The sequence below is a fragment of the Arachis hypogaea genome, chromosome 5, assembly GCF_003086295.3.
Source record: "Arachis hypogaea cultivar Tifrunner chromosome 5, arahy.Tifrunner.gnm2.J5K5, whole genome shotgun sequence".
Lineage (NCBI taxonomy): Eukaryota > Viridiplantae > Streptophyta > Magnoliopsida > Fabales > Fabaceae > Arachis > Arachis hypogaea.
In genome coordinates, this window is record NC_092040.1 from 94,451,272 (window position 1) to 94,523,360 (window position 72,089).

At 30.6% G+C, this 72,089-nt stretch overlaps 5 protein-coding genes across 10 annotated transcripts in view; all 5 read right to left on the reverse strand.

Annotated features, from left to right (window-relative positions):
* Positions 1-11,744: 11,744 nt before the first annotated feature.
* Positions 11,745-12,952, reverse strand: LOC112803781 (F-box protein AUF2-like). The gene has a single exon (XM_025847245.3). It carries the CDS (start codon positions 12,881-12,883, stop codon positions 11,822-11,824), a length of 1,062 nt encoding a protein of 353 aa, XP_025703030.1. The 5' UTR covers positions 12,884-12,952; the 3' UTR covers positions 11,745-11,821.
* A 737-nt stretch (positions 12,953-13,689) lies between these two features.
* LOC112802019 (1-aminocyclopropane-1-carboxylate oxidase 1) lies at positions 13,690-15,699 on the reverse strand. Its single transcript, XM_025845006.3, has 4 exons — positions 15,476-15,699; positions 15,169-15,392; positions 14,600-14,814; positions 13,690-14,317 (listed from the first exon to the last, which is right to left on the reverse strand). Exons 1-4 carry the CDS (start codon positions 15,575-15,577, stop codon positions 13,923-13,925), a joined length of 936 nt encoding a protein of 311 aa, XP_025700791.1. The 5' UTR covers positions 15,578-15,699; the 3' UTR covers positions 13,690-13,922.
* A 7,343-nt stretch (positions 15,700-23,042) lies between these two features.
* Positions 23,043-25,887, reverse strand: LOC112803782 (uncharacterized mitochondrial protein AtMg00810-like). Its single transcript, XM_072196038.1, has 2 exons — positions 25,107-25,887; positions 23,043-23,221 (listed from the first exon to the last, which is right to left on the reverse strand). The coding sequence occupies exons 1-2, from the start codon at positions 25,885-25,887 to the stop codon at positions 23,043-23,045; spliced, it is 960 nt and encodes a 319-aa protein (XP_072052139.1).
* A 30,671-nt stretch (positions 25,888-56,558) lies between these two features.
* On the reverse strand, positions 56,559-59,400 carry LOC112802020 (uncharacterized). The gene is made up of 3 exons (XM_025845007.3): positions 58,705-59,400; positions 57,754-57,950; positions 56,559-57,121 (listed from the first exon to the last, which is right to left on the reverse strand). The coding sequence occupies exons 1-3, from the start codon at positions 59,057-59,059 to the stop codon at positions 56,705-56,707; spliced, it is 969 nt and encodes a 322-aa protein (XP_025700792.1). The 5' UTR covers positions 59,060-59,400; the 3' UTR covers positions 56,559-56,704.
* Positions 59,401-69,166: 9,766 nt separating this feature from the next.
* The window catches only part of LOC112802021 (probable acyl-[acyl-carrier-protein]--UDP-N-acetylglucosamine O-acyltransferase, mitochondrial), a 3,450-nt gene continuing 527 nt past the window's right edge, over positions 69,167-72,089 (reverse strand). Inside the window, exons 3-11 of one of the 6 annotated variants that reach the window (XM_025845009.3) lie at positions 71,400-71,524; positions 71,182-71,290; positions 70,872-70,964; positions 70,655-70,771; positions 70,464-70,547; positions 69,999-70,103; positions 69,830-69,916; positions 69,616-69,746; positions 69,167-69,501 (exon numbers count right to left, since the gene is read on the reverse strand). In XM_025845009.3, coding sequence (XP_025700794.1) covers positions 69,627-69,746; positions 69,830-69,916; positions 69,999-70,103; positions 70,464-70,547; positions 70,655-70,771; positions 70,872-70,964; positions 71,182-71,290; positions 71,400-71,524 — 840 coding nt within the window. In that variant the 3' untranslated portion in view covers positions 69,167-69,501; positions 69,616-69,626. Of the gene's footprint in view, positions 69,510-69,615; positions 69,747-69,798; positions 69,917-69,998; positions 70,104-70,463; positions 70,548-70,654; positions 70,772-70,871; positions 70,965-71,181; positions 71,291-71,399; positions 71,525-72,089 lie in introns of all 6 variants that reach the window. The other 5 variants (XM_025845008.2, XM_025845010.3, XM_025845011.3 and 2 more) reach the window with 5 other exon arrangements.

Consider the following 72,089-nt stretch of genomic DNA (forward strand, 5'->3'; position numbering starts at 1 on the left):
TTAAAATTGTTATTATATATTTATGTATAAATATATATTTAATTTAATTTTTTTAATGTGTATTTTATATTTTAATATACATTGTTAAGGAAAAAGTTCTTACGGGTTCATGAATATATCAATGAAAATATTGTGGAAAGGACGAGTTTCTTGGGATAGTTCTTCTTTATATATTAGGCTGAAAAAAAAAAGATATAACGAAATGTATCTAAGGAAAAAATAAAGAAAAAAAGGTAGATAAAAAAGTGATGTTAAAACGGAATTGGAGAAAGATGCAAAAGATGTATGTTTTTTTGTTTCTATTTTATTTGGATGATTAAGATTATAGTTTTTAAAATTTATGATACACACTATTATTTTTTTTTCCAGTGCATCTAAGATTTTAATAAACTATTTCCTTCCTATTATGCTACCAGTACTGTTTTTTTATTTTTATTTTTATTTTACATGCTGCCCAGTGTTCAGTACTATCATATTAACATAATATTGAAAGATTACATTTTTAGTCATGTTACACGAATGACAATTTAGAATAATATTTTTGTAATCAGGTCTTACTGAAGCTTTTAAAAGGTTATTGGTTTTTTTAACAAAATGAACACATAAATTTTATAAATATAGAAATCTTTTATAATAAATATAAAAATCTTTAGAAAAAAAAACCATAAATTCCGTATAAATAATAGAACACTTAAATGTGTAACAAGATTAAAAAAAAATAACAATCCACTTCTAAAAGTTCATTTTATTGGAATGTAATTTTTTGTGCAAAGACTAAACCGAACATACACATACACGATATATACAACTATACAAGTATTTGTACATGTATAATTTTATATACTTTTACTATAGAAAAAGTGTGAGGAGTCAATACTTTTATTGTACAATGCATATAATGGGGTTTATTTAAAATTAAAATTAAATTATGAGTAATTAATTAATTTTGATTTCTTTTTAATTTGAAATTTAAAACAAATTAGGATTACCGTCAGTTATAGAATCAAAACAACCACCTCCCTCTCTCAAGACGGCAATACCTCCATGCTCTCGATTTCTCCGAGAATCTCGCCACTTCAGCCCCGCCACGATCACCGACTGTCGTTTGCGTCTATTTCCACCGCCCTCTTGTCCGCACAGTCTACCGCGCAGCACTGCGTTCCGTTCGTTTGCAGGATATTTGCGCCGACGCAGCAACCTGCACCTCCAGTAAGGACAGTGCGCAGCCGATGTGCCTTCTTCCTGATGTCGACGTCGCAAGACGAACGTGTTTCATCGAGCCGAAGTTCTTTAATCGAGTGCGATATGGTTGAACTGCTTAGTTGTGTTCCATCTGTCGTTGTAGAGAATTTATCAAATCAACATGAAAACGTATCCGGCGATGTCGTCGTCGACGGTGAGAAGTTGAACAAGGTGATCAACTTACGATCAAAAACATTGATAATGGATGGTTATTTTTAAAATAATTTAGATTTTAAATTGCAATGTAAATGGGGTGTTTATTTTTATGATTAATGCAGTATCCAGATGTGATCGATGAATTGTGATTCAATTAAATTTGTGGTTGTTTTATATTTAATGGTATGATTATATGTATGGAGAATTTGCATAAATTAATTAATCATTTCATGTTTGTAGGACTGTTTTTAAATGGTGTGGTATCCTTATATGCAGGAAGCATATTTTATGCTTATATGTGTATATAATTCTATGCTTCCTGCATATTATATGGCATGCTTATATGCTAACCATCCTATTATATTCTTATTTGTCATGGAGATAGGCTTATATGCTCATATATATGAATGATGAAATTGCATAAATTAATTAGTTAGTATACTTATATGAATGCATTATAATGTATGGTATGCGTATATTCTTCCTACATGATGGTCATTGAATGAATTAAAAAAGTAACTATAAGGTAATACAGTCACTGAAATCAAGGTCTGAATTAATGTGTATGGTAATTGTATTTACTACATGCTAATCATGGAATGCTTATATGAGTATTTTATAATGGCATAGTATCCTTATATGCTTCCTGCATATTTTGTATTTATATGCTCATATGCTTTCTGCATATTATGTGGTATGCCTACATGCTTTCTGCATATGATTTTCTTATTTTTCATGTTGACGGGTTTATATGCTTATGTGTGTTGAATTTGCATAAATTCCTAATGATATGCTTATATGAGTGGTTTATAATGAATGGTGTGCTTATGTTCTTCCTGCATGTGTAGATAAGAATTTATGTATATAATTATACATGATGGTCATTGAATGAAAAAAGAAACAACTAAAGGGTGTTGCAGGCGCTTAAATAATAGCTAAAATGGAATAAATAATTCTATTACCCATCATTGTCATTTCCATGCAGTTGTTAAGCTAAAATGGGTAGGATGATTAACATGATTTCTAGCTGTTGTTGCGTTTTTGGTGCTTGTTTTTGAGGTTTTATTTAGATGATATTTAATAAGGATTTTTTTCTTTCGGTTACTGTGTTTCTTTCGGAATTGTAGGCCATGCAACTGTCGGATGTTACTGAGGTTGGAAGTGAAGAGATGGAGCTTGGTGACGAGGTTTCGTGTAGTCATAATTCGCATATTTCATTTGATCATTAATGATAATTATTTTTTTGTAATTAATCTAAAATGTAGTTACCGGATCATGGTTATCTTCAAGAAGACGAGATACCAAGAGTTGGAATGCGCTTTGCGCAGTTACAAATGGCTCATGACTTTTATGTTACCTACGCAAAGAAAGTAGGATTTGCAACTAAGATAAGGACGACAATATATGACAACATCACAAAGATACCCGTTAACCAAGCTATCCACTATAATCGCGACGGGTTCCGTGAGTCTCGTGTCAAAGCACCAACGCGAAAGAACACGATTTCAACTGCTGGGTGCAAGGCAAGGATATATGTGAAGTTTGATAAGGACATGCAAGAGTGGGTTTTGTTCAAGGTTAAGTTGAGGCACTCGCACCCATGTTCAGCGAGAAAGGCAACTTCTTTTACGCGGTAAAATTGGACGAGGAGTGTAAATTTAGGAGTGCAGTATGGGTGGATGCAAGGTGTAGGGCGTCGTATGAATACTATGGAGACGTCGTGTCAGTTGATAGAACCTATAGTACAAACAGGTATGAAGTAGTTAAGTTGGTGTTTTGTCCTTTATTTTTTTTAAGCCTATTCGATTTTGATTGGGATTTCTTATGTCTGGTTGTTTTTTCTGGTAAGCATGGATTACCACTTCTAGATTGGCTTCTGCGGATAGGCAACTTTCTCCTCGTACCAGGCCTGCATTCCTCTGATGTATATTCATAGATATCGTCATTTGCATGATAAATACTCAATCTAGTTGTCATAGATATCGTCATTTGCATGAGAAAATTAACATCCATGATAATAACACAAGTAATTTTAATTAACCGAGTTCACCTTCTGTATATCGATATCTATGCTGAGATTTGGCCCTGCTCCTGGTAGATGGCGCCTGTTCAGAGTCCTTGCGCGGCCGTTTTATTCCACCGTCGACCTTGCCACACTGTTGGAATTACTTAAGAATTTACAATTACATGCACATCACAGCACGTTGCACACCAAACAAGGTGGAATGTACCAACATAACAAGAACCAGTCACGCACATACTAAGAGGATGCATCAAAATACTAACACAATTAAATAATAAATTAGCTATACAGTTTAGATCATAACCCGATTTGAGCATCTTAAATGCATTTGTTTACTTAACAAACACAAACCAAATAAAAACTGAAAGAGAAATAAAACACATGAAATGTATTTAAAGAAGTCTTCAACATAATAACTCCAACCTAGCATTCACGGTCATTGAAATCAATTCCTCCAATTTTCCTGTTTAAACATCATCTATCAAAACCAACTATCCGATTACATATTGAAGTAACCATCCAATTAAATAAGCCCAAGATCTATGATAAAGACCAACCATCCAATCACAAACTGAAGTAACGATCTAATTAAATAAGCGCACGATCTATCATAAAGACTAACCATCCAATACCATACTAAAGCGACCATCCAAATGGCTTACGAAAATTTTTAATGTACTAAGGGGAGCAGCACAGCCGTCAATTACAACCACACCAATCATCAATGTAAACTATTTTCACAAAATGCATCAACTTGGCAGGCCCAGAAAGCAATTTTTTCATCCAAAAAAAGCCATCCGAATAAATAAACCATAAATTAGTTATCTAGTTCAGATCATAACCCGATTTGAGCATCTTAAATGCATTTGTTTACTTAACAAACACAAACCAAATAAAAACTGAAAGAAAAATAAAACACATCAAATGTATTCAAAGAAGCCTTCAACAGAATAACATGAACCTAGCATTCACAGTCATTGAAATCAATTCTCCTAATTTTTCTGTATAAACATCATCTATCAAAACCAACCATCCGATTACATACTGAAGTAACCATCCAATTAAATAAGCGCAAGATCTATGATAAGGACCAACCATCCAATCACATAAGTAACGATCCAATTAAATAAGCACATGATCTATCATAATGAAAGCAAATCACCTTATCCGCATCCTTATATCTTTGCTGAGATGTAATCTTGCCCTGGGTAGATGGTGCTTTGTCAGAGTCCTTGCGGGACCTTTTACACCTTGCTTTTTCGTTTACTGCTTTACCACTAGATACTTTCTTCTGTTTTTTCCCCTTCCTTGCATTGTCGATGATACAACACTATATGTTCTATATAGGGCAACAAACTTAGCAAAAAATCAACGTGAACCTCCGATGGCATTTGTATTCAGTTTGATTATAAAAATGAAATTATTAGAGATTGGACCTGTGAGATAACATGCTCGAACTTCTTATCAAGTTCATTAGTGGTCCATTCATCAATCCAAGACTCGAGAGCATTGACATGCATGTAACTGACCATGCTTTAAGCTTTGAAAGTACAGAACCTATACACAAGTGTTTTAAATATTAGGATTTACACCTTAAGACGTACATGTTTTTGAAAATTAGGAAATTTATTTGCGATACCAGCAACACGAACATGCACCCGTCGCATGTTTCCCGGTTCTCATCTTGGAATTTTCTTATTGCATCTCGCAACCACTTTAATATTTGATACGACCAGTGGAATCTTCTTGGGTTCGAGACATCCAAAATCGAAGGGAGGTGCCACGGAAAAATAGTCTGCTGGCTTGTGGGGGTAAGAAACGTTTTCAAAATCACCAGGATAGAGTATTGTCTAAAGGTCATCCTCTGTTGCTCGATCTCCATTGGATAGGCAAAGACAAAGTCCCGCAGTTGTGTTGTAGTTCTCTTCTGGAACTCTCTCTTAATTGCCAAATGCGATGCTTTTTTTTTTCTACAGTTCCGGGATTGGGTCCTCTACGTTAACGAAACATTGTACAACAATCAGTCAGTGTCAACAAAGAAAAAACAAAAACCACGCACATGAATGATTACATCTTACATAACTTTGACTAACATCGAGAAGGTATGCCGAATACACTGTCGATCAGTTCGGCGGTAATGCGAATGTCCCCTGCGTCGACCCTGAGAATGTTTGAGTCCACGCCCTAGCTAGTTGGAGCATGATGCTCTACTTCACATGCCATAGTGGTACCCACCACAGAAAATCAACAAATGGCCTCAATCTCAGCCAACTTAGCGTGCTCATTATGCAGTTCTGTTGAGTTAAGAAATTAACTAACATATATGATGATGACAAACATTAGATTATTGGGCTAATTACCCAATTAGTTTTAATTGCTTTTTGTAAAGTGTTGCAGGCCAAAAATTCATATTGCAGCAGCCCAGAAAAATAGACAAAGAAATTCAAAAATTGCGCTGAAAGGTAAATGAATTCAATCCAAGCCCAAGTCATCCCTCACAAGATGAATTCTCCAATGAGTAAAGCAAAAAAAGATTTAGACGGGCCAAGCAAATCAAACCCGATCCAAGCCCGTATCCATCACTCCAAGCTTATCCATCTCATTTGCTTTTACCAAAAGCAACGTTCACTTTTCCTGTTTTGGTCAGAACTAAAAGAAAGTGAGAGAAAGATTCCTCCATAAGCTGTTCACAGAAGAAGAAAGAAAGAGAAGGTGAGACAAGAAAGGTTGAGGTCAAATCAGTATAATCAAACCAAATCAAGCTTAGGCAAAGGTTAAAGATAACCCATTTCCTATTGCATGTATATTGCTTTCTTTTCTTCTTCACAAATCTCTGCCTGTCCAAAAATGGGATACAAGAAAAAGTTAATTTCTACTCTAATCTGCTGTGTATCTACGATCACAAGTGAGTCTTAGGGACCAAGTAACTTCTCAATCGCCAAGATTTGGGTTTACTATTAAGGAAATTTGTTTTCTGCTTTCCTATGGTTTCGGTCAACTAGAGAAGGTTAGAACCAAAGTTTCTATTCTGACGATAAATGAAAAAAAGTGAGTTGGTGGGTTGGTGAAGCACACTGCTCAAGGATTGACCTAGGGAGAGCAACACAGCAACATGCAAGAAGATAAAAGAAGTTTTGGTGTTCATTCAGAAGCCAAGGAGAGATAACCCAGTGTATTAGGGTTATGTTCTGTGAAGAAGTTCTCTGAAGAAGTTCTTCTACTTGGACAGTGCTCTCTTTCAAAGAAGCGTTCCGCCAAAATGAAGAACTGAATAAGAGATATGCAAATCTGGTTTATCACATAGCAAAAAGGTTGTTGAAGAGTCAATCTCCTTCATGTTTTTACAGATTGTATTTTACTTTTCAATGTTTATCTTTCTGTAATTTCTTGAGTGAAAAGGCATATTGAGAGAGCTCAAGTAAAAGCCAATGAGTGAAAAGAAGCTGAGTGATACACTTGAGAGAAAAGTCTAGAGTTATTTTAGATTTCTTTAGGTAAGTTTGCGTCTTGTATCTTGTACCTGTGAGGTACCCCTTTCTTAGATGGGTTAGCACTAAGAGGAAGAGTTAGGTATTAGCATAGCCAATGTCAAGTTAGGTTAGAACTTGAATGTGAGAGGATTGTGTTTATCTTGTGAAATTGGTGTATGTAATACTTTAACTATAGTGAAAATTTCACCACAACACGTAGGTTGCATAGCACAAGGCAACTAAACCAGGATACATGATGGTGTTAGCTTTCCTCTTCTCTGTTCTGTTCTATTTTCTGATATTCATGAGACAAAAATAAATTGTCTCATAAATTTTCACTGCTGAGTTCAAACAGAATCAGAATTGAAAGTTAGCTTCAAAGGGTTAAGTTCAGTAACTTAAAAGATAGGCATAGATTCAACCCCCTTTCTCTAAGCCTATTACAACCTTCAAGTTCTAAGTGGGTAAACAAGTTATTAATGTAGCAAGGTGAGCATCGCGTCTCAACTAATTTTGTTGAGCAAAAATTAGGATAAGAATGACGTCACAAAATATAACCAAGCATGTTCTTTTAAGGGGTAAGTATTGTTTTGGTCCCTAACGTTGAGGGTCAGAATCGAAACTGTCCCCGACGTAATTTTTTATTTAGAATCATCGTTAACATTTTTTTCATATTAAAATCGTCCTTTCAAATTTTTCTGGACAAAAATACCCTTCATCACTACTGGCACCTTTACCTCCACCATCGGCACTGGCGCCGGCACCGGCACCAACACCAACACTAACACCAGCACTAACACCGGCACCAACACCTCCACCTCCACCTCCAAAAATAACAGCATCAACAAAGAAGCAGAAAATCAACAAATCAACACAAATTTAACACAAGCAGAAATAGAAAGTAACAAATCAACAAATCAACACAAATTCAACAAATCCAATAACTAAATCAACACAAGAAGAAGCACAAATTCAACAATGGAGAAGTAGAAGCAAAAACTCAAGCACAAAGAAAAAAATTCAACAAGAAAGAGAAACAGAAGTAGAAAATTCAAGCACAAAGCCAAATCAACAGAGAAGCACAAAGCCAAATCAGAAATTCAAAGCACAAAGAAGCAGATGCAGAAGGCGAAGTAGGACCATCGGCAGCTTGTGGGCGACGGAGCGATGGCGGCTGGGTAGATCGGCGGTGGCAGGAGCATGCATGACCGGCGGTGACACACTCCACGGTTGGGTAGATCGGCAGCTCGGACTCCCCTTCCCGATGAAGCACTCCACGGTGGCGGCAGAAGCATGCATGAAGAGAAGGCAGAGACGTCTTCCTCAGGTCGTGGTTCTGGCAGTGGCTTATGGGCGGACCGGCGACGATGAAGGTGTCGGATGGTGGCGGCGGCTATGGCGATGGACTCCTCCCCTCCCTCCTGCGTTTCCTTTTCCCCCACCCCCACCCCAACATGTTTCCTTTGCCCCCTCCCCCAAAACGCGCTTTTTTTATTTTTGTTAAAATTTTATTTTTTTATTAAAATAGGGGTAGTTTAGGAATTAAATTAAAAATTTTATTAAAAAGGATATTTTAATACAAAAAAAACATTAAGGATGATTCTAAATCAAAAATTACGTCGGGGACGGTTTCGATTCTGGCCCTCAACGTTAGGGACCAAAACAATACTTATCCCTTCTTTTAATCATGTAAACAATGGGATACCTTTTTATCCATCTGATTTTGTGTTCGGCCGGTGTGAAAATGGGTTGTTGGAGCACCATGAAAATTTACTCACGCAGTAACCCCCTGAAATCTAAGTTTCTAACTCTAACAAAAGAAGCAGACAACCTGCAGCTAAATAATATCATTAATAGCATAAACTTACCTTTCAATCGATGTAACTTTAATTATTGGAGCTAGATGGCCTCAGAAGATAATACTGATGTATCGAAGCCGAAAAGAAATTATTCGCATTGAAGATTTTAGCTTATTTCTAATATCTGATATGCTTCGGAAGATTTATTGAGATCAATCCTCCAAATGTCCCTATAGTAACCATCTTTATTTAAGATAAAAAACTTATTCATACAAACATAGCATCAACTATGAAGATCAACTCTCCAACCACATACTGAAGTAACAATCCAAATAAATAAGCGCAAGATCTATCAGAAAGACCAACCATCCAATACCCTACTAAAGCGGCCATCCAAATGGCTTACGAAAATTATTAATAAACCAAGAGGAGTAGCACAGCTGTCAATTACAACCACACCAATCATCAATGAAAACTATTTTCACACAATACATCAACTTGGCAGACCAAGAAAGCAATTTTTTTATCCGGAAAAAGCCATACGAAAAAATGAATCATAAATTAACTATCCAGTTCAGATATAATCCGGTTTGAGCATTTTGAATGAAAATGTTTACTTAACAAACACAAACCAAATAAAAACTGAAAAAAAAAAATAAAACACATCAAATGTATTCAAAGAAGCCTTCAACATAATAACATCAAAATAGCATTCACGGTCATTGAAATCAATTCTCCTGATTTTTCTGTATTAACATCATCTATCAAAAACAACCATCCGATTACATACTAAAGTAACCATCCAATTAAATAAGTCCAAGATCTATGATAAAGACCAACCATCAAATCACATAATAAAGTAGAATGTTTAGAAAGGATAAAATGCAAAAAAGACACAATTAAGGTTACGTTTCTCTTCTAAGCACGAGATTCATTGATGGCCCTAAGATGTTTTCTAATAGCATGGAAAAAAATGAAAGATACAAGAGTTAACTTGAATCTAAAAAGGCTTCAAATGAAAGAATGAATACAAAAAATAGAAAGTAGACATTGTGCTGTAAATTTAGAGAAACCAAAATAAACAGAGTGAAAATGAATACATAATGAACACTAGAGAAAAGGGATTCACCTCCTTGCAATTAAGGACAACTGTTTAAAAGTTTGAATTTGGGATAGTGAGATTTCTCTAGCTTCCTAAGGCACACACAAAAAATAGTGAACATTGTATACTTATCCTACTCCTGTAGTTGGGACCATGAGTGAAAAATAATAAATGAAAACATAATCAAATTTGGTATGAACAAAATAGTAGAACATAATTTTGCACCTGAACTCCCTCAACCGTTTCTTTATATCCAGATAGCAGATATTTCCTTAGTGAAAATCTGGTGGTCCAAGCCTGAGAAAAAAGTTATTTAATTTTAATTACACAACAATAATAAAAGCTTTCAGGTAATGCTTTGGGTAAATAAACAAAAGCAATATAGAAAGAATTTGAAAATGTTGTACATGCAAAATTGAAACTAAGAAAAACTTGCAAGACTAACCATCCAATATCCTGCTAAAGCGACCATCCAAATGGCTTACAAAAGTTATCAATGTACTAAGTGGAGCAGCACAGCCGTCAATTACAACCACACCAATCATTAATGTAAACTATTTTCACACAATGCATCAACTTGGCAGCCCCAGAAAGTAATTTTTTCATCTAGAAAAAGCCAGGCGAATAAATAAATCATAAATTAGCTATCCAATTCAGATCATAATCCGATTTGAGCATCTTGAATGAATTTGTTTACTTAACAAACACAAACCAAATAAAAAATGAAAGAAAAATAAAACACATCAAATATATTCAAAGAAGAATTCAACATAATAACATCAAACTAGCATTCACGATCATTAAAATCAATTCTCTAAATTTTCCTGTATTGACATCATCTATCAAAACCAACCATCCGACTACATACTGAAGTAACTATCCAAGTAAATAAGCTCAAAATATTGATAAATAACAACCATCCAACACCCTACTAAAGTAACTATCCAATAAGTATCAACCAAATATCAACAATGGTCAGCTAGTTTACGTCACATTGCATGCAAAGGTCCGCACACGGGGGGTGGGGGGAATTTAAAATTGTTATGCTATATAAACAAGATTACCAAACTTTTTTAACTATTCTCACGCTAAAGTTAAATCAATTGCAACAATCTCAACCAACATCATATTCCACATGCTCTAGGATACTAAAATTGCACTTAATACTTTCTCACCATGTAGAATCAATCATATCAGCAGCAAAACCTGGCCTGTCTATAGTACAACATGCAACAGCGATGACAAGTCGTGAAATGAACAACTCAACCCACTTACTGTGGATGGTTAGCATAGTTCTAGTTATGATGTTCGTGGTGGCCCCGGTGAATGGTTCACGATTAGGCGGCAAAATTTCCAGGCTCACGACGGGGATGCTAGAGACCACGGCGTCCGAGCGAGGATAATTGGCGCTGCTGCTCGATTCGGCGGTGACAGCTCACTGGGCTGCAGTTCGGGTCAGAGGCGTTGCGCGCGGAGGATGGGCTGCAGTGACGGTGGAATGTGCAATGGCAATAGGACGAAGGATTTGAGGCCAGCGAGGAAGGATGCTCACGAAGAAAGGTTGCCGTCCGGGGTTGCAGGTTTCGGCGCATACGGCTGGGCAGCGTCCGGGGTCTGTGAAGCGAATGGGAGGGGTTTTGGGCCGGGAGGGGGGAGGCTAACCGTAAGAGACAAAAGGGTTTGGGTTAATAGGAAAAAATTGAAAATAGGGATAAATTAGTGGTAGGATAAATTAAAACTGAACAGTAGGCCATTAGAAATTAGGATAAATCAGGATTAATTTATTCTTTTAATTTAAATTAGACCAAATAAACACTTCATTGTAATCATTATATACATCATTATCTCTCTAACGAGACTCTTTAATATATATTATAAATTTTAATTTTGATACACTAAAAATATAAAATATTTTACACTTTTGTTCTTAGTGTTTATATATCAAAATTAAATTCTATTTTGAATAGTTGATTTGATATCAAATTTAATAACTAAACTAATTGCAACGTGAAAGACACTACACTAGTCTTCACTGCAACTGACGATCAACAGGGGTGGAGTTCCACCTCCATGCACGGCGGTCGGCCTTGGGAGACTTCATGATCTCTCTTATCCCCTCCGTGAACATCCTCTGCTCCCTTGTATCACTGTCAAATCCAAAGTCAACCAGTCTGCTATTAATATCCATAGGTCGAATCACGATGAACATAGCATCTTTCCACATGCATTTCGCCATAGGTAGTTCCAATAACGGCACGTACCACATCTGTAACAAATACACCGCTTCTTCTCCCTCTTCTTCTTCCCTCCACGAATCTCTCATATCGCCAATATCATCCTCCGTCATCGATAATATTCCCTCCCTCTTTGCATCGGTCACTTTCACCTTCTTCAGCGTTGCGAACTGTGTCGCCATCTCCCTCGCTAGGCGATATCTCGCGTACGCATCTCTGAAACTCAAGTTCATGCGTTGCTCCCTCTCCTTGAACTGTGTTAGCGCCCCCGACTTCAGACACCAGTCGCCGCCACCGACGAAGTAGCGAAGCTTTTTCGAGCAGCAGAGCAATGTCCAACTCTTTAACCTGCCGCTGAATCTGGCTTTCCACTTGAAGATTTCGTCACTGGATCTTGTAATCCCGGCGTCAGTAATATCGGAATGAATCTCTACCCGGAGGTACGAGATATGGCTGAATAGTCTAAGGCGCCGACACGGAGTATCGTCGGAGGAGAAGGGGACTTCTTGTTTGTTGCTTGTGGTGGGGGCGGCAGTCGGAACATAGCAGTTTTGGAGGAGCTTGGTGGCTAAGTAATTAACGCCGGATTTAACGTGTTTTACGAAATTACCCTTGTTGTTGTGGTTCCTGTCGAGAGAGTGGGAGTTAGAAGAGCGAGGGGCAATGAGAGAGAGCGATACGACATCGGTTTGGGGGATGAGAGAGGCAAGATGCTTGTTGACGGAGAAGCACCTAATAAGGGTCTTGGCATCTTTTACTTTGTTGAAGATAATAAGGATTACATCGTCTGGAAGAAGCTCAAATAGATTATTATTTGATTGGTGGTGTTTTTGTTTCAATTTAGAAAGAAAATCCATGCCTGATGAAATTCAAACGAATGGAATGAAAATTGACAAGGTGTAAATGATTATGAAAGTTTGGGGCGGAATATCATACGGTATATAGGTATATATGTAAGGGTAAAACCGTAGAAACTTGACACCAACAATTGTTTTTTCTTGTTATTATTGTATATACGGAATCTACAGATTATAGAATATCCCTGTTGCGGGATGTAGTTGAACATTTTGTTATGCTTGAGATTGTAACATTTTGTTGCCAACAATTTTCAGTTTCGTCAGCTGTTGTTTTCACATAACAGAACTTTTTGGAGATCATGTGAACAATTTGTGTTGGTAACAATTAACTTAATACCTAATTAGTTAATCAATATTTAACTAACTCTTGTGATATTAATGTACATATCAAATTATCAATTGCATTCTCCAATAAAAGCCATAAAAATTACTAATGCTATATACCCACCATAAAAAGTAACTTTAATTTATTTGGCGTTACCGTTATTGTAATGACACATTACCATATTTAACGTTAAAAAAATGAGAAAAAAAATAAAGAAAAGTATAGATAGACAACGAAAATACTAAATAATGTGAACAATTGATACATCAGATGTTCAATTCATTAGATGTCCAAATGGTTATCATAATATTAAGATTTAGGTAGATAATTTAAAAGTACAGTGTGTTTTTAATTTATTAAGTCAGTTTTAGAGTCTATTATTCACATTATTCACAAAAATTATTGTCTCCCTAACAAAGTCCAAAAAATAAATATACAAAAGAAAACTAAAGAAGTGTTAACCTTTTCCCCAACTAGGGAATTAACAGAGGAAACAAGTCTATTTATTAAAGTCTTCAAACCAAAACATATTAAAATAAAATAATAACGACGAAGATACTAGATACTAGTAATAAGGAAAAACGAAACGTGTGCCAGACTGCTAGGTTACATTTTTCCTTATTGACTTTTTTCCTTGGGGGAAACTACAAAACAACTAACATGAAGTTATAAAATTAAGAAAGATGAAAGTGTAATTAATACTCCTCCTTTAAGCTAGACTATATTATTATTAGTGTGAGCATGACCATTGCCCATATTCTTGATGGCTTCAAATCTTGGACCCTTCTCACCAAACTTGGTCTTGCCATAAAGGTTCAAGTAATCACCATAGCAATAGTGACTTGGATACAAAAGTTTAGGTGCAGGAGCAATAATGGCATCGCCAATTGGATTATAGAAACTTGCCATTGAAAGCCTGCTACCATCTTTATCAGGCATGACCCTGTGCACAACACTCTTGTACAATCCATTGCTTAGAACTTCAATTTGGTCGCCAGTGTTGACAAATATGGCATTGTTCTTGGATGGTGGAATCTCAACCCATTTACCATCTTTGTAGAATTCAAGGCCTCCAACTTTGTCATCTTGGAGCAACAGAATGATGCCACCTGTATCCATTGACACAGCAACAACATATCAAACCATTTTAATAATAATAATAATAATAATAATAATAATAATAATAATAATAATAATGATGATGATGATGATGATAATAATAATAGTAATTTTATAGACCAAACTTAGTAGTTGGTACTCAAATGGTTTGTTATTGAATTTCTTTATAAAATATATACCATTGACATCAATTGCTAAAATGATTAGAACATTAATGCTACTGAAACATTCCATAACTTTCCTATATTATATTCTCGACGGCTATAGTATACCTGCATCCGTGTGCTCCCTCAGGCCTCTAACAAGCTTTGGGTTTGGACATTGAGGATATTTGGCCACTTTTGTACCCATGACTGGTCCAATGCCATTAGGACTAGAGAATGATTTCTTGATGAAAGTTTTCTCCAAGCCAAGGTTCTCACTCATGAGCTCCGATAGTTTCTCTGCTAGAAGAATAAGCTGTGCAATGTACTCATCCATTGTATTGCTGCATTTTGCATATATGTATACACTTAAGATTATGTATTCATACATATGATAATGTCAAATGTAAAAGAGAGTGAAAAATAATATTTGCATGATTTTTTTATTCTTTTTCTATTTTAAATACATTTTTATGATAAAAAAATCATTTTTATATTATTTTATTTTTTATCAATTATTTTTAATATCAAAAATAAAAAATTATAAAAAAGATATATATAAAAATGATTTATATGATATTCTTTTATTCTTATGGTTCAATGTATCTAAATAAAATTTAAAAGATAAGTAAAATAATAAGAATAATAAATAAAAAATACTAGATGAAAAAATAGATGTGAAGAGTTATAAGCCTAACCAAAGTTCATCAGAAATGTTTGGGATTTCCTTAATGTTAGATTTGGGGCGATGCCAAATGAAGAAAGTGGCTTCCCAATCTTTATCAAAAGTTTTCTCTTGTTTCTCCAATGTTTTTACTAACTCAGACTTGTAGAACCCATCTTTCAAGTTTTTTTCATAGTATTCATTAACTAGTTTCTTCACCTTCTCCGTCAAGCTAGCGTCAATGTCATGGTTTTCTATCTGCACACAACAAATAATAATAATATTGAGAAAATTATTAGAAATGGCACAAATCTCTCGTTGTAATAAAATATAATGATTACCATGAAAAATCCCCACTTTTGACAAGCTTCATGCAATAGTGCCATTGTCTCACTCCTTTTGTCACCATTGAGAGTGCTGAAATCTATCACAGGAATAGTCATCTTTTTTGTATTTTAAAATAGTTTTGTTTGGTTTGGTGGTTTTGATGTTTGTTTGATGAGGATGAAGATTGGCTAGCTTGATTGGAGTATTTATATAGTGTTTAGAGAAGGTTTTTAACTTTTTGTAATTAAAGTAAGTCATTGATTAATAACTAAATCTTAATAGGTTTGGAGTCTATATGTAACAAAAGACTTCAATGAGTGAACATTTTGAAAGTGTGTCAGTGCCTTGAGAATGGAAACACAATTGATCTTATATATAAATCATTTTTTATTTTTTCTTCAAGTCCAAGTTCATTTAATTTCACTGCTCACTTAGCAAGTTGAGCTACTCAAATTTTTAACTTTTCTTATTTCTACAGACACGATGTTTTTCTTGGTTTCTAAGTTTTAAATTTGGATCTTCAACTCCTCAAAAGGAGATTTAGAACACATTAAACCCTATTTCTTTTAACTCCAGTGTTGTTATTGTTATTTTGTAAATGAAAATATTTTTTAAAAAAAATTTCACTCTAACGAAAAGTCATGTCATAAATTGCTAGGTTTTATTAGGGAGTTTCTGTCTAATTAGATAAAAGAAGAGAGTAATTGAAGTATATAGATGACAAAAACCAAAACCAGGTGCAGTGTGGCATAGAGAGAAAGTAAGAAAAGTTATATTCAAACAAAATTGTTAGAAAGAGAGTGCCAATCAATGGGCGGTTTTAGTTGGATGTTGTTGTAACCTGTTATGTCATATCAATATATTATGATAAATCATAAATATTATTAATATCTGAATCATGTCTCAACAGTTTTGTGAAAAAAAAAATCAATATGTTATTCATATTAAATTAAAATTATCTAAAGAAATAAATTCAAAATTCAATATAATTCATGTATTTTTAAAATATTAGATCTAATTTAATATAAATTATTATTTTAAACAAATTTTGTATTGAATTAAAATAATAATTAAATTTGATTTGAGACTAATTTATACTTAAACACCCATACATATCATCATAGGAGTTTAGGTTATATATTTTTAAATATATAAGAATATATAAAATAAAACACTTTAAAAAAATATTAAATTTTTAGTTATATTGAAAGTACTCAGATACTCTATAAGTTTTTAACTTTATATTAATTTCTTAAAAAATTACTCTGGTTTTAATTTATTTTTATTTATTTTGTGTTGAATAGTGATATTTATAAAGATTAAAAGAAAATTTTTAAAATATACTCATACAAATAATAAAGTATTTTAATTTAAAGACAAATTAAATATATATTCTAATATATTTATAAGCTAAAAATTAATAATATATAAAGACAGAGACCAAAAGTAAACTAATTTTTTAGACATTAAAATAAAAATACATATATTTATAAAAACATACAATTAATATTATATTATTAGTTTAATATTTAATAGAAAACAATTCTTAAAATTATTATATCAATAAAACAAAAACTTATATTTAGTATGCTTTATTGACCGTTGATTCTATTATTGGTCCAGTAACTGTGTAATTACAACTAGACAATGACACAAAATTAACTGTAGAGTTGCGAGGTTTCATGCCATTAGTTTACAGAACCCGCACATAGTATTTAAAGGTGTAGAAGGTGGGCTCTTATATTTTAATAAGTAGAAAAATGTAACTTATTGTTTATAGAGTATTAATTGGAGATTGATTGCATTTCATAATAAATATTCAATGTAATTAATATTTTGTAACATTTAATTAAGTTTTATATCGTACTAAAATTGAAATTATTCACTGTATTTAAATTGGTATCTTACAAATATATACAGTAGTTTTTTTTAAAGATTTAAGGCATTTAAATTAAAAAAATATCTAATTAAAATACAATTTTTTTTAAGTCAATGATAATAAATTTATAAAGATAAAAAAAGTTTAATGTACACACCAATTTTATGATAAATATGTTTGTTTAATTATTCAAATATTAAATATCTTGTTAAGAAAATTTTACTAACAAAGATAATCTAAAGAAATATAATTTATAAATTAATCAAATAAATGTTTAAATATAATAACATCTAATCTAATTAAACAATAATGTAGAGTACATTAAACTTTTTATTATTAATCCTACTAAATAAATAACTCGATAGATTTGCTCACTTTTGAGGTTACCATTACCAATATTTGTTTTTATCCGACTAATTATTAATGGAATTAAATCAAGTAAACATCATTAAATGTGCTTGACAAGGTATTCATTCAACTTGCATGTGCTTGACATTTGGCTCATTACATTAAATTAGCATTTATGATTTGTAGACTAATATTTTTTTATATTTTTTTAATTTTAAAACAAAATATCTGTAACCAATTTGAGTTTCGAGATGTCCATTACTAAGAATCTAAGATAATTGTACTATACAGGATAATATCCATATTTAGTTTAATCTATAATTAGAATAAGATCATCATCGTTATAAATAAATTTTTGTCTTTTTTTACTGACATACTTATCAATATTTTATAAAATAAAAATATTTAATAACTAAAAATAAATAATTAACAATAATTAAAATTTATTTTATTTAATATTTATTAATTATTATGTATAATTAAATATTAAATAAAATAATTTATTATTATTTTTTAATTTTTTCATTATTACCATTTTATAAATTACAATGCAAATAAAAAGTATATAACTCAATATAAAAAATAAAAAAATAAAAATATTTAATTAAAATTTATTCTTATTGAAGGTGATTTTCATAGATGTTGATTATTGATAGTTTAAAAGACCAAAAATGATGGTGATCGTCATGCCTAAGTAAATATGTGAAAGATAATATTGATTATTATATAAAAAATAGATAATCTCATATAAAAAATTTTTTGCAAGATATATTTGTAAGTGTTATTTTTTATATTTGTTTAAAAAATTGTTGGATTGTGAATTTTTTTTAAATAATACAATCTCTTAATTTTTAGGCCCTTTGTAAAGTTTTGGATACATCTCTTGGGTCTCTGTATGGTGAACAGTAAATGTTGCTAACCTTCACTATACATAGGTTCTATACCACCAGTGGAGCAAACAGGAATAAACATAAATATAATCAAAATGAAAATATAACTAACAACCCAATATGGTAAAATAATTCTTAATCATCTTTGACATTGTCATCAACAATCAAAAGTAATACCACCAATTTATTCGTCAGATAAAAGAAAGGACCTGTTAATGATTTCCACTATACTTGAACCTTGATTACGGAACATCCTATCATTTCTCTCAAATCAAATTATCCAAATTAAAGCAAAGAAACCAATCAACCACCACTTCCTCTCATACTTTTTTTGTGAAGCATTCGTCCAACTCTCAAAGTGTTGCTTCAGTGTACCTGGAACGGACCATTCTCTTCCTAAAGCGAACAGCCAAGCACTCCACACCTGTCAAGTGAACTCACAACTAAGAAAGAGATAAAAAACAGACTCCACAGACTTACAGCACAACACACACATATTATCAAGCTGGTCTATGACACCTAATCTGCACAATCTTTCCTTAGTATTCACTCTCTCAATCAAAACAAACCAATAAAATAATTCAACCATTGGCGGGACAAAACCCCTCCAAATAGCATTTGTGAAACTATAACTTGTTATTTTCTCCGGGAGCATTGCGTCCTGCATCACCTGTATAAAGGAGTTAGTAGAAAAAACACTTCTTTCAAATTTCCAAACCATCATATCCTCTCTCTCCGTTGTTAGCGTAACTGAACGTAGGATGACATAAAGTTGGTTCAAAAGTTCTAACTCCCATTGAAACAACTCCCGTCTCCACTGGAAGCTCCATATCCACTCTAGCCCATTCCAAAACTCACAGTCTCCTATAAGAGATCCTTTAAAGTTTGAAACCGAAAAAAATCTTGAAAACAGTTCTTTCAAGACACCACCAATTAACCAAGCATCCTCCCAAAATCAAATTGTTCTACCGTTTCCTACTTTCATTGACAAGCCACTAATCATCTTTTTTCTGATTTGTAGCTCTCATCAATTTTTTTAATTTTCTATAATAAAAAATTCATATTACTAACATTAAATTTACTAATGTATAAAATAAAATATTAATCAGACAATTAAACGTATCACATATCACTTACGTTATAATTTATTTTTAATTCGTGTGGCCTGGTTTTGGTTTCTTTTTTACTTTTAACTAGTTTAAATATAAAAATATTAAAAATATAATAAAATAATATAATATAGATAAATTTATAAAAAATTAGGGTCAACATTACTGAATTTGTAATAAAAAGTGATATAAATAAATAAAAAAATCAAAATAATCAGATAATATTATTAAATTAATTATTTTTTTATAATATTACTTAATTGAATGTTATAAAATTTTATAAATTAAATTTAATATGAAAAATATTGAAATAAATTATTAATAAAAAATTAAACTGTTTCGATCCCTCTTCACATGCTATATATGTTTATTTATAGTCACAAAAAAAAATATATGTTTATTTATCAACCATCCCACAAAATGAGACTACTTAGTTGTAAGATATAAGTAGGTAATGTCACATGCTATATGTATTTATTCATGAACATATTTTTTTAAATAAGAAAGTTCAACATAATAAGTAGAACAAAAATAACTATAAACAAATAAAAAAATAAAAAAAATTACAAAAAAAATTTATCAATTATTTTTTATGCTTCTCTTATAGTATATTTCTAATTTTATACTTTTAATTGTGTACTCTTAGAAAAATCTCCAACCACTCCAGTTTTATCAAATAAATCAATTTGTTGATCGAGTAATCAATTCACTCGTCCACTTGAATAAGTATTGAAAGTTCGAATTTCGTTTTATGTATGTAATAATATTTTATTTACCAATAACAAACCTTTAAACAAAACTTAAATTTATCACCGATTAATTCTTGACTTGTCAAATTATAAGATACTATTAACAACAACAACAAAATATATAATCAAAAAAATTATAATTATCTCTTCAATTCAACAAAGTAGCCTAGGCTTACCTCTTTATGTGAAAAATCAATTAAAACCCTATTTTCACTTAATAATAAGCACGGTAATAGAAATTTAGGAATATCGATGAATCCAAAATCGTAGTTTAGTGGTCACTTACTATGACTGATTATTAATTGGTGTATGTGTATGTGATTTTACGTAGTTTGAGTCGTGTTTAATTCTTTGATATAAAATAAATTAAGCAAAAGTTTATAAAATGTAGTTAAGAATTATGAGTGTTTGAAAATGATTGAATATAGGAATCCTAATAATAATAGAAAACTAAACCATTATTTTATATTCAAATGTTTTGCATGTTTCTTAAATAATTATGCCCTAGACTAGACTCTAGTTAAATGTTTAAATTTTATTTAAATTCTTCATAATTTGTAAGCTTTGAGTAATGTATAGTAATTTCGGTCCTTTAACCAAGAATCTAAGATAACTTCTAGAAAAATCTTGTCTTTAATTTAATCAAATAGATCATCATTATTATAGGTAAATTTTTGTTTGTTTACATAGACATACTTATCAACTTCTATAAATTACAGTACCTAGTGCAGAGAAAAGTATATAACTAAATTTGAATATGCTTATCCATACTGTGATTTATATAGATAGATGTTGATCACTTTGTATATGTCTAGAAAATAGATAGGTGTGAAAAAAAAACTATTATTATTATAAATAATGTTATTATTTTTTAATAAAAGATTTTTTTTAAAAAAATTTATATAGTGTTTCTGTACAATAAATCTTAAATGATGTATAACTCATTTTGTTCAAAATTAAATTCATTTTCGTTTAAAATGGATGAGGTATACATTGATTTTAAGAGAAATGACGATAGCAAACAGTTGCAAAAGCATTTTGACACTCAAATAAAAAAAATATGAGATGAGTGTAAAATTATTCAGAATAAATAATGTACTTTTTATGTATTTAGAATTTTGTATTTATAAAGTGTTACGTTAACAATCCGTTCTGAAATTTTCACATGCTTAAAGGTATCAATCATAGAATGGCAACTAAATCTGTGACAAACCTTCTCTAAATTGATCTTTATCGTCATGAGTCCTTTGCTATACGTTTTACTCCTCATTGTGTGCACCACTTCCTAAACTATCAAAATATTGTTTGCACTAATCCTACTTGAAACAAAACTTGATTGTATAAATAAGAAGCTACATGTATTTTTTTTAATCTTGAAGCAATAATCTTAGTTACAAATTTATAACTAATATAACAAAGATTTATCAGTCTAAAGTGTCCAAAATTGTTCGAGAAAAGGATATTGGGAACAATAGCGATAAATGTTCTATTAACTCTAGCTATATTGATGGGCTCATAAAAAATCAGCTTCACCCAGTCCACCAGAAATTTTGCTACCACATTTCAAGTTTGCTGATAAAATTTTGTCGGGAGCCCATCACTTCTCGATACTTCTATGGATACAACTCTATCGATCTCAATATAATCTCTGTCCTCCAACTTAGGAAAAATATTAGTAATAGAAAATATACTAGAAATCGAATCCGAACAACAGAGGGATTTAAAAAACTTCAACCTCCCTCCCCCCCCATTTTTTAAGGATGTCAACATCCTCAATCCACTCCCCATCCTCATTCCTCAAGGATGTGATCTTGTTTCTTTTTCTCCTCTCATTTACTTTTTAATAGAAATATTTTAAATATTTATCATCAAAATTTATGTATTAATATTTTGACATTTGTAGTCAATAATCTTTTTTCTGAATAGCTATAACTTCATACTCCTTCCATAAATCCTTTTGAAGCTTGTCTAGAAAATGATTAGAGATAAAAGATTGTTTATTACTAATGTCCTCAAACCTTAAAAAGATACGTTGTTTTTTTTTTCTGAAAATATGGTCATAAATCTCCCTGTTCCAATCTTTAGCTTTAATAATAAAATTTGTAATGTTTTATAGCAAATCATTCTGCTCCACCCAACTTTCTTTGACCATGTTATTATAATCTTCATGAAGAATCCATGGTGTTAGGAATCTGAAGGACTTATTATTCTTCTCTACCTGAATTAACTGGAAGTCCAACAAAATAGAAAGGTACTCAGACTTTAACTTTGATAAATGCTTAATACATATATAAAAAAAAATAATTAGAAAAATTAATATTACAAATACATCAGTCAAGCCTTCTTCGAATATTCCCTCTACTCTATGTAAATAGAGGATCAGAAAAACCTAAATTCTTTAAATCTCACTTGTTTAAGCAATTAACAAATTTAAATATATCAAGAGATAAGTTAAAAGAGTCCCCTGTGTCATTAATGGACAGAGTAGAATTGAAATTCCCTCCAAAAATTCATGATCCATTGATGGTTTCGGCGATAACTTCCAAATTGCACCACAGCTCGCTGTGGTTACTCACTCTGAGACTACCATAAATAGCAGTAAAAAATCATGACCTGTCATTCTCGCATTTGACTTCCATGTGAATAAACTGCTTGTGGATACTTATCGATTTAATATTCCAGTGCTCCTTCTTCCACAAGCACCAATCAAATACCCTCTGAGAAACCTTCAGCTTCGCAAATATATCAAGAGTCAAACCCCATCCTCTTAATGATGGTCTCAGTTCTAGAGCATAATACATGAGTTTTCAACAGAACACCAAAATTAGTTTTGTATTTAACCATAAGATCTTTAATAACACAGTTGAAGCCTTTAGGAGAGGCTCCCTGAAAATCTCATATAATAATGTTCATAATTGAAATTATGCTAAGAGCAAAATTATATATTTATAGAGATAAAAAACTTTTTATTCAGAAGAAGCAGTTATGCTTTCATAGACTGCATAGTCAAACTATCTTGGGACACATCTCCATTAGGGGTAATCTAATTTGAAGCATTGTTGGTGTTTCCATTTTGATTATTTTTTGAAGAATCTTCTTTAAATTCTAGCAGCATTTTTTTAAGATTGTCGTTGTACTACTCTATTAATCTTCCCCCCATATTTTCTTTTTAAGGAGTACTAGGGGACCAGCAATTTTTGTGTTTTGTAACCATCAATTGGCCATCAATAGTATTTTTAATGGTGTAAGATTACATCTAATGATGGGAGATCACTTACCTTTCTTTTGATGGTTAAGTACTGGCCACAAAGCACAAAAGTTGCTGACCCCTTGACTTTCTCCTTTTTGCAATAAGTTTTCTTAAATGAGGGTCTAAAGAGTCGTTAATAGAATGTTATTCCCCTTTTGATGATCTGCATATATTTTTTTCTTTAGTTTTTAAAATTGCTGCCAATATACTTGGTGATTATCACTTCCCTTTGCAATGATTTCTTGTGCTTTCTTGTGCTGGTTCTCATATTTATCCATATCTTGTGTTTCTCTTCTTTTTTCAACTCAGATTGTCCAAAATTTTGCTTCCTATTAACATCAGTTACTATTCCTTTTGGGTTGTTGATTTGCGTCTTATTTTTAGATGGAACCTTTCTGTTCTTGTTCTGGATTTTTAGCCTATCGTAAGGCTTTCTGCTCTTAATATTATCTTCCTCTTTCTATTCTTGTATAGGATTTGATTGCCTTCTTTCTTCATTAGTATCCATACTATCCTGATTTTCCTCATCCTATCTTAAGGCATCAAAATAGGTAGAAAAGCTCTTTTCTTTATTATTACCATTTTGAGTTTTTGAACCTTGTTTGTTTCTTCTTTAAAGTTAAGAAACTACCATCCACGGCCCAAATAGACTTTTATCTATCTTAATAGAGTTTTCTAAAGTGGTAGCAACTCCATTAATGCTTTGATCCTCTATCATATTCTCAACGGCTAACTCCTTTGATTTCTTCCCCAAAATTCCAACTTCATCAAAATCTTTCCATTTTTGTGATGCCAGATTTTTCTTTCCACTTTGAATCTGCTGAGCATCATCACGACCTCCCTCATGGGTGGTTCTAGCCACCCATAATGATCTGAAATAGCATATTTTCCATCGCATCAGCAAGCATCTCGGAACGCACCGTTCTTATATATAGAGAGAGGCGCTTCCACATCTTCTTAAGCCGAAATAAAATGGCTGGGGAGAGAGAAGGTTCCCTTTTTTTTAGTTTTAGGGTACTTCAGAAAACAGATCTAGTGAAGACGGGATGGGTCTATAATTCAGAGAATTAGAGCATGTGGCTACGAACGGGTACCCATCCGCTTTGTTCCCATATCTGCCACAATGAAAACAGATTTGGTATAGGCTTTCATACTCCAATCTAAATTCCTTTTCCAGGGTAGAAAAAGATGAAACTAGCTTCCTTCTAAGATTAATCTCTATGCATATGCGTGCGAATTTTTCCTACTCAAACTGTGATTTCTATTCATTCTTAAATTTTAACCATCAAGTTTATTTTTAACATTCTCCCTTAAACTTGATAATATTCCTACTCCAATTATAATTCTTAACTTTTGAAAAGCATCATATTTCAGGAATTTTATAAAAATGTCAGCAACTTGATCAAGTGATTTTACATACTCAACCTCCACATGCATGTTCTCAACACATTGCAAATGAAATGATACTTTGTTTCTATGTGCTTGCTTCTGTCGTGAAACACTGGATTCTTTGCTAGGGCGATCGCTGACTTATTTTTCATCATGATCTTGGTGGATTCAACTTGCTCAAAATGAAGTTTCTTTAGTAGTATCTTCAGCCAAATTGCATGACATGCATAGGTAGTGGCAACAACATATTCAGCTTCACAAGTTGAAAGAGTGACTATAGGTTGTTTCTTTGAACACCAAGAAATTGCATTATTTTCTAGAAAGAAAACAAATATAGTAGTATTCTTCCTATCGTCAATATCCCCAGCATAATCACTATCACAATAACCCATTAATTTGAATTCATCTGAAACTGAATAAAACACGCCATACTCAAGAGTTCCTCTAAGATAGCAAAGAATTCTCTTGGCTGCCTTCATATGGGTTTCTGTTGGATTCTCCATGTAACGACTAACTAACCCAACTGAAAATAAAATGTCAGCTCTGGTACAGGTCAAATACCTTAAACTCCCCATGAGACTTCTGAATAATGTTTGATCAACTTTTCTTACACCTTCTTCCTCTTTGAAAAGTTTGACTCCACACTCCATAGGTGTATTGGTAGGATTGCAATCTAGCATATTGAGTTTCTTCAATAGCTCTTTTGCATAAGCCTGTTGTGAGATGAAAATTCTATCCTCTATTTGTTTTACTTCAATTCCCAGATAATAAGACATTAATCCCATATCACTCATCTCAAATTCTTGAGCCATTACCTTCTTAAATTCTTCAAACATTATTTGATTGTTTTTTGTGAATATAACGCCATCCACATAGACACAAACAAATAACAAATTTCCTCTTTCCTCTTTCCTCTTTCACATAGAGTGCACATTCATGAATGCACCTAGTGAAACGATTATCTTGAAAATACGTATCGATCATTCCAAGCTCTTGGAGCTTACTTCAGTCCATATAAGGTCTTTTTAAGCCTTAACACCTTATCTTCATAACCCTCAACAACAAAACCCAAAGTTGTTCAATATAAACTTCTTCCAAAAGATTACCGTTCAGAAAAGCAGACTTCACATCCATTTGGTGGATTTTTCAGTTGTTCTGTGCTGCAAGTGACAACAATAGCCTTATCGTCTCCAAGCGAGCAACTAGAGCAAACACCTAATCATAATCTATTCCTTGCTTTTGCTTATATCCTTTTGCAATGAGTCTTGCCTTATACCTTTCTACATCACCTTTAAAGTTCTTCTTAACTCTGTAAACCCATTTGACTCCAATAGCCTGATGACCACTTGGAAGTAATGCAAGTTCCTAAGTGTTGTTATTCTCAATTGCTTGAATTTCTTCCTCCATAGCTTGTATCCATTTCTCATCTTTAACAGTTTCTTTAAAACTTAAAGGCTCATCATTGGAGAGTAAACACAATAAATTTTCTTCCTCTAGTATTTCTATTTGCTTATAGAGATCAGGGAGACTTCGATATCTGTAGGGATGGCAATACCACCCGAACCCGCGGGTACCCATCCCGCCCCTACCCGCTCGGGGCAGGTAATTACCCGCCCTGCACCGGGGCGGGTTCTTGGAAGGGGCGGGGTGGGGTCGGGTTTAGGTAATATCCGCCCCGCTATATATATAATATATATAGTTTTAATATATAATATGTATAATATATGTAAAATAATTAGTAAATGATTAATAATATTGTATCATATTTAAATTTTTACTTTAATTTATGTTATGTATGTGATGATGGTTATATAAATTTTGAAATTTAATTTTATTTATTGAATTTTAATAATTATATGGGCGGGTAGGGGCGGAGCGGGTACCCGTAGGGGCGGGTTAGGGTTCAATATTTTACTACCCATGGGTAGAAGCGGGGCGGGTTCTATGCGGGTTGTTGTACGGTGGGGCGGGGTCAGGTAAAGCAAAAACCCGCCCCTTCCCACCCCGTTGCAACCTCTAGATATCTGTGAGGGCCTTCACTTGAACTAGAGGATGGAGATGATGATGATGCTAGTGGGATTAATGCTGGGGTTGAAGGATCGATTTCGCCTTGCACTTCTTGCATCGGGGCTTCTTTTTCCTCAAAGTAAGGCAGAAAATTGTAAGTGACTTCATTTTGTGTACTCCAGTCTCACTTTGTATTTTCTTCAAACTCAACATCTCTGCTTATTATTACTTTATTATTGATGGGATTGAAGAATTTGTAGCTTTTTGTATTCTCCTCATAACCAATAAATACAAGCTTTTGGCTCCAATAATCAAGCTTCGATCTTTCTTGCTTAGGAATTTGGACATATGCAATAGATCCAAATATCCTTAAATGTGATACATTAGGCTTCAAACCACTCCATGCTTCTTGAGGTGTTATATCTCTCAAATTCTTGGTAGGTGAGCGGTTTGAGAGATAAACTGCACATGCAACTGCTTCTCCCCATAACTCTTTTTGTAATGACTTACTTTTTAACATCGTTCTTGTCATATTTAGAATTGTCCTATTCTTTCTTTCAGCAACCCCATTTTGTTGAGGCGATCTAAGAACAGTTAGAGAATGTCAAATACCATGATTTTCACAAAACATCTTGAATTTATTTGAAGTGAATTCTCCACCTCTATTAGTTCTGAGAGCTTTTATCTCATAGACACCTTCTTTTTCAACGAGGGCTTTAAACTTTTTGAATGCTTCAAATGCTTCGCTCTTTTGTTTCAAGAAATAAACCCATGTTTTTTCTTGAATAATCATCAATGAAAAGCAAAAAATAGGTGCTCTTACCAAGTGACAAAGGCTTGATAGGTCCACAAACATCCGAGTAGATAAGCTGAAGTGGCTTGGTAGCTCTTGATTTGGACTGCTTTAGAAAACTCTTTCTTGAATATCTTTCAAGTAAACAAACTTCACATAACTGATGAGGATGATCAATTGTTGAAATTCCTTTTACCATCTTTTTTGTTCCTAATTCTTTGAGCCCACAAAAATTTAAATGTCCATATCTCATATGTCAAATCCAAGGTGGATCTTCAATACATGACTTCAAACATATAGCCCCACCGCTTTTCATGTTTAACAAGAACATACGATTTCTTGTCATAGAAACCTTAGCAATAAGATTTATTTTTATCTCTAAGCCAAAAATAGCGATCTTCCATGACTATCTTGCAACCATTTTCCATAAGTTGCCCAATACTTAAGATATTATTCTTCATCTTTGGGATGTAATAAACATTAGAAAGAATCTTATGACTTCCATTATTCAGCTCGAATAGAATCGTCCCTTTGCCATTGATCTCTACTTTTGATTCATCACCAAAACGTACGTGTCCTTTTACGTTGGTGTCGAGTGCTACAAATTTACTCCTATCACCTGTCATATGGTTGTTAGCTCCATTGTCAAGATACCACGTACTATCTTCAGAATTTTGATCTTCCTTGAGCGTAAGGAATAATGTTGGTTCTTCAACATTTTCTTTTTCTTTGGATATCTGACACTCCCAAGAATAATGTCCATTCTTTTCACATGAATAGCATTCAATGTGTCTTTTGTCAACTGTTCTTCCTTTTCTACGACCTCAAGAAAAATTTTGATTTCTTTTCTATTGAGAATAACTTTTCTCATCTCTTCCTCTTCCGTAACCACGTCCACAGCCTCGACCTCGTCCTTGTCTTCCACTTTCGTTGCTTTCTCCTCTAGCATTCCACGAAAGTTTTTCCTACAAGACATGCTCCACACGTTCTTGCTTGTCATTAACCATTCTTTCTTCATGAGCCCGTAAGGAACCATTCAACTGATCAATTGACATCGTATCCAAATCTTTGGACTTCTCAATGGCTACCACCACATGGTAAAATTTTGAGTTGAGAGAACGAAAGATTTTCTCAACAAAACGAACATCTTTCTAATTTTTTTCCAAGCCTTTTCATTTGGTGCACTACCATCAAAACTTTGGTGAAATAATCCGAAATAGATTTAGTCTCCTTCATTATTAGAGACTAAAACTCAGCCCTTAGAGTTTGAAGATGAACCTTCTTCACCTTTTCAACTCTTATAACGAAATTTTGAAGAGTATCCCAAACTTTCTTTGCATTGGTTATATCAGCAATCTTCTCAAACATATCATCATCCAAGCATTGATGAATGATAGTAAGTGCACATTGATCGTCTTTCTTTCTTTTATTTTCTAATTCTTCCTTCTGAGCTTCTGTTAGCTTGTCCACATTCTCTGGTTCTACATAACCTTTCTCAACCATCTCCCACACTCCTTGAGCACCGAGAATTGCTTTCATTCGGGCGGCCCAATTGTCATTGTTGAGCTTAGATAAATGTGGGTATTGAAAAGATAAAGCAGTTCCTTTTGACGAAGACATTTTATAAGTGGCTCTGATACCACTTTGTTGGAAAATAAAAGAACAAGGCACACACTTACGAAAAATATAAAATGAAGATGAATATATTGAATGTATTTGTGTGTTGTTGTTATTTACGAAATGATTACATATGTATTTATACTTTTCTTTAACATCTAAACTTAATACATTTTAATAAACAAATAGTTTAAATTAAAAACTAAATATAAACAACTTATTCAAACTGTAGTTTCTATTCAATCTTAAATTTTAATCATCAAATTTATTTTTAACAATAATTTCGCCGGCAGATTGGGGATTCTAACCCACACCACAACTTTTTGTACCTCACTTTCTTGTGAAGTGAATAAGGGTTCCACCTTTGGACCAAGATATAGTGATCAGCAATCATGCATGTCCCTTCGAATAAAGCATGAACATAATCCTCTTGGTTAAAAAGCCTAACCAAAAAGAAACCCTCCTCAAGATCCATAACATGCGCAGCCTCCTTCCTAGCTCGTCTTCTACTAATCCATTTCTCCATGGTAGGCAGATTGAACTTCTTTTGAAGAGGTTTGATAATTAGCGCTTATTTCCACGGCCTGCACCATTTATCATATTCTTCAAGAGTACATTAATATTTGATTTTGGATTGAAGGGAGCATTAACATCTTCTTCCTACTCCATAAGGTCTTTGTCTAAAATGTAATCTTCAGCTATCATCTCAACAATTTCATTTGGATTTAGTTTTCCTAGACCATCATCCAATAGCCTATCCTTGTAAGAAAGTTTAGCATCATGCGTGTTTCTTTTTTCTGATCTACGGTCTAAACCTCTTCCTTCATGAGTTCTTTTTTCCTCTCTAGCACATTCATTTTAATTTTCTGTAAACTATTTTTTAGTGTCAGTGGTGGTATTTCCAGGTTCATTTAAAGAAAGTAAAAAGAAAAAACAAAAACATTTTTGTTCTCTATGATACACTAAATTGGTATTCTATATAATATTGATCTAAGCATTAAACATGTAATTAATGGACAAAGTTACCCAAAAATGAAAAATATGTAATTGATTCGTATCCTATGTGTCACGGGTATTAATAATTGAATTAAGTGGGATTTATTATATAAATAATTTTTATAAGTACATATATATGTAAGTTATTTTTATTTTTAAAGTTGTAAAAAGGTGAGTATAGTTAGTTGTTACATAAGCTATTTTTTTATGTTGTTAATATTAATCAATTTTGTTAGTTACCAACAAGAATTTTATCAATTTTTGTCAATTCTTGTTTATGATTATATTTAATAGAAGTGTTTTTGTGAATGTGTTTAATAAAAATGTCTTTTTTATAGTTGTGTCTAATGAAAGTGTCTTTATAAATATATTTTTTAAATATGTCTTTTTATACATATATTTAAAATATAATAATTAATTATTATTGATAATAAATTGACAAATAGTATATTGGTACTCTATATTTTTTTAATATTAAAGATGTGATATGCCCTAATACACTTATTTTAGTTGTATGGTGTACAATACTATATCAGACAAAATTCTCTTCACATAGAAGCACGAAAAAGTAGTACAAAATTAAATTTATTTGGAACTTATGCATAAAAACGACTAGATACAATTAGATTTCGTTAGGAAGAAGACATATGGGCAAAAATTTAGTCAAAGTCTAATTTATTCCAATAACAAAATATATGCTTCATGTATATTTAATTAGTATGCATATTTCCGTGTATATGATCCAATAATGTATATGTAGTGTGACTTCCGATTTAATTTTTGCTAAAATGTTTCGTAGCGTTAAGTATAATGGCATCAACATGACGAAGTCTTAGTTAGTGTATTTATATGGCATGGTCTTAGGGTGTGTGGTTCAAATTTTATTTTGTTATAAAAATTTTATTTTCATGAAAATTAAAGATATTTAAAGAAAAGATAGGAATTAAAATAATAATATTTTAATTTTTTAGAATTAAATTTACTTAAAAATAATTTTTTAAATTTTGAATCAAATATAAAAATATAATATTTTTATCTTAAAATTTTTATAAATTATTTATAATTCCTCGGACTACACACCTAGATTTAAGTATCAAGTTCCCTTCCATTGCCTAGTGATCCATAGAGTTAGTAATGGGATGGCAGGTGGTCAGGTGCTAAAGCTGCACAATACAATGGTGCTTCGGTTTATATTAAAATAACAGAGTTCATCAATTCCTCATGAAAAAAAGGTCGATTAACACCTAAGCCAGTTTCACAAAATAAATATTAAAATAACAAAAAGCCTTACAAAATATTTTTTTTTTAATGAAGAGTGTTAGAAGACTAATAAATTTTGTGATTTGTAATTATTAATTAATTATCATAAATATTTTTAATAGTATAAAATTATTCATTTTTTTATTAATTACATGCTGACTCTAGACTTTTTTCACTATCAATTGTGGGAGTAGATTCTGTTTATATTGAATTGACATGATACAGTTTACAGTTTTAGTGTGACATATTTTTATCGGACACACATATACACCACTAAATTGATACGTAATTTTAATAGGTAAAGATAAGTTCAACTGTTCAAGCATCGACACTATAGAATTTTCTAAAGAAAGGAATTTTTTAGTGTAGCTTGCTCTCCAAAATATCCTTAAATCGAACTTACACTGTTTTAGATTTTTTTTTCTAAAGGCCTGGATGGTTGCATAATTTCAGTTAATTAATAATTAGTATTACTTAATTTGAAGTGGAATTTTGTAGCAATATATCTCTATGTAATTTTAAGATCATAAATTTTAATTTAGAAATTATTGAGATAATTTTCATATTAGATTATCTACGTTACGTCCTTTAGATGTCGCCTTTACAAAACCTTATGTTAACACAGGATATTAATCTTATTGGTCTGTTCGCTTCATGGCCACCTCAATTTTACTTAAGTTCTTGGAGAGAAACATGTTATGGATGCTTTGCTTAGTAAAAGGATATCTTATTGTGTAATTAGGTGGTATTCCAGATTTCCAGGTATGTCATTATTTTTTTTATTTTTTATTGTTTTTCTTTTCTTGTTAGTCATATACTTTGACCCTATGAACAGCATTACAATATTTCAATTGTTGATTGTTAGTTTGTTACTAATAACAGGAATTTCTCGACATGGATTGAGAATTCTTTTGTGAGTCAATGAGAATAGCAATAAGTAGGGATAAACAACTTAATCAATTTTTTTTTTTAAATAACTTAAACAATAAATGATTATATTAAAAGTAGTTTATAAATAAGTTATTTTGTATTTGAATTTTTAATTCTAAAATCGTTTATTTTATAAAAATATGATAAAAAAGTAGTAGTATTATGAGAGAAGTCATTTTTTTAACTTCTTTATAAACTCCTAAATAACTTTTTAAAAAGCTGTAATTTGATTTTAAAAATTGCACCAGACATTAATACTACTACTTTTTATAAGTAAAAAACTCAACAAAATTATTTTTAAAATTTTTCAAACGTTCATTTGATATCTTGACAATACTGCACTAGATAACTTGAAAACGGGAAGGTTCAATTGTTCAATTCATGTTTCTTTTATTGCAAAGAAAATAAGCTACCTTACCTGCATTCAGAGTCTTGAGTTTGGACAACACAAAGGAAACTATAGACACAGGTTAGACCCAATAAATCTGATCCGTTAACTAACCTAGTCATATGGGCCTATCACTTGATATGGCCTTACATCATAAAAAGTCCAGTCCAATTTGAAATGTCCTCCTTTCGATATACAATTTTTTTTAATGGAGATTTACATATAATTGCTTTTATTTAAAGTTAATGATTCAAAATCGTTAGATAATTTGATATGTACGATTAAATTATTTTTTAGTAATTTTATTTCAACTATCAATTTCACATTAAAATAATTTATACGCGAGTTTCTACTTTTTCTTATTCGTTGAGGTCATAGAATACAACACATGCACCTAATATACAAGTCAAGATTTTCGAGGTTGTGATACTTTGGATGTAAATGTTAAAATGTTCATTTCATAATGAATAGGGGACCTAAACTGATTATGGTTGGTTTGTTCTAATTGATTAACTAATAATGGAATTATTTATGATACTTTTTAATTATTTTTTATATATGCTGAGTGACATTTCACCTGAACAACCATCGACCATATACAACTTTTAACATTTTTACAATGTCCGTTAAAACTTAGGATTTACTCTTCTTAATTAACCCGAAGCATATAAATTAAAATGCTAATTATTTTAGTACTAGTGGATTTGATTGTGGAACTCCCACTCAATGTTTTACATATTAATACTTGAGATTATCAATGAAACCCCACATTCCATATATAGATATAATGTAAATATAAAATGATTATTAGGGCTTCACACTTTCTATCTGCTCAACCAAATGAACTAGTCATAAGTCATATCTACTTGTCTTTTCCTCACTCAAATGTCATCATCTATATTATAAGGCCAATTATATGGTGCCTATGATTTGAGGTTTAGGGTTTAGGGTTTAGGGTTTATTGTACTTATTATGAGTCATTGTTAGATTCAACAAATAAAATAAATGCAAGTTTTACGTAGGAATATGGCTCTAGATATCCGATTCTATTTTTCAGACATCCTGTCATAGTTTTGGACACACTCCAACGCTATTGTGACGACACTCGAACTTACTCAATCTTTTGAGCTAAGACCAAGTTAGTTTAACTCTCAATACTTAGCAAGAAAGCTAAGAATATAAGAGAACACAAGGGAAAGAAGCTTTGGTGGAAGAACACTTTATTGCTCAAGTATTTGTTATAAATAATTCGCACACCCTTACACTAACTCTCATCTCCTATTTATAGCCATCCAACTCCTCAATGGATGGTTAAGATTAAATCTAATCAACGGTCCAAATTAATCATCCAGAACCTTCTTTACACATATCTATCATACCACAACTTTTTAAATATTTCTAGATTATTCCATACCACTCTTTATACTTCTATATACATCTACACTCTTCTAGAATATTTCGTGACCTTCCAGAGTCTTCTAGAACCTTCTAGGATATTCCAGGACCTTCTAGGATATTTTAGAACGTTCCAGAACCATCTAGAGTATTCTCAAACACTCTAGAAAATTATACAAATACTGTTAAATCTAACCTTATAAAATTTACCGTGACATTCTCTCCCACCTAATGCGCAAACGTCCTCGTTGTGTTCTGTTCATGATAGCGCTTTAGGTGTTCTTGGAATTGCCACAGATCTTCACGAGCTTCCCAACTAGTTTCAGTTATCAGGAGTCCTTTCTATTTGATCAAGTATTGGATACTTTGTGGTACTCCTCTTCGTCGCACGACGCGATTAGCTAAGATCTCTTCGATTTCTTTATCAAAGGATCTAATCACCACGGGCAGAGCACGACTCGAGCTACCTCTACTCAGTTCATCTTGGTCTTCATGATATGGTTTAAGCATACTCACATGGAAGACCGGGTGGATCTTTATAGAGGGAGGGAGTTGTACTTTGTAAGCAACCTCCCCAACACGTCCAATTATCTCAAATGGCCCTTCGTATTTGCGGATTAAACTCTTATGAACTTTGCGAAAGGCTTTGAATTGTTGTGGAAGAAGTTTGATCATTACCTTGTCTCCCACTTGATAGCTTGCATGCCTCCTCTTCTTATCTGTCCATTTCTTCATCCTCTTGGTAGCTTTGTGGAGGTAAGAACAAGTGACATCTACTTGTTCTTCCCATGACTTAATCATATGATAAGCTCCAGGTCTCTTTCCTGAGTAAGAGGAAGAAAGAGAGTGAGGTGTAAGCGGCTGTTGTCCAGTCACAATCTCAAATGGGCACTTTCCTGTAGACTCACTCCTTTGCAGATTGTATGAGAACTGAGCAATGTCTAGGAGTTTTGTCCAATCCTTTTAATTAGCGCTTACAAAATGCTTCAAGTAACACTCGATTAAGGCATTCACTCTTTCAGTCTGCCCATCGGTTTGAGGATGGAAGCTTGTTGAAAAATGAAGCTCCGACCCAAGTAGTTTGAACAGCTTTATCCATAGTCGTCCTGTGAAGCGTGGATCTCGATCACTAATGATGTTCTTAGGCAATCCCCAATACTTCACCACATTCTTAAAGAATAGTCGTGCTACTTCTTCTGTAGTGCAGTCAGTAGGGGCAGGTATAAAAGTAGCATACTTCAAAAATCGATCCACTACCACGAGAATAGATTCAAACCCTTCGGACTTCGGTAAGGCAGAGATGAAGTCTAGAGAGACACTTTTCCACGGTTGCTCTGATGGAGGCAGAGGTTCCAACAACCCACATGGTGTCTTGTTTTCAATCTTATCTTGTTGGCACACAAGACAAGTCTTCACATAGCTCTCCACTTCATCTCTCATTTGAGGCCAATAATAAGAAGATTCAATGAGTACCAAAGTCCTTCACTGACCTTGGTGACCAGCCCATTTGGTGTCGTGGCATTCTCTCACTAATTTTCTTCTTAAATTTTTCCATTTAGGAACGTATAGTCTTCTCCCTTTTGTGTAGAGAATGTCGTTTTCTTACCAAAATCTTTTAGTCTTACCTTCTCTAGCAAACTCCACCAACTTCTTGGCTAATGGATCGTGATGCAACCCTTCCTTAATGGTAGGCACAATATCTCTTTCGACCATAGAAATGGCCGCCATCCTATATGGTTTTGAGATAGGCGGTTTTGCTCCTAACTCCAATTCAATGTTGTCATCCATCTTTCTTCTAGGTGGTAACTGCTTTGGCAACTCAAGAGATATCACATCCTTATTTTCTTCAAGGACTTCCTTGATTTTGGGAGGAACGTCTTCTCTTTTGGATGTTGACTCCTCTTGTAATAGAGCCAAATATGTAATCTCTCCCTTCTTGAACCCTTTCTTGAGTTGCATAGCAGACAGTATCGGTGGTCCGCCAACTTTAGAGACTATAGGGACCTTGCATGGAGACCCTTTCTCCATGACGCATACTATGTCGTAGTATGGCATAAGTATTATATTTGCCTTTCTTTGCAAATCGAGGCCAATGACTATTTTAAAATCGTCCATGGGTGCTACTGAGAAATCCACAATGCCCTTCCAAGAACAAAGAGCCATATCAACCCTTTTTGCTACTCCCTTAAGGGGTTCGCCCTTGGTATTCACGGGTTTGAACCAGCTATTCTTTTCGGTGATCTTCAACCCAAACCTCCTTACTTTATCACGCGTGATGAAGTTGTGTATAGCACCAGTGTCGATCATAGCCATGACGGGTTTTTCATTGATAAAGGCTTTGACATACATCAAGCCTTTCTTTTCTGCGGTGCTTGCCTCTTTTTCCTTCACAGCATTCATGAGTTGGATAGATCCAACACACTTATTTACTTGAGTTTGGGCCTCTTGTTCCTCGGCAATAGATGCTAAAGTCCCTAGCTTTGGACAGTCCTTCATTTGGTGTGGTCCCTTGCACACGAAGCATCCTCCTTTGGGCACGAAAGCCTTCTTCTTTTTCTCGTACTCTTTCTTTGAAAAGTATTTTCCTTCCTTTTTGGTTGAAAAATTCTTCCCCTTGTCTCCCCCACCTTTAGTAAAACTAGGCTTGGAGGAAGACTTGGGTTTAGAATCTCCCCTATGATACTCAGTGAGTGATTCGGCCACCACGATGGCCTCATCAACATCCTTAACATTCCTTCTTTGTAGTTCTTTCTTTGCCCAAGGTTGGAGTCCATCAATGAAGAAGAACAATGCATCCTCTAATGCTAAGTTGGGGATTTAAAGCGTGAGAGTAGTGAATTCCTTTACGTAGTCGCTAATCGTACTCTTGTGTTTCAACTCCCTCAACTTCTTCCTTGTTTCATAAATCACATTCTCAGGGAAGAATTGTCTTTTCAACTCCTTTTTGAAATCTTTCCATGTAGCTATGTTGCAAGTACCCTTTTCCATATCTACGCACTTTCTCCTCCACCACAAGGTAGCATTATCAGAAAGGTAGAGAGCTGCAGTGCGTACCTTTATTGCTTCTTCGACCACCCCTTAGCCTTCAAAGTACCTCTCCATTTGCCATAGGAAGTTCTCCACTTCTCGAGCATCCCTCACGCCCTTGAACTCCTTTGGCTTTGGGAGATCAATCTTTGTTGTCTCCTTAATAATGGTTGGTCGATATTTTGCCTCCTCGAACCAAACGCAAACTTCCTCAAATAGCTTCAAGGAATTCTCAAGCTTCTCTTCGATTTGGAGTATGCTTTCTTTGAAAGAATCTAGTTCTCCTAACACGTGAGTCTCGAGGGTCTCCTTATCATGTTCTATCCTTTGGAAGCGCTCATCCATAGAGAATAGAACACTCTCCAACATAGAAACTCTTTCTTCTAAGAAGTTAGAGTCCTTACCTCTAGGCTCACTTGAAGAACGGACCTTCTTGCCTTCCCATTGAGAAGGAATAGCATTCCTTCCCCTTTGAGACTCAACATGCTTGACAAACCCCAATTTGACGGTTTATCTTGTGCTTAATTTAGGGGATTTTATAACCTTTTACCCACATTTATTCAATGAAATAGCATGGTTTTGTATATTCTCCTTTAATTGTGCTTAAGAGTGAAAACCTGCTTTTTAGGCCTTAAAATAGCTAAATCTAATTCACCTTGATTCCATTAGATGCCTTGATATGTTTGTTAAGTGATTTAAGGTTTAGGAGGCAAAGATTGGATCAAGGGAATGAAGAAAGAAGCATGAAAAGTTGGAGAACTCATGAAGAAATGAAAGAACCGGAAAGCTGTCAAGCCGACCTCTTTGCACTTAAACGACCATAACTTGAGCTACAGAGGTCCAAATGATACGGTTCCAGTTGGGTTAGAAAGCTAACATCCGGGGCTTCGAAACGATATAAGATTTGCCATAGTTGCTACAAGTATGGTGGTGCGCACGCGCATAGTACACGCACGCGCCATTGCTGCCACCTAGTCCACTTGAAGCAAAACGTGGCCAGCGATTTTAGAAGCCTTGTGGGCCCAATCCAACTCATTTCTGATGCTATTTAACCCAAGGAGTGAAGAGGGAAACACATGTTAGTTACCATTAGTCATAGTTTAGTTCTAGAAGTAGTTTTTAGAGAGAGAAGCTCTCACTTCTCTCTAGGATTAGGATTAGGATTAGGCTTAGTTCTTAGATCTAGATTTCAATTCACCTTCTTCTACTTCTATCTCTCAAATTTTTGTTGCTACATTCATCTTCTTCTATTCTTTTGTTGTAATTTCCTTTATGTTGTTCTTGTGTTTTTGTTGTATATCTACTTTTGTTTCTTCTACTTTCTTCCAATTCAATTCAAGGTAATTCATAATAGATGTGTTTCTTTTGATTGTTGTTATTAATTCTTTTCAATAATTGTTGTTAGATTCTACTCTTGTTATCAATTTACTATGCTTTTCTTTTGTACACTCCAAGTGTTTGATGAAATGCTTGGTTGGATTTTAGAGTAGAATTTTATACTCTTGGCTTGGAAAGGTAACTTAGGAACTCTTGAGTTACTAATGTCCAAGTAATTGATGATTGGGAGCCATTTACTCTAGTTCTCACTAATTGAATTAGTGGAGAGTTAGGACTTATGGACTAGGATTGATATAGCTCATTTGACTTTCCTTTACTACTAGTTAGAGGATGATTTAATGAGATTAATCCTTGCCAATTCTCATATTGTGGTTAGTGATTAGGATAGAGATCCTTGACCACCAACCCTTGCCAAGACCTTTTTAGGCTTTAGTTTACTTTCTTGCCATTTATCTTTCACGCTTCATATCAAAAACCCCAAAATAACTCACAACCAATAACAAGACACTCTATTGTAATTCCTAGGGAGAACGACCCGAGGTTCAATACTTCGGTTTATAAATTTAGGGGTTTGTTTTAGTGACAAACAACTTTTTGTATGAAAAGATTATTGTTTGGTTTAGGAACTATACTTGCAACGAGAATTCATTTGTGAAATTCTAAACCATCAAAAATCTATTCGTCAAAATGGCGCCGTTGCCGGGGAATTGCAATGGTGTTATGTTATTGGTTATTGTATATATGTGAATATTGTGAATATGTTTGCTTTTTGCTTCTTTGTTAGTTTTTAGTTTGTTCTCTTTATTTGTTCCTTTTTTTTGTTTTTTTTTCCTCTCTTACTATCATGAATTCTCACTTTGGCTATGAGTGTGATTACAATTATGTTGTAGGTGATGAGGACTATAATGAAGATGTGTATCAAGGATGGGATAACCAAAGGTGGGAGGAGCCATATGCATATGATCAATCCTCTTGGCAACAACCCCCACCAATGCACTATGAAGAAGAGCCATTCTATGATGCATATCAATCTAATGGTTATGGTGAATCTCCTTGTGACTTTCAAGAACCACCACCATATGCCTATGATCCATACCCTCAACATAATTCTCAACCATACTCACAAGCCCCTTCTTACCAACCACCTTCATATGACCCTAATCCATATCCATCACACCAACCAACTTTTGAGCCATATGAGCCATATATGGAACCACCACAATATCAACCCTTTCAAGAGCCACCCCCTCCATATTATTACCAAGATGAACCACCCTCAATAAATGAAAATTTTCAACCACAAGATGAATTCTACCTTCCACCACAACCTCTCATGGAAGAATACTCATACCCATTGATCCAAGAGCCACATGATCCTAATCATATTATCCAAGAGGAACAAGAGTCAAGGGATCGTCTCAAGGAAGCATTGGATCAATTTCAAGCAACCATGGAGTGTGTTGTGCAACAAGTGGAAAGAGTAGAAAATATTGAACCACCCCAACTCTACCAAGAAGAACCATCTTCCTACTATGAATCCTTTCCCCAAAATGAGGAACCCTTCCACCCACCCCAATCTTTAATGGATGAAACCCTTGGTGTTCTTGTTCAAGGGCAAGAAGAGATGAAAAGGGATGTGCAAAATTTCATGGCCGCCTTGGATGCGGTAACAATCCAATTAGCCTCCCAATGCTTGAACACTCAAGGAACTCTCATGGCTACATGTGGAGAATCAAATGAAGAACATAGCATGAAGGAGAGATTGGAAATTTTGGTGGGAAATGAAGGAAGTTGCTTTGTATTGGAACAATTGGGGGAAGCTTTAATTGTTGAAGACAAGGAAGAAGTGGTAGAAGATTTGGGAGATGCGGAGCCTCTATGGGAACATAGAGTTGAAGAAAACCCCTCCAAGATGATTAAAATTGATGCTAGGGAGGAAAGTGCACACCTTCCAAGGCATACTCCATATGAAGACTTGGATGGGATAGAGCAAGGATTGAGTTTCCTTGGTGATGAAGATCAAGCATCAAGTCTTAGTGGTGAAGAATCCTTTGAGCATGAAAAACCTTCTCCGGTTGGAATTGAAAGCGTTAAGGAGGTAAATTTTTCTCACTCTCCCTATTATGATTTGAGTAAAGGAAAAGGTTTAGATAAAATTGTTGAACAAAGGATTGAGATTAAGAGATCTTGTGAAGAGGTGGAAATTCCTAGAAATAGAAGAACGAGGGTTGGTTATGCTTTGTCAAGATCTTTGGAACCATCTTTGCCTAGGTTGCCATCTACACCTTCATTTGAGTGGGTGAAATTCATTTCTATTAGCTTTATTATCCCACTTGAATATGGTTTGCTTGAAACGGATGGCCAACTTAGGGAAGTTTGTGGGATGAAGCGTAAGCGGAAAAGGTTTTGTGGTGGGCGTTGCAAATCAAGACTCATTATGGTTGATGCATCAAACATGAGATATAAAGGTTGGAGTAGTGCTCAAATAGATGGGTCTAGGAGGATTATTGGCCACTATATAGAGAATTCACTTTACTTACCACCCGGATGGACTAATAATGATAATCAACTTCAAGATGGGTGTGAAAATAAAGTGTGGGATCCCGGATTAGAAAAAGAGGATCAACATTGGGAGCCCCAAGCTTGTGAAGAACTCCATCAACACTTGGCTCAATCCATAAGAAATCTTGGGACACAATGGAGAACCAAGCATTGGTGGGCGTTCCAAGATGAATACAAGCACAAGCCACCTTGATGAGGAGCTCCCCATAAGTCCAACTTAAGGACAATAAATAAAAGTGCTAGGTGGGAGACACCCCACCATGGTAAAATCCTTTCATTTTCTCTTTTGTACATATTGGTAGAACTAGTTTAATTTCATGTTTAGATTAGTTGGTTGAGCTTAATTAGTATTTTAACATGTTAAATAAGGTTTTATGTTGTTTTGGTAGTTGCTTGGAGGTTTGGAATGCTTGGATTGGTGCAAAAAAAAAAAAGAAAAAACATAGCAAAAAAAAATTTTTTTTTTTGAAAAACAACGCACCATCCACGCGTATGCGCACCGCGCGCGTACGCGCACATCATGCATTTTGGACCCTCCACGCGTGCGCGCCATGCATGCGTATGCGTGGATTGAGAAGTTCCACATTCCATACATTTTCCAGAGAGTTATGCCTACGCCATGCCAACGTTGTGCCTTTGGCACAACCCCACTTGCGCGCATGCGCACATGACGCGTACGCGCCACTCTCGAAATAAACCATCCGTGCGCGCGCAGCATGCGCGCGTACGCGTGGATGCCCTTCCTTCACTACATTTCTTTTCTTCTCATTTTTCCATTTCTTTCCTTCTCCTTTCTTCTTTCCTCCTTCTACCCCTCATCCAACACTTCCAAACACCATGGATAAACATTTATTTTAGTTAGTTTTAGTTTGGTTTTCATTTTATTTTCTCTCTTTTCATTACAAGTGTTGGATTATTGACTTTGTTTACTCCACATTGTTGCCTTCTTATTGCCTAAATGTTATTTTAGCATGAATATTTTTAGATAATCTTTGTTGGGTTCTATTATTGAGGTTATATTTTGCTACTTGGTTTTGAGTTTTTCATGCTTACCTTTTAAGAATACCAAGTGATGAGAATTGCATTTGAGCTTGTAACTTTTGTTTGAATTGCATGATTTGGCCACCATGTGATTTGAACCTTATTTTGTGATTAGGCAACCTCTTGATGATGGATGATGTTGAGCATTTACCTTAATGCATGGTATTTCATGATCATATGCATCCATATGTGTTTGACTTGAATGCTTTCATGCTTCTTTAATACTTGTTTTACCTTACAAGTTTACTTAAAGCATCTCAAGCATACTAGAATGAGTAAAGTGCATGCTTCTTTGGTGACATAGCTTTTTATGCTAATGTGTGTTCTAAACCGCGCAATTTAGAATTCACACACTTATTCATCATTCATGTCACACTAATTCACTCACTCATTTCTAGTGATTTACCTCATTCCAACAAAGTATGTTTCCTTGCTTTTATATCTTCTCCTCTTATGGTGTTATATTTTTGTTTTTCATGAACAATGCACCACAAGCAAACATGGAAGCGGAAGAAAGAACACGTAGCAATCCGGAGAGTCGCCGTACCCCCTTGCTCATCTTTGAGTGCACCGAGGACGGTGCAAACTTTTAAGTGTGGGGAGGTCGTCCGACCGGTCGGCGATTTTGGGTGACAAATTTCTAATCCCAACACTTTTGCATTTCATTTTAGGTTTTTAGGATTTTTGTTGCATTTTCTTATTTTTTTGCATATATATACACAATAAGCTTAGTCAAAATAATGAAATTTTTTAAGATTTCTATCTATAGGGCATCAATTGATTTGAGTGAAAACTTTTCATAAAACTTGCTTGATATATATATTGTGGATCATGTTTTTGAGCTAAGAACACAAGCAAGTGAGATTTGAGCCTAATGGTATGGTTACATCTTATAACCACTTATTTTTCCTTCTTGTGTGCATTATTCTCTTTCTATGATTGTAATCTTTGCTTTGTTTGATTCTTTATGTCCATTATTTTATGTATTCATGCATTTATATGATTGAGGCCATCATTTCATTAGCTCACTTACCCAAATAGCCAACTTTTTATATTCCTTTGTTAGCCAATTTGAGCCTACGCTTAACCCAATTGTTCTTAATTTAGCACATTACAAGCCTAAAGCGAAAAACAATAAATGTCCTTATTTGGATCTTTGATTAGCTTAGGCTAGTGTGTGTGAGTATCATTCAAGTGTGGGAACCTTAGGACATTGGGTGAATAAAAGGGTAGTTTTGTATTACTATTGGAAATATTGGGAATTGGGTACATACTCATGTATTGATCAAATGTAAAACCTTATGCATTGAGGTTCTTGTATATAGAAAGAAAAAAATGAGAAAAACAAAAGAAAAAGAAAAGAAAAATAATATGGAAAAGAAAAAAAAAGAATAGAAAAAGAAAGAAAAAGAAGAAAAAGAAAGAAATAAAAAGGGGACAAAATGCCCCAAATCAAAGTATAGTCCAATAAAACCAATGCATAGGTGTTGTGAAATTAAAAAGGAATACATGAGTATGTGAAAAAGTGAGGAATGGGTAGAACTTAATTGTATAGGATGTCATAGGTTAGGTGGGAAGTTTAAGCTTATCAAAGATTCAAATTTCAAACTCACCTAACCAAATATGCATCCTACCTTGACCCTAGCCCCATTACAACCTAAAGAAAAGACCTCATGATACTTGTATGCATGCATGAAATATATGTCGATTGTTAGAAGAAAAACAAATCTTAGAAAGCATGATTAGGAGAGAATTGAGTGAATCAACCCTAAACACTTGAGCGAATAGAGTGCAAATACATCCGGTGAGGGTTTGATGCTCAATTACATGTTTCCACCAATGATCATCTCCTTTCATGCAAGTTTGTAAAAATATTTAATAGCTCAATTCAATTGTGGTTTGGCATGGTTGTTAATACCTTTTGCCCTTGTGCTTATATATGCTTCTTGGGAATTAATTTATTTTGACCAAGCAATTGCATTCATGTAGATAGTTGCATATAGGTAGATTGCATTTAGTTAGTTTCCATTAAATAAATGCCATACCCTTACTTCATTCTTCGTTTTAGCATGAGGACATACTTGGTTTAAGTGTGGGGAGGTTGACAAACCCCAATTTGACGGTTTATCTTGTGCTTAATTTAGGGAATTTTATAACCTTTTACCCACATTTATTCAATGAAATAGCATGGTTTTGTATATTCTCCTTTAATTGTGCTTAAGAGTGAAAACATGCTTTTTAGGCCTTAAAATAGCTAAATCTAATTCACCTTGATTCCATTAGATGCCTTGATATGTTTGTTAAGTGATTTAAGGTTTAGGAGGCAAAGATTGGATCAAGGGAATGAAGAAAGAAGCATGAAAAGTTGGAGAACTCATGAAGAAATGAAAGAACCGGAAAGCTGTCAAGCCGACCTCTTTGCACTTAAACGACCATAACTTGAGCTACAGAGGTCCAAATGATACGGTTCCAGTTGGGTTAGAAAGCTAACATCCGGGGCTTCGAAAAGATATAAGATTTGCCATAGTTGCTACAAGTATGGTGGCGCACACGCGCATAGTACGCGCACGCGCCGTTGCTGCCACCTAGTACACTTGAAGCAAAACGTGGCCAGCGATTTTAGAAGCCTTGTGGGCCCAATCCAACTCATTTCTGATGCTATTTAACCCAAGGAGTGAAGAGGGAAACACATGTTAGTTACCATTAGTCATAGTTTAGTTCTAGAAGTAGTTTCTAGAGAGAGAAGCTCTCACTTCTCTCTAGGATTAGGATTAGGATTAGGCTTAGTTCTTAGATCTAGATTTCAATTCACCTTCTTCTACTTCTATCTCTCAAATTTTTGTTGCTACATTCATCTTCTTCTATTCTTTTGTTGTAATTTCCTTTATGTTGTTCTTGTGTTTTTGTTGTAGATCTACTTTTGTTTCTTCTACTTTCTTCCAATTCAATTCAAGGTAATTCATAATAGATGTGTTTCTTTTGATTGTTGTTATTAATTCTTTTCAATAATTGTTGTTAGATTCTACTCTTGTTATCAATTTACTATGCTTTTCTTTTGTACACTCCAAGTGTTTGATGAAATGCTTGGTTGGATTTTAGAGTAGAATTTTATACTCTTGGCTTGGAAAGGTAACTTAGGAATTCTTGAGTTACTAATGTCCAAGTAATTGATGATTGGGAGCCATTTACTCTAGTTCTCACTAATTGAATTAGTGGAGAGTTAGGACTTATGGACTAGGATTGATATAGCTCATTTGACTTTCCTTTACTACTAGTTAGAGGATGATTTAATGAGATTAATCCTTGCCAATTCTCATATTGTGGTTAGTGATTAGGATAGAGATCCTTGACCACCAACCCTTGCCAAGACCTTTTTAGGCTTTAGTTTACTTTCTTGCCATTTATCTTTCACGCTTCATATTAAAAACCCCAAAATAACTCACAACCAATAACAAGACACTCTATTGTAATTCCTAGGGAGAACGACCCGAGGTTCAATACTTCGGTTTATAAATTTAGGGGTTTGTTTTAGTGACAAACAACTTTTTGTATGAAAAGATTATTGTTTGGTTTAGGAACTATACTTGCAACGAGAATTCATTTGTGAAATTCTAAACCATTAAAAATCTATTCGTCAATGCTCCATGGTGATACTAGAAGCCATACCCACAAACCACTTGTCCTCCCTCACGAACCTTGCTTTGATGCCAAATTGTCACGGCCTTGGACATACTCTAACGCTACCGTGCCGACACTCGAACTTACTCAACCAAGTCAGCCTAACCCTCAATACTTAGCAAGAAAGCTAAGAATATAAGAGAACACAAGAGAAAGAAGCTTTGGTGGAAGAACACTTTATTGCTCAAGTGTTTGTTACAAATGATTCACACACTCTTACACTAACTCTCATCTCCTATTATAGCCATCAACCTCCTCAATGGATGGTTAAGATTAAATCTAATCAACGGTCCAAATTAATCATCCAGAACCTTCTTTCCACATATCTATCCTACCACAACTTTCTAAATGTTTCTAGATTATTCCATACAACTCTTTATACTTCTATATACATCTATACTCTTCTAGAATACTCTGTGACCTTCCAAAGTCTTCTAAAACCTTCTAGGATATTCCGGGACCTTCTAAGACATTCTGGAACGTTTCAGAATCATCTAGAGTATTTTCAAACACTCCAAAAAATTATACACACTATTAAATCTAACTTTATAAAATTTACCATGACAGTACGCTCTCTTTTGATCTTTTCCCATCTTTTTTCTCAAAGATAGATGAGAAGTAAAAAAAAACATGAAGATCATATATTTATGGTAAATTTTATTTAATATTTTCTTAAATAAAGGATAAATACCTTCTATAATAAATTTAATAATTATTAAACAAAATTAATTATGTCATCAAAATAATTAATATTAATTCTTAATTTAATTTGAGTTTTGATAACTAAATTAATTATTTATATTAAAATACTTAAACTTCATACTTACAAAATTACATAATTCTTATATCAACTCCATTAATAACTATGGAATTCACTATCCTCATTTCATTAACACCTTATTTACTTTTATTTTTATTTTAAATTTATGATTCGGCCTTTTAATTTTTCCTTTTATTTATTCTTTTTAGTTTTCTTTTTTCTTTGTATTGTTAGATCTAACTAATATATGTATAATTTTAAGAAAAATTATAAAATAAGATATTTTTTATAACTCTTATAATTTACAAAAAAATATTATATTTAATTAGTTTAATTAATTATAATGTTCAAGTTAAATTAAAAATTAATATTAACTATGATAACATAATTTATTTCATCCAATAATTATTAAATGTATCATCATAAAAAATAATTTATTTTTTATTTGGGAGAAAATGGGATAGAATTTACTTATATTTATACATATGGTTGATGAAAATTTTAAGAACATGGCATAAACTTATTACATAGTAAAATGGGATTTATATATATAAAAATTGAATTCTTTAAAATAAACAAGTTAGTAAAATAATAAAATAAAAAGTTAATCATCATTAATTTTATAATTTTTATAAAATATATATTTTATTATATTAATTTAAAAGTAATTAATTTCTCACCTTACAAAAAGTTTAAAAAATCTTGACCCATATATCTATGTCATGCTAACCTCGAACCATTTTGAGGGTGGATTCATGATCATCGTCTTGTCCATATTATTGTGACTTGAATCTATCTGTATTCTAGCTGTAACCAAATAATCTGATTCCTAGTTTTTTTTTTTCTTCCTTTGATTAATAACTCATTTATGTGTACATCTATATAGTATTTAATATTGTATATTGAGATAAATTTTTCACATAAAAAAATTAATTTTAGGAAGCTAATTTTTTTTAGTTAACTTTTTTAAAAAGTTATTTATTTATTTTTATTAGAGTATAATTAGAATCAATTAGATCAATTAGTATTATTTAACATATTTAAATATTTATTATAAGATATTATATCTTTATTATTTTGATTCTCTTAGTACATATACCCTTTTATATTATATTATTTCAAACAACTTGAATACACACAAACCTTTTTTTTATTACTCTCTCTTATTCTTTCTAACATGGTATCAAAACTATGATATCTTCCTTGAGAAAGATAGGTTAATTTTTTTCTAGTAAAATTATCGTACTTTTCATACTTTTCTTTCGTACTATTTTTTTTCATTTTTGTTGTCAATACTTTGATGTTTTTAATACCTTACTGATTAACTCATTCACTACTTCCCTATTCTTAGAGAGAAACCATATATTTTTCGGTATCTTCCGATAGTTTACCATCTTTTCACATTTTGTCATTTTTCAGCAGTTTTTCGACAATTCGTCATCTATTCAACAGTTTTTTGGCAGTTAGTCACTCTTGCGATAGTTTCGTCTACATTTCCTTTAGCAGTTTCGTCTGTGTTCCTCCCTTTCGGCATTTACGTTTGCGTTCCCTTTCGACAGTTTCATATGTGCTTTCTTGTGGCATTTCTCTCTGCGCTTTCTTTATGACAGTTCCGTCTGCGCTTCCTTGTGGAAGTTTCATATGCGTTCCTTTCGGCAATTCCTTCTGCGCTTCTTTCCGATAATTTCACCTGTGCTTCCTTTAGGCAGTTCTGTCTGCACCCGTTCTATCAGTTTATGTATTTTTTTTATTTCGTTATTTTAAATAAGTTTCAAACTCAAGTTGTCACTTGAGTTTGAGGGGATAAATTATATCATTAACATTATTTAGCATATTTGAATATTTATTATAGAATATTATGATTTTATTATTTCGATTCTCTTAACACCTATAAATATCCTTCTATATTGTATCATTCTAAATAATTTAAATACATATACAAATCTTTTTTTTACTATTCTCTCTTCCCTTTCTAACAATTTTAAATGATAATTCTTTAATTTTAATCATAAATTATAAAGTCTAAATCTAAATCTTTTAAAAAATAGGTTTTTAAAATAAAAAAAGTAACTAACATTAATTAACTAAAACTAATATTTTATACTTTCTCTAAAAAAATCCATTTTGATTCTCTTCTTTTTATATGTTGTGATGTACTGTACCTCATCAAATTTTTGCATTTTCTTTCTTAAAGAAAAAAATTTCAGTAATTATATATTAAATAGAGAAAGCACGAAATGGACACTGAAAATGCGCTCTGCCAATTCCAGTTAATGTGTTCATCGAGGCTATTTATTATTGTTTTTGAGTCCCCGAAAAAAAATATATTGTTTTCGTCTGATTCAGAAATCAACATCAAGCAAAAAGGGCATATAGGATATTCTCCAGATTTTTATTTTAACAAAAAGGTTTCTTTAAAAAAATAAAAAAAAAGAAAGAAAGAACGAGTAATTAATAATGAACTTTGCTGTAAAAATTTTATTACTAATGAACTAAGAATAAATACTTTATATTTTCAAAATTCTGCAAATAAATTTTTATCCAATAATGTTTTCTGATATAGTATCAGAATCAAAGCTAGGATCTGATCTATACGTGCAGCTGAATAATGATATACAGATGGTGATGAATGAAGTAATTATATATATATGAGTAATGTTAGGGGTCAGTAATTTTTGTGATTGTTAGCTGATGGTGTGAGATTGGTGTGATATTTTATTCAATGGCTCACCTTTTTCTGCTTATTAAATGCTGGCCAAAATTCAATAAAACTGCTGGCCCTTAGACTTTTCCTATATATATATATATATATGACATACCATATATAACGTGGAAATTAGTTACCACAAAACACAAGTTTTAATTTCATTCGAGACAAAATAATATGATTAAAATTATTGTATATGTCATAATAATGATGGAACCAATAAAACAAAGTATATAAAGTTGTTAGGAAATAAAAACACCACATTGAAAATGATATTCATCAGTGGAGAATGCGACGGCATTTAATTTTTCCCCACCAGAAGAGTAAGAACAAAAGTTATTGTGGTCCTTCTGTTCTCAATGATTATTATTATTATTATGCGAGAAAGTTTAGGAAACAGAAATTTTATTAAAATTTGATCAACACTTAATCAGTAAAAAAAATAAGTAATTTTATATTATTAGATATAATTTTATACAAAAAATATTAATAATAATTAATTAATAATTATAAATCACAAAATTTATTACTTATTTAACACTCCTCTTATTATATATTACATTATGCTGAGTTTGATTTTAAAAATGGTGAATGCTCCAATACTTTTAAAATTGTGCCTAACTTACCGAAAAAGGTAAATAGATAATATTTAATAAATTTTAAATATTTTATTTTTTATTTTAAATATTTTATTTTTTATTTTTAAAAATAAATTAGACAATTTAAACATCATAATAAAAGACACCATAAAATTCACCTTTAAAAATAAGATAAAGACAAATATTAAAAATAAAATATAAAAAATAGATATATAAAAATTAGTATTTTTATATTTTATTTAATAATATATTAAAATAAGTTATAAAAAAATTTATTTTATTTTTAATAAAAAATTAAAAAAATACAATAATAAAAAATATAATTATAAAAATAAAAAAATATATTTTTATTAGTATTTTTGTATTTTTCTATTAGAATACACTAATTTAATATATATAAAGACAATTACGTAATATAATTATAAAAATTTGATAAAAAAATAATTAAAAAAATAAAAAATAAATTATATCTCTTATTAATATTTTTATATTTTTTAAATATAATTTTATGTCTTTATACTTTTATCTTAATATCTTGTGCCTGTAAATAAATACACTCTTAAAGATCTTTATACATTTAACTCATCAATTTGATCTATTCATCAAAAAAATAGTTTCTTTCAAGTTTCACCTAAACTTATTTCAAATATTAGTTCAAGAATGTCTAGTTTTACCAAGTTTTCAGTTATGCATTGAACTGGTGGCAACAATTTCGTTCTCACTTTAGAATTTGTCCTTATTAATTAGGTTAATTAATCAAGTTTTTGACACCATATCTAAAAATCTCTCTTCTATTGAAAGGTTCTTAATATATAGTAGGGATTAGAAATTATCCTTCATTACTAATTATTAGTAATATATAATATGGTATAGTAATTGATTTTCAGCAAATTTCTGAAAACCAAATTTATTATCGGGAACAGGTAAAATTAAAAATTTAAAAGTTTTAACTAAAATTTATAGGATCAAACTGAATATAATAAAATAATATTTTCATATATATTTTAAATAAATTATTTTTTTAATTTATTATCTTAAATCAGTTAATCACTAAAATATCGTACCAATTTAACTGATTATCTGATTTTTTTATTTTTAAACAATTAGCTACCAAACACTTTTATTTTGAAACAGACCAAATTTGTGGTTGATTTTCAGTTAATCGAATTGAACTGGCTTATCCATTTCGATTTTTAGAACCATAATTTCCAACCTCTCCTTATATATTATTTTTCTTAAGTTTGTTGTAACTTAGGAAAGTGGATATATATATATATATATATATCTCAAGATAATAATCACTATATAAGTATATAATATATATGTATCACTTTCATAATGCATGAGTAGTGACTATAAATAGCAGTTCATGATGTCCCAAAATGGACAAGAGTTTAATAACTCATTCGTCGCTGAACATTTTGTTTGCTTTCATGTGCAGCTTCATATGGATGCAATTTTCCTTGATTTTGAGGAATTAAGATAGTAACTTATCAATGCTAAATTATCGGACAAATTAAATCAATGAATGCGACAAAATGTGTCATTGTTGGTCCAGTTTTTATTTATTCATATGAAAATCATTATTTGTCAAGTTGAATAAGTTTTTGTGTATTCTTTTAGGGGGACCAAGCTAAGCAAGGTACATATTTTACATGCAATGAAACATGACCCATCGTAACTAATTTTGGCAACAAATTAAAATTGAAGCAAGACCTATAATATATAAAGTTAATTATTATAAATAAATTGGTGTGAGTATTTGATAACAATGTTGTTGTTGTTGTTGTTGTTGAGTGTTGGTGATGTCATATTTAACTTCTCACATATAGTAGTTGTGTTGTCCATATATAAGAAACAAAATCTTATCATCCACAAAATTATCATGTGAACATTAATCGAACAAGTATGTATGTAATATATACAAAAAAGAATGATTCGAGTGAAAAATTCCAAACAATAGGACAACTCACAGATGGTTACAGGAAGTAAAGAAGACATGGATTGTTAGTTGAGGAGGGGTCATAATATATAAAAAGTGCTTACAATTATATATGACATTTCTTATTTAAATCATAATTATGTAGTAAAATCTATCAAACTAATTTTTAAAAATAAAAGATAAATGATTTTATATATATATATATATATATATATATATATATATATATATATGTTTATGATTATTAGATAAAATTAATTAACTTATCATTGGTTAATTTATCTACTCCAACATTCCACTTACTTAGGTTTATAATATGATACAGAAAAGTATCATTTATGTAAAATGGAATTCATCTGATTTAATTTTGACCATTATTATTGCTGAAGTAGTGAAGTGCAATGAAATTTTAGTTCTTGTAGACTTCTAGTATACTCAATATTTGAGTAATAATTTACTAATAAATTATTTGAAACTTAAAGAATTTTTTTCTTAAAAAAATTACAAACAATTTTGATCATATTTTACAATTGTTTTAATTTGATTACAAATTATAATAAACCTTTTGCATGGGACAAATAATTTGCAATTAAATTAAAACAAGAAAAATATTAGAAAACTATTAGAATTAATTATTTTTGGATATCACTTTTAATTATCAACTCAAATTTTTTAGAGAGAAAATGAAATTAGTTATTATATATTGGACAAAATTAAATATTGCTTACCTCAATAGTCTTTCTCTTGTTATAAATATCATCAATATCATATTCTTAAATTACGAGGAACTTCTAAAAAAAAATGAATGTATTAAACCAGTTTAATGGTCAAGAGGAATTATGGCTCCTCTTTATTATTTTATTTCTACTACTTATTGTTGGTTGGCTAAAAGCATTATAATTGTAGGGGTAGAACTAGATAAAATATTATAGAGAGAGACTAAAAATATTTACATAATAAAATAAGATTAAAATAAAATTTTAAAGAAAATCAAACTAAAATTTACATATAATTTATATATAAAAAATTAAAATTAGGGGTCATTGTCCCCCTTTACCACTATGTAGCTATACCCTGTATAATTGCGTACTTGTTATGTAATAATAGTAATGTTTTAAACCAATTTAGATTGGTCGAGTGATCAATTCACTCATCTGCTTAAACAAATGTCAAAAGTTTAATCTTTGTCTTGTGCATATAATAACTCATTGACCAACAAAATACTTTTAAATAAAACTTAGATTCACGACAGATTAATCTTTAATCTGTTAGACTGAAAGATACACAAACCAAAAAAAATAATAATAACATTGTAAAATTTCAATTGACTTCTCAAGTATCTTCTTGAGAAGTAATTAACAAAATTTCAAACTTCCAAACATGATTTATCTTCACTAATTATTCAATGAGCCAAATCTTGACTTCGAATCTAGAATAAATAATGTATATTCATGTGAGAAACTACTCATCATGGAAAGAAAACACATACATACAAAAAGCAATTTAGTAGCATATACATAATGCAAAGAAACTCAAATGATGAAGTCTTTTCTTTTCCTTCTCATTAGTCACCAAATAAACCCCTTGAATTGATTTTCAACTTAATAATAATGAAGACAAAATGCTAGGCATTTTCATGATAGAATGTCCCAAGTAGGTTGAATCGGCATATTCTCCTTTAGATTTATTTGTGGACAAGTTTCATTTTCACTCAATCCATTATCTTCAAACATTTATAGTCAAAATTCCTATATGCGTCTATTTTGTGGTCACACAAATATAATACCCAGATCCACACTTTGGATATTCCTTCTATGTATACTTTGAAGAGTTATATATTATAATTAAGAATAATTCTTTAAGGCATAAGATCAATTCATCATCTTAATTCTAAGTCCAAAGTTTATTTTTCAAGGGAATAATTGTGGGTCCATCATTATTAGTGTTAAATTTGACAATTCAACAAAAAATTTTCCTGCCGCGTACGTTGAGATGAAGTATAAATGTGGAATAGCTAAGAAAATAAAGTAAATAAATAAATATAGAATTTTATTACTAACAAGTGTCATTAGACAACTTATTAAGGTGTCAAATATAAAAAAAAAAAAATTGTTTTAGATGAGATAAGTTTTTAAAGAATTTATTGAATAGAAAATGTATAAAAATTAAGAAAAATTTTCAACATATATGTATAGACACATTAACTTTTTGGTTTTAATTTCTAATTTTTAAGCTAAAGTTATCCATTAGTCACCAAATAGTTATTGTTATTTTCTCTTCTTTTTTCTTAACGGAATAATATTATAAATTTCAACTAAAAAAACGTCAAATTCTTAGTTGCTGTTAATAACGCTGGGTGTACATGTGTACCTAGCATTATTCCTTTACCTAGTTCTTGGGACTTTCTATAAGATTGAAAATCAAGAAAGCATCTGTTTTTAGAAATAAAAAGTGAAAGGTTAACACATCCTTATTACTTAAACTTGTAACAGTACTGGTAGTATACTAGATATTATTATGAGCATCATACATGTGATACATGAGTTCGATCGGTGAATTCAATACTTTTTTTAGTTTTCAAACTGTATTTTTTATTTTCGACAGATTAAAAGTTAATTCGTTATGAATCTGAATTTTATTTAAAAATTTGTCAGTAAACAATAAATTACTATACATGCAAAATGAAATTCAAATCTTTTAATCTTATTTAAACGAACTAGTGAACTAACCACTAAATCATCTAAACTTATATGAGACAATTCAATACTAGTAGCACTAAGGAGTGAATATTCAATTGAATTAACATGGAAAATTTTAACCAAAATAAATTGGCTATATTACCTTAAAGCCACGTGTTTCTATCGGATATGACAATTTTTTTTTTGACTTTTTGTCAACCTAAAGATGGTACCTACGTTAGTTCCCTTTAAATATTAATTATAACATAAATTATTTATTAAGTAAAAATACTTTTGGATAAACATTTTTACAATAAATTATTAAGTTTGTGTCTTTTAACTCGATACATACATGTGTAATAATTGAGAAAGTTTTAGTGGCCAACAATTTTAAATTATCAGTATTAGGTCTTTAACATTTTATTGCATTTGAGTTTTTTCTGAATTGATGTACAGAAAATACTGAGTAATTGATGGTTAAAAATAATAAAATTTATTAGTCTTCTTAGATTAATTTAATTGGCCTTAGATTAATATTAGTCTTCTATCACTACTGGCAGTAATAACCTTGTTTTTGAAACATTATTAACTTACCATGAACATGACAATTGACAAATAAAAAAGTGTTCAGTAAATATCATGTAACTTCAGGCGATATCCTTACCTTAAAGAGAAATAAGAAATAATAATTCAAAGATTATTACTTTGGTAAACAAAAATATTACGTCTACATAAAAAATTAGTTACTAAATTAATTATTATATATTTATATATAAATATATATGTATTATTTCATATTCTTTTAATATATATTTTATATTTTAACATATATTTTATATAAATAATTAATTGAGTAATTAATTATATATATACATATATATATATATATATATTATATATATATATATATATATATAACATGGTTATGTACAGAAAATATGACTTATTATTTTATTTTATTTATTAGTTTATATAAAATCCCTATCCAAATTAATGTATAGGTCCAAATTTGCAATTTCTTAGTTTATATATGCATACTCTTAATCACTCTCAAAAATCACGAACTTAGTTACATTACTTTATTGTTATAGAAAACCATTATTTCATGTAATACAAGTTAGTTTGATCAAGCGTTCCTATATTTATGCTAAGGTTTTATTGGACTAATTATAATATTATATAATCATCATCATCACTCAACAAGAATAGAGCAACTCACTATTCATCTTGAAAATGTGTCCGACACATGTTTCCCGTTTCTTTGTAATTAACTATATGTTGATTGATGAATGCTTAATTTTTTTTCTTTGGTTAAAATTTCTGATTAGCCATTCTTAAATTATTAGACCAATTTAATTAAATTTAATTTTTAAAATGACTTAGTCGTATATAATATTATCTTAATTATATTTATATTAAAAGCTAGACGGCCACTACAAGTGGTCCATAAATCTTCTCAACACACAATAAAACTTTACTACTTTATCGAAACTTTCTTCTTTTAATTGAAAAAACAAAGTTGTATAGCGCCAAAAGGTAGGAGTTGATCAATGAATCTTTGTCCAATCACTTGTTTCTTTTTCCCATCATATGTCTCTAACATGTTGAGTCATTGACATAGCAAAGCACTTCACAAGATTATTGAAAAACTAATAACAATAATAATAATATAATTCCATGAATAGGGTATAGATGTCCATGACATGATATAGTAGATAAATTATTCAATTGAATATACATATCTATTGAAGTACTATACAAAGAATTTAATTAGTATATAATCAAATTAAAATATCTTATTATTGCATAAATAATTATAAGTGGTGTATATCCCTAAAAGGGTGCATATCTCCCTAAGGAATATTAATATAAAGAGTGATTAATAACATGTAAACCTTAATATAATTTGGTTTAAGTAACACTAATTGGACCAAAAAAGAAGGAACTGGGGGATGTTGATTTATTTTGATCTTCTGGGGCTGCAAGAGTGAGCTCCAAATCAGGCACTGTCGACGAAGAATTCATGTGTTGTTGATGATGAGGCCAAAATGGTTGAGCTTGATGTTGATGTTGATGATTATGATTATAATTATCATGGTTAATGGTTTTTACTTTTAGGTCATTATCTGATTTGATTTCTTGATGAAATGGGGTAAGGCGCCCTAGAAGTGATAGAGTGGCATGATCAATGTCATTATTCTCAACAACTTCTTCTAATTTTGACTCATTACAAACAATTACACTTGAATTATCTCCTGATTTGCAATTAGATATGCCACCAACATCATCATGAAATTCTGTTTTTGTGTTATTGTTGCCTATGCCAACCTGCCATATCCACCAATTACAAACTTCAATTATTGGGATTCAAAATACTATGCATTATTATTAAAAATAGTATTTGTTTATAAATTCATATGGTATTTTATATATTTTTATTATATTTTATAATACATTTTATATAAATAATTAATTGGATGGCTAATTTTTTGTAAAATAAACAATATAATCCCGATTAAGACCATCAATATAATTATTATCTTTATAAAAAATATTATATATACATATATACCAAATCAATTTTTATGTACTCATATATAAATATATATATTATTTAATTTATTTTTAATGTATATTTTATATTTTAATTTGTATTTTATGCGAACAATTTTATTTTATTTTCTTTTATATACAAATAATGTGATTAATTTTTTTTATATACAAATAACGTGATTGTATATTTATACCATAGATATAAGTTTTAAGCAAATTATTGCATTAATAAAAAGTAACCAACATATCTAAATACAAATTACTTCTAAATATATACATTGACTTTTAGATGTTAATAAATTTGTAAAAAAAAAAAATCCTCTGTTTAATTAATTAATTTCAAATTTATGTAAAGAAATGGAGAATTGTAGTATAAGCAAAAAAAAAGTAAGAAGTAGTATACATACCAAGTCAAAGAGACTTGAGCGTCTCTTCTTCTTATTGATAGTTGCCAATCTGAGAAAGTATTTTTGAGCATGGCTTGCAACTTGGGTTGGAGTCCTTGTGGTCACATAGTTTCTAGATATTCCTCTCCAGTCACCCTTTCCTAGTTTCTCAAGTCCAACCAGGAAAGTTCTGTGCTCTTCTTCTGTCCATGGTACTCCTAAATAGTAATAATAATAATAATAATATTATGATTATATCCCAGAAAAATTGAATGTTATATTAATTCATGAATATAAAATCATAGATGAGAATAAACACAATGATAAAGTTTAATTTATTTTGCAATAAAAATTAAACAGCTATTATATATATACTCCATACTTCCTAAACCATTTCATACACTATATACTTCCTAAACCATTTCATACACTATGTAAATCTATATATGTTGATGAAAGATGAATATATATAATATACAAACATAGAAAGATAAGAATTATAAAATAAAGAGTAAAATATTTTTTTATTTTTTAATTTTATTAAAAATATTCATAAATTTTATTTGTTTTAATTTTGTTCCATAATTTTTTATTTACATTAAATATATCTCTGACGGTTAATTTTTTTAAAAATTTAAGACCAATTCAATAATAATTATACAAGAATAACCATCAACACAAATAAATTAGGGATATTTATCATGTATTATTATTGAACTAGTCTTAAATTTTTTAAAAATTTAGCTGTCAAAAATATATTTAATACAAATCGAAATTCTTTTGAACAAAATTAAAACAAAATAAAACTAAAAAGTATTTTAAAAAATTTTGGACAAATTTTAAAGACAAAAAAATAGATTTTATCTAAAAGTAAGAAAATCTAATTAGTATAGACGACATTATTAATATGTGAAGATTGTTTGAGATCGAAGATTGTAATTAAATTATGATGATTATTGATAATAAAAATACCCTTTTTCCTGTCTTGCGGGGGAACGATGAGACCATCTGAAAGGTAGCCAAAAGCAGAAGAATTATTGTTGTTGTTGAGGGTGATGTTATCATCAATGGGTAATCTTGAAGATGAGAAGGAAGAAGTAGTAGTAGTTGTTGAAGATGAAGAGGGCAATGAATCCATGCTAAAACTTTTCTTCATTGCAACACAACATGATGAAGATGATATATCAAGTTGAACCCCAAAGAGCCTAAGCCCTACAAAACTATTATTATTTGTTGTTCCTCCTCTCATCATCATCATCATAGGTGATGTTGTGCATGTTCTTGAATTGTGCCCTATGTTCCCACAATGTGAACACTTCCTCCCCATTCTTGTGTGTGATGATAATAATAATTAGAATGAAGAAGAGAAGAATTGAGAAAGCAGCAATAAGAGATGTGTTTTGGAGGTATATATCATGAGTGTGGGGTTTATGAAATTGGACAGAATTTTTCGTTGCTTGGAGATAGTTTATTCTTCGATATTTAATCTTTTTATTTTTTATTTTTTTACAAAATTTACTTTCCTTATTTTCCTTATTTACTTTCCGAACTTTTTATCAGTTAAAAAAAATAAAAAATATTTAAAATTTATGTTATTTAATATTCATCAATTACTATTAAAATTAATACATACCAAATAAAATAAATTTTGACTATTTTTTTTGAAAGAAAAAGAATAATCGTGCTCACAAGGATATATAGATAATAGATAGATTCCCTATCTTATTATTTCAGAATATGGGTTATTTGTGTCTCTGGATCTATTAACGGTACACGTGTATCTATCTATCTTGGATTATTGTTGGAAGTTAATTTGACCATTCATAAATTGCAGATCCAAAATCTATATTAATTGATTGTTGATGGTTAACAATTTTTATATACAGGAGAGATCTGTTTAATTATATTAAGTACAATTAAATTTTGTTCGAATCAATTTTTTTGCACTATAGATGTTGTTGAATTATATCATATTATTTTGGCTTGCCAAATTTCAAATTCAAACATCAATAAATATATAATCAAATTAAATAATCATATTTGTTTGTATTTTTAAATTATAATATATATTAAAATAAAATATTATGATAATATATTAAGTTAATTCAAAATTTTATAACATTTTATTAGAATATCAACGTATTGATGGGAATGAATCCCTTCTTGTGTGTTTAATTACATATGGAGTTTAGACTTGGATCAATTAGTCAAAGTCTACATAATAAATACTTTCATATAGCTAAGCGTATGCTCTAATTTACCTATCTGAATTTTTTAGTTTCTAGCTATAAGTTAGATTTCACCTATATTAAGAACTTATCAAAATATAATTAATTCAATTTTGATTCAGATATTATTAGAATAATGCATTTTTGTGTGTACTGTAATGGTTATTGGAACATGTAACTGACATGTTTTATGGATCTAACATCGCAAATATTTCAAATATACTATAGTGTCAATCTTTGTAAGATAAATAAAAAAGAATTTTTTTTAACCCTACTAAGGAGAGTTAATAGAATATTTAGACAATGTGTACAATGAACTATTTATTTGGTCTAATATATGTTAAAAAATAAACATCCAAAGTAAAATACTACTAATTTCTCAAATACAATACACTCATATTATTCAGAATAACCATCCGAATACCAAGAATATAATAAACATCTAATATCTCTATACCTCAAATACTCCATTGACTCCTTATACTTTTTCTTTTTTTTATAAATATTAATAGAAATACTCAGTGACCAATAATAATATTTATAATAAAGTTCAATTAAATACTTTTAATTATATTTTTCCTTTTTTTTACTCAGGCATTTACAATTCTAAATTTCTAATTTCTTTCTTTTTGTTGTTTTTTTTTTCTTTTCCTGCTCTGGTGCATCTTTTCTTCCTTCTGTGTTTTCTTTTAGTTTTTTTTTATTTTATGAAAAAAGAACAAGAATAAACAAGAAAAACAAAAAATATTTTAAAAAGGTTAAAAAAATTAGACAAAGAGCACAAAAATAAAAAATATAAAAATTTGTGAATGAAAACATCAAAATTCTACATTCAAAGAGAAAATAAGCTAGGTTGATGTAACATAAATAGAAAAGCTTAAGACAAGTATTTAAGACAGAAAATTTTTAACAAAAATACATAAAATTTGAAAAAAAAAAGAAAACCGAAAAACACCATTTTTTCACACAAACAACAATATTTTGATCAAACAAAGAAACTTGTTTACACAATTTTTGGACAATAAATACAAATATTTTAAGAAAAGTATATAAAGAAAAAAAATGCATAAATCTTTTTGTTTGGTGGTTCGGTTGCCGAACAGGTCAGATTAGTAAGGTGAGCGAAGGGTGAAGAGTTGGAGTTTTGTGATCTTCCAAGCTATTGTGATATAAAAGGGGAGTCACCTGTAAAAGAATTTCAACGTCCAAGTCAAAATTCGTACAGATGACAGTAAAAATGAGTGGATACTAACGTACCGTGGGAGGTAAGGCCTTCTCTTATATATTCTGCTCCTAGAGCAGACCCCACAGGGTCAGACTTATCTTTCAAAAAGTTTTTCTCTCTAGGGTATCATGTGCCTTGCCAGAAAAAAAGGAATATTCGAATATTTCTCTCGGTTCGGATCTTATGATCTCGTTGGGTCGGCCGTCCGGACCGAAACGATGCGCCATTGGACCGAACCGAAATACGTTTGATGATAAATACACAAATTTTGAAAACGAAACACACACAAAAATTCAAAGAAAAATAGGCATAAAAAAATATTTAGAAAAAAAATCACAGAAATAAAAAACAAAACAGAAAAATTTGTGAATGAAAATACAAATTCTGTGTTCCAAAAAAAAGTAGGCATGTCACAACCATATTAAATATCCAAACTTATTTCCAAAAAAAATTTAATTGGATATTTTGGCCTCCAACAAATTTTATTATTTAAAGTCCTCAAAAATTATTCTTATCGTCAATCAATGTGTCCAATTTTAATTCTTAAATATTTTTAGAGAATAAAAATTTATATTAGGAAATCAATTTTAGATATTTATTCCACATCTGTCTCTTTTATAGTATTCTATATTTTTTTATACTCTTTCTCTTTTTCTCGTTAATACACGTATAATTTTTACGATAAATAATATAAAAATATATATTAATTATATACTTCAAATTTTTTTAAAGATAAACATAGGTAGAAAATGCATAAATTCTTTTATTTGACACTGAAATTTTTAAGATAAACACAATTTTCATTAATATACACAAATGATTTTAGGAGAAATAAGAAAAAAAAAAACAAAATTTTTTACTCGAACGAACACAGAAACTTATTTATCTAAACTCAAATAATTTTTCTACAATAGATACAAATTTTTTTAAGAGAAATAAATAGAGAAAATACATAATTTTTTCACGACAAACACGGAAATTTAAAATATATATAGTTTTAGGAGAAAGTAGACTAAACTAAACATTCAACCTTAATAGTCATTCCTAGAAAAACTCATGTTTCTATGTATGACTCTTAATTTTATTGACATAGGCATGATGAACATTTAATGTCATAATTAATAAGACAACTATATTGGTTGATTTTATTTGGTGATCCAAATATTCTCTGGGAGGTATTAGGTCTATGTGGAAAGAGAAATATCACAGAAAAGAAGTACTTTGAAATTGCATTCAACTAACATTACTTGCCCTTTGGGGTAACAACAGCAGTGAGAAGAGTAAAGCTAATCAATTCTTTAAATATAAATTTGGTTTAAGAGATTTGATTTGGACTTACGGCTAAATGGAATGAGAATAATATAATTGGGCCCACAAAGAATTATATATACTAATAAGATGTTACATTTTACTCGAAATAGTATAAATATAAAAAGAAAATAATCCTTGTAATTTATTAGTAAATTATGTGAAATGAAAAATGTTTTAATACATCTTTTGTTTTTTCTGAATTATTTCTCTTTTCTATTCCAAATACATTTTGTGTTCACCCTAATTATACGGTCATTGACTGTTTGCATCCATTGTATCCTAATTCATCAATATGATAACATAAATATAATTTATATTAATTATAACCGGAGATTTTGTTGAGTTGTCCTATCCGTATGTCCCATACATTTCGAATACAATACTTGTTTGACACGTGTATTTGTTATGTTCAATTAACCATATTTTGATAAAAAAAATAAAAAATTCTTTTTCAAACATACATGAACGCACCTAAATACCAACAAATGTCAGCATATCTAACCTGATATTATCATGCATTCTTAAAATAAATTTAAAAATAGTATATATTATTATTTATTAAAATAAAAAATATTTTAAATGCTTTATATAATAAAATTAAGACATTAAAAATAATTAAAAAATTTAATTTATGTTTTAATATCAATAAAATAATAAAATATCATTATAATTTTTTTTAAAATATACTTTATATTTTATATATACGTGTGTCCCGTGTTTTATAAAATTTTAAAATTCGTATATCGAAATGTCTCGTGTCGTGTTCCGCGTCCGTGTATCATAAATTTTAACTTATGAAAAAAAAAACTATCATTTGTATGTTTAAACCTAACTCATCATTATGAGTTCAATTTACCATAAATTATTGACGAACTAAACTCAAATCGATTCACGAGTTAACTTAATTCATTTCTATCATCACTTGCAATGAAATTATAGAACGTATACCTTTGTATATTTATAATTTTATTTATATATTAAAAAAAAAACGTGAAGAGGACGTGAGAATTTAATTTCTTATTTTTTTAAGTTTCATCCGGCCAACTTAAATTTTGAATGTTTCAAATGTAATTCCACTCTCCAACTCGTGAGTCAATAAATTTCCTCTTGTTCAAAACACCTTGCTTTAATTTATTCAAGGCTAGAAACCCTTGTGCGGTTTCCCTTAAGTTTACTCATCATCAATGGACCTGCATTTTATGTACATTTCACAATATATTAAAAGGTTGTTATTAATTACCTCTTATTTAGTCCACTTTCTTAATATTACCATTAATTAACTTGTTAATTATCAGCATTTCCTATGCCGTTTAGTAAAGGGATTGATAAAGACAACTATGTTATAATAATCAAAACATGCCACTTTCCACAAAGATTAATTAATTATCATTATCACAAAAAGTAAAAGGTATAGTTGGAAAAAGGGTTGGATTAAGTTGTACATGTTAGGTCTCAATTAAGTTCGAGTTTTGTAGAAATAAAAAAATAATAATAAATAGTACCTTTTTTTTTTACCTACTAAAAGTGCTAGCTATAGTATTTTCTAGCTAGCTTAAACAAGATTGCCTCCTATTAAAAATAATTGTAGTTTTCTTCAAATAAAAAAATAAAGAAAATATATCAAGAATCTAAGTAATAGCTGCTGTCCTACCTAATACATAGTAGCTAGTAAATTTATATATAATTTATTTTCTTTCTGTTTGGGGTTAAGAAATAGTTAGTGATTTTCATGTTATTATTATATATGAGCCAACTTGTGGAGAATTTAAGTCCAGATTGTGACTTTCATTTTTGATATAATAGAATTTGAATAGAAAGAGAGAATTCAAGTTGAGCATTAATAAATTCTTGCAGCTGAAAATTCATATTCATATATATCTAGTCATTCAACTAAGGCTCATTTGGCATTATTAAGGGGAAAGAATCTTCTTATTGCAAGAGAAGATACTATTGACCCAATTCTATATACTATGATATTTAATTTGTTATATATGTGCCTAGCTAGCCCCATTAATTAATTTTTATTTTGCTTAGTAATTTAATTTACTCAGTCACCAGTCCTTTCAATATCTTTGAGGAGTACCATCTAAATATATAATAATAATAATAATATAGATCGATATATATTTATAACTCCATCAAATATTAAAGATAATATTGGTGAAATAAAATTAAAGTTTAATTACTCAGTTAATTTTTTTATTTTGTTATTTATAATTAGATTTTTATAATTTTTAATTAAATTTTTATATTATTTTTAATTTTGTAATTAAAATTTTTTATATCAAAAATATTAAAATTAATAAAATATTTATCTTAAAAAATATGTGATTAAAGATCTAATTATATTTTTATAGTTCTAGATATTTTTAATTTATAAAAAAATATTCAGTTAATTTTAATATTTTTATATATATTAAAAAAGATTTAATTATAAAATTAAAAACAATATAAAAATATAATTAATATATATAATTAAAAATTTAATAAAATTATAAGAACTAACAAATTAAAATAATTAAACTTAAAACTAACCAAAAAACCATGAATGTGGATTTATATCTTCTAATAACCTTTGTTTTTCTCATCCTACACTACTTTCATTATCGAATGAGTTGCATTATTGCATTCGAAGTAAAGTCTTCAATCAAAGTTAATTTACATCTCTATCAAAGAAAAATTATTTTTTTTTTAAGCAGCCATCATATACTGTATGTGACATCGTATATTGTGTTCCTAATTATTTATAAAAACAAATATTATTTCTTATTACTCCTGTATATATGATTAGAAAAAGAAGCACCACTTTCAAACATAGGATGTGGAAAAAAGATAAGGTAATGAACGGGTTAGGTTTGGTTCAAGGGTCTCAATCAATCAACCAATATATATATAATATTAGAATAAAGTAACAAATAAATTCTTAAAAATTATATTTATATTTTGGATATATTATTTTTTTTAAAATATTAATAAAATCTTTTAAAATAATAAATATAGATAAGTTAATTTAAATTAGAATTTTTTACTTTAGTTATAGAAAATTAATATAAAAATAGTGTGTAAATATGTTTATATTTATTATTCTAAAAAACTTTATTAATATTTTTTAAAAAAAATTAATATATTTGAAATATAAATTTATAAAAATTTATTTTTCCTCTTATTCTTATAATTATATAAACAATTGATACATAGCATTAATTAAATGAAAAATTAAAAATGCTCCTTTTTTTTATCATGATCAATCAGTCATATTATATCAAGTGAAAGTATGTGGCCACTGAAGCTGAAAAAGATAGATTACATCACTAAAATCCAGTAGCAAAGTGAAACTTTTACTGAATGTCCAATGTGCAAGCACTTGGATTCTCAAAATATATATAGTAGCAATTATAATAATTATTAATTATACATTCAACCATTGAATTTGCTACAGCTGCATTTTTATCGAGAGCACGTATAGAGGATACATAGCATTTTTCTCAATCTAGAGGCACCACTTGGTGGGGTTGAAGGATCATGATAACTATATGTTTTGTTTAAATTGAAATATTAATTTAAACTCTATACACCTCTGGCATAAACTAATATATTAATTATTTAATAGTTACCTAAATAAATAAATTTAACCAAACAAAAGTGAAAATCGATGCACAATTAATAATCAATTAATAATAAACTTTTAAATAAAATTTAAAAATACAGTAAATTAGTTTTTAATTTGTCAGACTAAATTAATAAATAAATGTAGGTTAATTTTTTTTATAATTTTGATATCTTGAATTTGATATAATCTAATATAAAAAAATAAAATATAAATTAATGTGTCAAAATTAAATTTCGTTAATATTTGATTTCAAAAAATTATAAATAAGTCTAAAATATAAATTAAAGTGTCAAAATTAAATTTCGTTAATATTTAATTTTAAAAAAACTATAAATAAGTCTCTAATCTTTTATCTTAAAGATAAATAAATCATTGATTAATTAAAAATATAAAAATATCTCTCTCTTTTTAAAACGTGAAATATCTAAGTCTTTTCGAAAAATCTATTTATTTTTATATATTTTAGACAAAAAAGTTTAAATATTTCATATTTTAAAAACTAAAGATATTTTTATATTTTTAATTAATTAAAAACTTATATTTTTTAAATTATAAAATTTGGATCTTATTTATTTATTTATTTTCGTTGATTTCTTATTGGCATTAGTGGCTTTCTAATTTTGCTAAGGGGTATCAATCACTTTCCTCAAGTCAAAAGCAACAGAAATTAAGGAATCATCATTATTAATCAGATGAGGAAATTAAAACGTGAGTTGTTTCTCATACACATGAAAAATCTATTATCTTAGCTTGTTCCCATAGTTTATATATATATATATGGTTTAGTTATTCGTTCAATTTCTATAATTTCATTATATTTTTAATTAGAGTCTTACGTATTTTTTTAATTAAATCTCTATATATTATATCAAATTTTATAATTAAATTTTTATCGTAAAAAATATTAAAATTAATAAAATATTATGTTAAATAAAATGAATATATCTAATATTTAATTGAATATTTTATTTATTTAATAAAATATTTTATTAATTTTAATATTTTTATTATGATAAAAATTTAATTATAAAATTTAATATGATATATAAATTAAATTAAAAGAAATAAACAATTTCATTAAAGATTTAGTGTAATCATACGAATAGACAAAATAATTAAATCTTTATATAATGATGAGTTGATATAGCACTATATTGAGGGAACCATTATCATTATTGAACTTAATCACCTTGATATCACAACCAATGTTAGTTTTATATTTATTTTTAGGTTAACAGTGTTATCAATTATTGATGCCAGTGAATAATTTAGAAGAACAGTAAGATTCATATCTCTTTATCTCTTGGATAATATTATATAGATAATTACTTTGGACATTGAATTAAAATAACAATGATAAAACAGTAATAATGAAAGGGATTGAAGGACACATGGGGAACGAAGATGGAGAGAGTAACACTTTGGTATATGTATTTGATAACTCAAATTGACCCTAAATCAAAAAAGGATTTTTTGTGTAGATTACACTTTCCACAAGTTACATCTCAAATTGATCGTTAAGAACTTTTCCTTTTGGTGTGAGGCGAAAAAAAGTGTAATGGCTTGGTGAAAAATGAATGGGGAGAAGAAAATAAATAAAAAAATTATAACTAAATGTAATTATTGTTTAGTATTATTTGATTATATTAACATATATTATGTGATGATTTATGTAAAAAATAATATGTAGAAATCATATCTGCGATTATATATATATATATATATATATATATATATATATATATATATATATATATATCATTTTCCTTGTACAAATTAGAATGAGTAATATGTTTTTTTTGGTACTGGAGTGATGTTTTTTAGTTGCTCACGGTATCTTCGAGTCTAATAGGTGAAGAGCAATTTGTTGCAGATCTGAGTTCCATTTAAAAGTCTATTGCTGACCAATAAATTATTACATGCACAAGACGACATTAAAACTCAACATGGCTAGCCCACACCACAGTTTTACACTTTCCACTCTCCTCGATTCTTCTAAATCATGTTTTACTCCTCTTTTTTTTGCTCATAAATATTTCATAATTTATTTTAAGGCTTCAATTTTATGGTTCGGGCTTCAGGCTTACAAATATACATTGAAATTTTGATATTATAAGCTCAAATTCTAGATTGGATTGGATTATTACCATGGATATTAGGATTGATATCAAGTAAATAAAGTGAGAAAATGAGCAACTTTTATTATGAACTGGTCGCATTAAATAAAAATTAAAAATTTAATAGTGATTCTCTCTCTTTTTTTTTTCGGATATTCTGTTTCTCAAAAAATTAATGTGTGAAATATGTTACATTATACATCAATAATGAGTTATGTGGTTGATGATGATAATATTTTTTATTCTTCAAGTGAGTTAATCAATGACAAGTTTAGGTCTATGTAATTCATATGGATTAAGGTGATATATCATTTCCATTATTGGTCAATAATAGCCTTCTCTCTATTTTGTGACTAGCATTCTGTGAAGGATTTATCAAACCAGGTTAAGGAATCATAAAAAAAATTTTTGTATTGAAATTGTTCTTTAATGTATTAAATATAACAAAAACTTCAAATTTTTCCTATTCAGTGCTTCCTTTAAATATAACAAAAACTTCATTAGTGTTAGCAAAACTCCTCTATCAATTACCACAACATTTAGTTTTCTGGTATATATATGTTGCATCGAAGAACTCTGAATTAGTTAGTTTAAATAGTCCAAGATTGAACAAGGAAATATTCCGTACCTACATCAAGGTATTAACAGCAATTCTTAAATATTGCAGATTAAACAAGATATAATGAGAAAGAATCTAATAGAGACAAACAAAAGACAGAGAAAAGAAATTACCCACTTTCAAAGGTCAAAGTGAACCCAATTTTTTCATTCCAAATTCAAGAATTTGCCAAACCTCCCCAAATAGGATTCGTGTGTTTCTTCTGTTTGGAGTTCAATTAAGGAAACATTTGAAAGCTCACTTATGTTGGAAGTTTATACATTTGTATTACAGCTAATGTGATTTATTTAACCTAATTAGAGATAATAGTTAGTTAGATTGATGTACTCCTGTACTCCTATGTATATATATACTTTACTTGTAAACAAATACCAGTAATGAATTCACAATTCTTTCTCACTTTGCATCCCAATAAGTTGGGACTAAAAAAGATTAAAGTAGAAAAATAACCATTTACACCAAAGTAAAGTAATCTAGACAAAATTTGAGAGTTATAAATAAATTCTCTTAATGCTACAAGCTCTGAATAGTACAACAAACTCTTCTATAATAAAAGAAGAGAATCACTTCAAAATGAAGCAACTTCCTTAGAGCTCCTGGCTAGTAATTATAGTATACACTAGTACACATGAACTTGTATTTTTCAGCAGAAACTGCTTCTGCAAAACTGAAAATTTGTTAGAATTAATTAATGATTATGAAAATAATCCGGTTTCTTGGTTACAAGTTCATTTTGAAAAGAAGAGGGTCCTCACTCCTCTGAAGCATCTTACCTAAGCATGCTTTAAGAGCCATTCCAGTGTCTAAACTTGCATATTCCACGACGATCTTCTACAAAAGAATTGCGAATAGACTGCAACATGGCTCGTACAGCAGGAACACAAGTCAATTCCTCGTGTTGCTCCTGAGAAAATAAGTTTAATTTACGATTTAACAACCGAACAGATCACGGTTACCTGAAAGCGACAAAGCAAAATAGAGAAATACCACTTCGGCAAGCCTGTCCTCGAATGACCCAGCATTTGCATCAGCACGCATGAATATCTTCCGATAGGCTGCTTTAAGGCTCCTGATCTGGATTATTAAACAAGATAAAAGTTTAGTTGCACTTAAAACAATTGAAGACCAGTAATTTTAAAATTTTTGTTAGTATAACCTCTGCAGTGCTGAATCCACGTCGAGTCAGGCCCACTAAATTTAGACCCCGAAGCTCCGCTCTTTCTCCGGCTACCATCGTGTACTTTGGGACATCTTGTGAAACCTTCATTTATGTAAGAACATGACATTGTAGTTGCACACCTGAGTAATGTTAAATCATTTGGCATGGTAACAGTATTTGCTTTAACAAGTTATACAAGGAAAATTCGATATCAATAATACAGCAGGCCCAGTTTAATCAACTTTCTATTAATCATCCCGATGAGCAAGAATGCTCTATTGAATTCCAAAATCAAGAACAACCAGATTCCTCATACAATACTTACTAATCACAGCCTTCATAAACTTTTTTCTGATTGGCTTAGATGTTGTATACTATCCTTACATGATATCATAACAATCTTTTTTTTTTTTTGTTACAAACAGAAAAATTCGAAACGATGAAATTCAAAGTAAAACGTACCACAGAACCACCACCAAGAAAAGAGAAAGAGCCAAGATGGCAGAATTGATGAACAACCGTAGCTCCTGCAGTGTGAACATAGTCCTACATATGAAAAACATTAATTATTTTCCAATCCCCGCTTCATACACAGGAAATTAACCAAAGAAAATTTATCATGAAAGGTAGCGTAGGTTATGAATAGGGCTTACTTCCACCACAACATGCCCAGCTAGAAGAGTATTATTCGCTAAAATGTTGTTGTTACCGATCTTGCAATCATGAGCAATATGACAAGATCCCATGATCAAATTGCAATCACCAATAACCTAGTCATATGAAGACGGTAAGAATGTAAAAAGGGTATATATGTGTGTGCATCTGTGAAATATTTTCTCCGAAAGCAATTTACTAAAGCCATTGTCTTACAGTCTTATTGGTTGACTTGGAAGAGCGGTGTATTGAAGTATGTTCCCGAATATCGTTATTATCTCCAATTTCCAGGAAACATTCATCCTCTAGCTACAGGGTAAGTAAAATTTAGAAAACTTATTATATTCCCAAAATAAGGAAAACATGAATTACAGGACTTTGCCACATATAACATTTGTGAACACACTGAAATTGATTCATAATATGGATGCCGTAATATTAATAGTACAATAGAAAATGACAATTGACAAAATGATAACACAACATTATTAAAAAAAATCCCCAAACTAATTAATCTGAAACATACCTTATATTTCAAATCTTGACATTTGACACCAATCACAGCATGATGCCCGATGATGTTATTGTTTCCAATGACGGTACATCCAGGATAATCATCACCAACAATAGCACCACTGCCAAACAGAATTCCCCAAACAATATTATGATCATGTAATCGATGAAAGCAAACTACTCAGAAGAAGAAAAACTTAGAAGAACATAATAGGATAACATTGAACTCACGCCATCATCATACAATTGTCCCCTATATATGTATTTCCAAAAATATGGCTTCCAGGATGCAGTTGACAACCATTCCCCAACTTCGCGGAGGGACTCACAGTACAAAAAGGTCCAATGGAAACCCCCTAAGCATAACAAGAAGAGACCCAACGAAAACTTAAAAGTGAATATATGAGTGCACAGCAAATTCGCATTGATATCAAATGAAGACCGCAAAACACAATAATAAAGTAAACAACAATGCAAACTACAGGTACATATTAAGTGTCCAGAACGAACACCAAGCTCTTTACCTTAAACCATTATGCTTCATTCTTTTTACTTTCTGAATTGCACATCAGAAGGCAGAAGCTGTCTGTCTTTTTTATGGTAAAAAAACAGACCATGAATTCATGTTTGGATACACTTCTTCTAAACTACAAATAATCTCCGCATCCCGTTCAAATCTTATGGTTTGACTAACAGAAGCAATTAAACAAACAAGTGGTGACCAGTGACCACTGACCAGTACCACAAAAAACAGGGACAGAGTCTAATAGAACACAAATTAAGGTCCAAATCAAACAATTCTCATTCAAACGATATGATCTCCCTAACAATAGTGAATTCACTACTGGTATTTGCTTACAAGTAAAGTATATATATATATATATATATATATATACAGGAGTACATCAATTTAAGTATCTA

Coding starts and splice junctions, on each gene's coding strand:
- LOC112803781 (XM_025847245.3), bottom strand. CDS start 12,883: ATGGATTTTCTTTCTAAATTGAAACAAAAACACCACCAATCAAATAAT.
- LOC112802019 (XM_025845006.3), bottom strand. CDS start 15,577: ATGACTATTCCTGTGATAGATTTCAGCACTCTCAATGGTGACAAAAGG. Junction 15,393..15,475: donor AAAAGTGGGGATTTTTCATG/GTAATCATTATA, acceptor TGTTGTGTGCAG/ATAGAAAACCATGACATTGA. Junction 14,815..15,168: donor AACATTTCTGATGAACTTTG/GTTAGGCTTATA, acceptor TGCAAAATGCAG/CAATACAATGGATGAGTACA.
- LOC112803782 (XM_072196038.1), bottom strand. CDS start 25,887: ATGGCTCAAGAATTTGAGATGAGTGATATGGGATTAATGTCTTATTAT. Junction 23,222..25,106: donor AACATGCATGTGGAGGTTGA/GTATGTAAAATC, acceptor ATTATGCTCTAG/AACTGAGACCATCATTAAGA.
- LOC112802020 (XM_025845007.3), bottom strand. CDS start 59,059: ATGGGGAGGAAGTGTTCACATTGTGGGAACATAGGGCACAATTCAAGA. Junction 57,951..58,704: donor CCCGCAAGACAGGAAAAAGG/GTATTTTTATTA, acceptor ATTACTATTTAG/GAGTACCATGGACAGAAGAA. Junction 57,122..57,753: donor GCTCAAGTCTCTTTGACTTG/GTATGTATACTA, acceptor TGGATATGGCAG/GTTGGCATAGGCAACAATAA.